Raw genomic sequence first — 72,089 nt, 5'->3', positions numbered from 1 at the left:
ATATATTGTAAGGTCTACAATGTTTTAGTGTTATTTGACATACATTTCTTTATTATAAAAATTGTTTAGTTTTTCGACATGCTCATGCATTAAAATTACAATTGCTTTAAATTTACTGAACAACAACCGATATTTACAAGGGAACTATACAACATAACAGACTTGTTAGTGTGAGACTGATTCCTTCAATGATCCGCCAACAAATTATAATGTTTAAAGAATGTGGGCTTTTTTATACCAAAGGAACATCAACCAAACGACACAAATTACTAAGACATCTACAGTGGAACATGTATTCGACAATAGCTAAAAGACATCTACAGTGGAACATGTCTTCGACAATAGCTAAAAGACATCTACAGTGGAACATGTCTTCGACTATAGCTAAAAGACATCTACAGTGGAACATGTCTTCGACAATAGCTTAAAGACATCTACAGTGGAACATGTCTTCGACAATAGCTAAAAGACATCTACAGTGGAACATGTCTTCGACAATAGCTAAAAGACATCTACAGTGGAACATGTCTTCGACAAGAGCTAAAATACATCTACAGTGGAACATGTCTTCGACAATAACTAAAAGACATCTACAGTGGAACATGTCTTCGACAATAGCTAAAAGACATCTACAGTGGAACATGTCTTCGACTATAGCCAGGTGTCTATATGCAAGATCTATATCGCACCTTTTCAAACAATGTTAAACTGATAACAGGAAATTTTAACTGATTGGAGAAAAAACTTTACATTTATTTACATACAATGAACTTTCACAATATCACAACAATTGTAGAAACTACTTGAACTTTGACAATTGTTTGATTCAAATATGAATGAAGAACACGTGACAGAAAACACTTGAAATCATGAGATAGTATCTTTAGACGGAAGTGTTATAAGTTTATACATTTATATATATATATATAAATGGATGACAAAACTAGAATTCAATAATACTACATACCAGTCAAGTATCAAGAACAGATGTGTCAACTTTACTTTTTTCCAAAGCAGAAATCAAAGCTTATGATTGTTTGCTATCTCATATAATGAAGAGCTTATTATCATTCATTTAAATTCCCACCTACGATGAAAAAAAGGCGGAAGGGGTGTTTTATGTTTTCTGTTCTATGTTTCAGTTTATTTGTCCTTTGGGTATCAAGTTTAGTTTAAAGTAGCTTATCATGAAGATGTGGTACGTCACATCCAAATGAAGTTTGCTGTTCATTATAATGTGAACTTTTCAAATGCCCATCAATATCCGACAATAACAAAACACAGTTACAGCAAATCGTCTTTTTGTTATATTTATCATCAGTGACGGATCCAGTTAGGGCGAGGGGGTGTTTCAGGGGTTGGAACCACCTTTTTTTTTACGATCAATGCTTTTGAAAGGGGAAATATGGTTGGACCCCCCTTTTTAAAAAATGGTTGGATCCGCCCCTGATCAGTGTCATTATAAAGACAAGCAAGGGCCAAAACTCATGAACAACAGAAGCGGAAATTGTCAAAATCAAAGTTAACCTTATTTTCATCACCGGAAACATGAAATCTAATTGTGCATTATAAACCTTTTTTTGTTGTCTAAAATATATTTCCTGCTATTTGCATCCGTAAGCTTGCTTTGAGTATTTTTTTGGCATTCAGTGTTAAATTTTAAAACTTACAACTCACTGTGATAAACAAAGGAAAGCCTGAGTTTAATGTTAAAAACAAAAACATGATTTAAACCTTTCTCTTATCTAACACATTGATAACAAAAGTGCACACGCTGAAATGTCTCGCTTGCTTTACTGACCATTGATTTTTTGCTGAAAGTCTTAAAGGTAAAGGTTTAACTAAAAACATCACAGAAACTCAGGTCAGATAAATGCTGTTAGACAGACATATATACACCATACAATTTTTTATACAGAAAATATAGTTGACATATTGCTTATGATAATTGAAAAACAGACCAATAAATAAAAAAAATTATCATTGACCAATGAACCTGGAAAATGAGGTCAAGATTACATGATATCTGACACACCTAACAATCTTTCCATACACCAACTTTAGCTGAAATATTGCTTATAGTACTTGAAAAACAGATCAAACCACACAAACTTATCATTGACTAATGAACCATGAAAATGCGGTCAAGGTCGGATGAAACCTGCCAGACTGACATGTACCAATTACAATCATTCCATACCAAATATAGTTGACCTATATTGCTTAAAGTACTGAAAAAAAAAGAAAAAGAAAAAAATGACCAATGAAACATTAAAATGACGTGAAGGTCAGGTGATACCTGCCAGAGAGACAGCCCGGAAATTTAGAAATGATCCATGTAAACTTGTTGCTCCTTTAATTAAACTTATTCTAAAAGTTTACCTATTCAACACTGTAATAAGATCATTGACTATTGTTTTTATTGGTATAAATATTGATTTTGTTATCAGTAGATTAAAAGCTTACTAAATATTACTAGTATGTTATACAATGTATACATATACATTTTCAAGGATCTACAATCTGTCGATACCTGTAACTTGGCATTGCACAAGGTCATGTTTTTCTCTGGCTGTTTATGACGTCTTTACACTAAATCCATTGTATGTTGGATGTGTACGGATTGAGTGTTTAGTCTTAGAGGCATGATTTTTTTTATTAGTTGTTAGTGGCTTTGAACTAGCTGTCAAATAACTCCGAGTACTCTCAGATCTGTTCATTGTGTCTTTTTGTGTCGGGATGTATAAGTACCAGGCCACGTCCACTTGTATTTTTTGTCTATCTGATGAGTTAAGCCTTTTTCAACTGATTTTTTTAGTTCGTTCTTATATTGTACTGTTATACCACTGTCCCAGGTTAGGGGGGGGGGGTTGGGATCCCGCTAACATGTTTAACCCCGCCACATTATTTATGAATGTGCCTGTCCCAAGTCGGGAGCCTGTAATTCAGTGGTTGTCGTTTGTTTATGTGTTACATATTTGTTTTCCGTTCATTTTTTTTACATAAATGAGGCCGTTAGTTTTCTCGTTTGAATTGTTTTACATTGTCTTATCGGGGCCTTTTATAGCTGACTGTGCGGTATGGGCTTTGCTCATTGTTGAAGGCCGTACGGTGACCTATAGTTGTTAATGTTTGTGTCATTTTGGTCTTTTGTGGATAGTTGTCTCATTGGCAATCATACCACATCTTCTTTTTTATATGTACATCTCACAATCATTCTATACACCAAATATAGTTGACCTGTTGCCAAAAGTACTTGAAAAACAGGCCAAACTATAAAAAAAAACTTAACATTTTGTTGAGGGGCAGGCTGAAGCCCGCCTCATGGTGGGGGATTTTCTTGCTGTGTTGAAGACCTATTGGTGGCCTTCAGCTTTTTTCTGCTCTTTGTTGGGTTGTTGTATCTTTGACACATTCTTCATTTCCATTCTCAATTTTATTGACCATTGAACCATGAACATGAGATCAAGGTCAGATGAAACCTGCCCCAGCCTGACATGTACCCGTTCCAGTCATTCGATACACCACATGTAGTTGACATACTGCTTATAATATTAAAAGAACGGACATAATCGCGTAACTTTAACCTTGATTACTGATCCGTGAAATGAGGTGAAGGTCAAATTTGGTTATCCTATTACTTTTACTCAGTGAGAAATTCACTTGACAAAAAAAACCTTTTTTTCTAGCAGTCACTGAACCATAAAAATGAGGTCTAAGACAGACCAAAACTTAGTAACATAAGGTATATGCATACAAGATATGAAGCATCCAGGTATTCTACCTTCTGAAATATAAAGCTTCATACAAAATCGTTTACGCCACCGCCACCGTATAGTAAAACCTATGTCTCGGATACTGTGACTTTCGTCACAGGCGAGACAAAAATCTTTTCAACATAATTCAGTAAGAAATGGCAAAACATAAGTTACTGAATCATTGAGCAACCTGTCAGTCAAGACAAATTATAAAGAGGAATTGTTTTTCTGCAGAAACTAAGAATCTACCGAATCCATTCTAAAACTTTACAAGTTAACATATTAGAGCTAATGTCACCATATTATTTTTCAGATTGTAGACATATTATTACAGACAAGGTACATGTAAGACATTTAAAAAAAACCCATCAAAACACAAGTGCTTTTGGATGGAGGTCTTGTTGGAATTTTTCCAAGGGTAAACGTAGGTGCTTGGAATGCTTCGATTTCTGCTGTTGTTAACTGCTCCAACGGGGTATAATTCTGACGGTCTGAAATATTACTAGCTGATATTGAAGGAAAGCATTTTGTGATGCCCCACCTGAGGGGAAATCAGACTGGGTAGGCCCTGCAGTAGGGAAACCGCTTGAAAATAGTTGTTTTGTAAAACTTCCAAAGATGTTGGCTGCAGGGGTTGGTGCTGGTTTTCCAACCAATCCTGTGGACTGTGGCTGACTTGTAAAAGGACTTGCACCAACACGTGACTGGGCAACAGTCGGAAACCCACTAGATGTCTAGTTACTAGTTTATTGACCAAAGATTTAATTTTGCTGTGCAGCAAAGGTAACCAGTGAAGGTCCTGTTTGCGTACCATAACATGCATCAAAAGAATAGTTTTCTAATCCAGGAAGTTGACTAGAACTTCCTAAGGTTCCTGCTCCAAATGATGTGGTTCTAAATGTAGCTGGTGATCCAGACTGAGTTTGAATATTTAAAGCACCAAATATTTGTGTCCCAAAGTTGGAACTTGCAGCAGTGGCACCAAGTGGACTTGTGCTTTTGTACCAAAGGTGGAGCTTGAACCTGTTGAACCAAAAGTGAAACTTGAACCTGTTGAACCAAAAGTGAAACTTGAACCTGTTGAACCAAAAGTGAAACTTGAACCTGTTGAACCAAAAGTGAAACTTGAACCTGTTGCACCAAATAAAGAGGTTGTAACAAGTGGACTGGTACCTGAACTTCCAAATGCTGAACTTGTACCAGCAGTAGAAAGTGAACTGGTGTCTGATGAACCAAAAGCATTATCAGAACCAGCTGCTGATCCTAATAAACTTGAAGATCCAAAAGGTGTCCCTCCAAAGGCTGAAATGTGCAACTTTAACTGCAAAGCTTTGTATATCCTATAACGGAAAACTCCTATGCACTACTATTTTCAAAATATAGGGCTGTGCGGCTGTGAACAATTCCCAAGTGATCATATCTGGAAACCAGTAGGTAAACAAAACAAACTATCTATGAATATTATATATCTCCCCAAAAGAGGTTTGGTTTGTGAAACAGCTGTATTTTCAAAGTGCAACCTTTGTTTCGGTCGTTGGATGCTTACTAAGATATAGTGAACTTAAGTACAAACATATAAAGATACGGTATGATTGCCAATGAGATGACTACCAACCATAGACCAAATGACTTAGATGTAAGCAACAACAGATAAATAAGTCATACTCTCCTGCATTCACTAATACTGCATTTGTGTTGGTTACCAAATATTCTCTATTCGAACAGCTAACCCTTACAGAGTTCATATCTACAGCTGCTGGGGGCATTAGTGTCCTTGAATTTTGAGCAAATATACAAAATTTCAACCTCATTTTACTCAAAAAGTAGCACATGAAGGTATATTTTTTTATTGCATATTTGATTTAATCAGGTAAAAACTAGCCCTTATGCAAATGTTCATGAACTTGTAAATACAGGATCAAAACTGTATCGTATGCCCTTAATATTGTATTCAGAAAAGACATCTTTAACCCTGTATAAATAAATGTTGACGTCGCGTATAATGCAATATTAACCCTCAAACATTGTTTTCACTAAAGGCATACAAAACTCTACATAAATCTTGTACGTCAACACTGATAAATAAATGGTGACATCGCGTATAATGCAACATCAACCCTCTAACAATGTATTGAGAAAAGGCATCTCAAACCCTGCATACGATCTTGTACGTCAACACTGATAAAAAAAAATGGTGACGTCGCGTATAATGCAACATCAACCCTCTAACATTGTTTTTAGAAAAGGTATATCAAACCCTGCATGACTACGATCTTGTACGCCAACACTGATAAATAATTGGTGACGTCGTGTATAATGCAACATCAACCCTCTAACATTGTTTTTAGAAAAGGTATATCAAACCCTGCATGCATACGATCTTGTACGTCAACACTGATAAATAAATGGTGACGTCGCGTATAATGCAATAATGCAACATCAACCCTCTAACATTGTTTTTAGAAAAGGTATATCAAACCCTGCATGACTACGATCTTGTACGCCAACACTGATAAATAATTGGTGACGTCGTGTATAATGCAACATCAACCATCTAACATTGTATTGGGAAAGGGCATCTCAAACCCTGCATACGATCTTTTACGTCACCACTGATAAACAAATTGGTGACGTCGCGTATAATGCAACATCAACCCTCTTACATTGTTTTCAGAAAAGGCATCTCAAACCCTGCAAACGATCTTGAACGCCAACATTGATGAATAATTGTTGACGTCGCGTATAATACCACATCAACCCTCGTAACATTGTTTTCAGAAAGGCATACAAAACCCTGCATACGATCTTTTACGTCAACACTGATAAAAAAAATTGGTGACGTCTCGTATAATGCAACATCAACCCTCTAACATTGTTTTCAGAAAAGGCATATCAAACCCTGCATACGATCTTGTACGCCAACACTGATAAATAATTGGTGACGTCGCGTATAATGCAACATCAACCCTCTAACTTTGTTTTCAGAAAAGGCATCCCAAGCCCTGCATACGATCATGTACGCCAGCATTGGTAAATAATTGGTGACGTCGCGTATTATGCAACATCAATCCTCTAATAGTTTCTGCAATATGTGTTGAAAAATATTTAAGTTACTCCTATCTTGTTACAAATACACTTACTAAAGAGGATATCTAGATAATCAAGGCCTTTTTACCTACTCATTGTCCCTTACTGTATTTCAAACAAAAGTGTCATTTTAAGCAATATTATCTTCGTAGGTCTGCCAAAATGAAATATATCAATTAAGCAGTGAGGCCCCTCATGGGGGGGGGGGGGGTCCTAGTAATCACATAATCACCATTTTTTTGCCAATATAATCACATAATCATTAAATATTTGCTTATCTTTAGTAATCAAATAATCATAAACTAAAAATACAGTCCTAGGTAATCAAATAATCATGAAATATTTGGCTTAATAATCAAATAATCATTAAAAAAACGGCCAAGTAATCACATAATCAAAAACCCCATGACGGCCCTCAGCAGTATATCTCTCTTTCCTTTTCATTATATAAATAACAAATAGCCGAGGTGGTGAAATATCAGATTGTAACCCCTGTTATATATCAGTATGTATGGTCGGAGTATGTTTCTGTGTGTAAGAGAGAGTTGTTTCCCCTTTGCCGGTATTATGTGTGTGACGTTAATCTTTGTCTGATTAAAATGTAGAAATGGAAGCTGATGTGTTTTTATGTGTCCGTATGTAATTGCTCCATCCATGATACCAGAGCTATTCCCCTAGTCTGTAATATGGTGGAGTGACCTAAACGATCGGTGGATAATGATTTATACATAATTGGATTTAATTTTTCATTGGATTTTGGATATTTTCACATATTAAGTTGACCGAATGTTCCTGATGGATCCTGCCATGCCGCCATGATGCTGAACACTTTTCATTGTTTTATTTTATAATTTATTCCTGACGTTTAAATATAATACCAACATTTAAATTGATTTTTTGGAAAGGAGAAGAATAGACCATGTCTCGTCTCGTGTACGTACTGTCTTTGTGAATTATTTATGAATGTCTACATGTATTCCGTTTTCAACCAGAAAGCACGTGAGATTTATCTCATTGCATCATCATGATCATACATTTTATTTCTGTAACATTTGGATCCTGTTTATATATATGCTGTTTTTATTTCATATATGTCAACTTTTATTGGTGATAACTGTATCGCCATGCAACTGTATCGCCATGCATACGAAACTTCCGATTTCACCAAAAGAGCCATTTAACTGTTTTAATATCGATGTTGACCCAGGTTATCCGTTGGAATACACGTGTGATGTGTATTGCGTAATTTTGACTGTATTGCTGTTGTGTTTCATTCCGCCGTAACCTTTATTTGACTCCGTCTTTTAAAAACGTAATTATATTAACTGTACTGTTTGGTGATAACTGTATCGCCATGGTTTTGAAGAGTTCCAAGAAGACCTATTTTAAAGAATCCCTGATGAATTTATTCTATACGAGAACATTTTATTTTTAACTATTTCGATTTTATGAATCCAGAAACTTTTCATGTTAATTTTGATTTACGATATTTGTTTTCTTTGAATTTAAGCTAATGTGAATGTGTTTATCATTTAGCGGTGTGATATTTATCATAAATCAAACCTTATTAAAATTAAGAGTTTAAGGTCTCTGATGATATTATCAAATGTGTATTCAGCTATTTATAATGATATCAGTTTGTCTAGTAGGAAATGCCATTAATATGTGTGTATCACTGTAATTGTTTGTGTGAGAGTAATGCGTGCATAAGGTCATCCGAGGGAGGAGTCCGAGATGCCAGACTTTCGGTTTTGCAGCGTTGATACGTTTGTTTTAAAATGGTAACTAGGGTGTCGAGAGATTAACTTTATTCATGTAAAATTTCAATTTTGGAAATTATTATATATTGTATTTTTTTATAACACACAAACATATTGACCATTGTAAAATTTAAGTATTTTTTTGTTTTGGGGGGGGATGTTATATATCAGTATGTATGGTCGGAGTATGTTTCTGTGTGTAAGAGAGAGTTGTTTCCCCTTTGCCTGTATTATGTGTGTGACGTCAATCTTTGTCTGATTAAAATGTAGAAATGGAAGCTGATGTGTTTTTATGTGTCCGTATGTAATCGTCTTCATCCATGATACCAGAGCTATTCCCCTAGTTTGTAATACCCCGAGAAAATAGTGTCAACCGCGGGGGTACCAATCTGCTCTGTCACCCTCTCAGCCATGTTTTATTTAATTCAAGGACGCCTCCGGGTGCGGGAATTTCTCGCTACATTGAAGACCTGTTTGTGTTTTTTCTTTGGTCGGGTTGTTGTCTCTTTGACACATTCCCCATTTCCATTCTCAATTTTATTATACTGAATGTCCTATCATTATTGTCTTTTACAGATGACTTTTTTTTAATAGTATACACCTATTGACTGGGTGTGAGGGTAATAGCAAGTTTGTTGTCCCTGAGATACCAACTATTGCTCGAGGCAAAGCCGAGAGCAATAGTTGGTATGCGAAGGGACAACAAACTTGCTATTACCCGCACAGCCTGTCATTAGGTGTTTTATTATACCGAACAACACAGCCATTAAATGTTTTTATATACCAAAATAACTAATTTTCTAAAAGTGCATATATATTATCTGAAAGAAAAGAAAAATGTCACATAAGTTTACATGCACATGATGAACTATACTTTTTTTTTATAATTCGTGTTGTATTTGAAAATATTTCATTAATTTCAATTAAGACTAGAAATACTTGTGTTCAATTTTCCATGCTTATAATATATTCCAGCGTACACCAAACGCAAATTCACTTTTAATATAAGGAGAGCAAACCCATATAATTATGAATAAGGTACTATATATTTTAGATCTTTTTTAAAAAAAAATACCGCGAAGATTTTCTTTCTCTTTTATAAATTGCTTCTTGTAAGTGAAATTACAATCGACACAAACAGATTCCACCGTTTACAATATCAAGAGTTTGACGTTGCCAAGCATACGTAACCAAGCAGAGAAGGCAATGACATCATTATCGTCCAATGAAAAATAAGCATGAAAAAGTACGGGAAAGATGATTGTGAAACTATTAACCGGGGTAATAGTCTTTGAAACTATTGACTGGCAAATGGCCTGTGGAATGAAATAGCAAAACTATTTTATTATTTTTTATATAGAAAAAACATACTGAGGTATAATAATATGTTCTATAACGTCACGTACATAAATAAGGCAACAGTAGTATACCGATGTTCAAAACTCATAAATCGAAAGAAAGAAAAAACAAATCTGGTTCACAAACCAAATCATAACAACGTTACGGGTATTAGAAAAAAGAACAAAAGTTAAATGTTTTATTTTAACAGTTAAAAAATAAAATCTGAGCCAAAACGTAGACTTTGCATTTAAATACTTGTAAATTCAATTCATTGTCCTTAAAATTATCGCTTTCAGATTGGTCTGAACGAGAGGGTAACATTCAAAAAATGATCACCCGTCCCGAGAACACAGTTATTTCTTAATGCATTCCTTTAAACAATAAATTCAAATTAAAAAAATCGCACCTGGTCTTTCTCAAAAAGATTTTTACAGTTTAGTATACTAAATGTACCAGTGAGACGAATAATATCAAAATGATAGAAAGTTCTACCAGCTCTAACTCAAAATATTGACAATTCTGTGTTAAAGGGGTGTAAAATTCAGGTTTACAGCGTCAGACGTGATAAAATTTGACCTGTTAAAACTGGACCAATTCACCACTTAACATAAAGATTCAGCACCCAAATTATTTTGACATTTAATTACATCCCCCGACTTAATATTTCATGCATTTGATATGATGAAATAAATTGGGAAAGTGTTTCAAATAAAACATGCAAGTTATACACTGTTTACACTAGGGACTATATTCGTAGACAACGGAAAACCAAAGGACGATAACTGTGTCCTTGGACCATCCGTTCAGCCATGTGATAGAGTGAATTAACACCTTCGTATTAGCCAATCAATACATGGTATTTTAACGTGAAGTATAACAAAAAATCGGCAAACGACGGATGCCATTGATTTCAACCTTTTTTCATTAACAGAATGACAAGGAATGCCATCGATTTCAACTTTTTTTTCATTAACAGAACGACAAGGAATGCCATTGATTTCAACCTTTTTTCATAAACAGAACGACAAGGAATGCCATTGTTTTCAACCTTTGTTTCAATATTATAGAATTGCCAAGGAAGGTTAATACTACGTATTTTTGTTAAAACTATATGGCACCGACAACTTTGTTGCTGGTTCATGAACGAGTTTCATTTTAACTTTTTGGAAATTTTGATCCTCACTGCTTTTCAACTTTTTACTTGTTTGGCTTAATAATATTTTAATATGGAAAAAGTAAAATCACAGAAATACTGAATTTCGAGGAAAATTCAAAAAGGAAAGTCACCAATCAAATGGCAAAATCAAAAGTTCTAACAGATCAAAAGAATGGATAACAACCATGAACAACTGTCATATCCCTGACTTGGTACAGACATTATCTTATGTAGAAAATGGTGGATTGAACCTGTTTTTATATGGAGCTAAACCTCTCACTTGTATGACAGTCGCATCAAATTCCATTATATTGTCAACGATGCGTGAACAAAACAAACAGACGCAATAGGTAAAAATGTTAAAAATAGGGGTACATCAGTCAACATTGTGTTATCATCTTAATCACTATAAAAACAATTAATGTAACGAAGAAGCACAAAAAGGCATACATCAAATTTAACATCCTCGTTTTGCTAATATTATACGATTTTATTTATCTATGTAAAATCCACCCATATAGGATGGAAGGTTTTAAGTACTGGTGTAAAATTGTGCGTATGAAATTCGCACAGGTAGAAATAAAATAATTTTGTCGTTCAAAGTATGACGGGACACATCAATACAGAGTCACGTAAAATAGATATAACAAAAAACAAACTTATAGTAAAAGTAATAATAATAATAAAATGAATCTGTGGTTCAAATTATGACGGGATACATAAGTACAGAGTCACGTCAAATATATATCATAAAAAACAGACTTAACAGTAAAAGTAATATTGATAAATAAAAAAAAAATGTCATTCAAAGTATGATGGGAAACATAAGCACAAAGTCACGTCAAATGAATATCTAAAAAAAACCCAGACTTAACAGTAAACGTAGGCGTCACTGATGAGTCGTGTGTAGACGAAACGCGCGTCTGGCGTACTAAACTATAATAGTGGTACCTTTGATAACTGATTACACCACTGGTTCGATGCATCTGCTGGTGGACGTTTTGTCCCCTAGGGTATCACCAGCCTAGTAGTGAACTTTTCTGTGGTGACATAAATATCAATAAATGAAGGACAGAAAGTCACAGGACAAAAAGTCACAGACAAAAAGTCACAGACAAAAAGTCACGGACAAAAAGTCACAGGACAAAAAGTCACAATCTATTGTTTCTGATTATTTTCTCTGAAAAAAACCCCACTTATTTCTACAAAAATATTTTTGCATTTTTATTAAACTGTGGCATGGCACTTAAATGGCTTCATGATGCCAAAAAATATGATGAAAATTAAAAAAATGTACATATTTCAAGTATAATAAACATTTCCTAAACTTAAATATGAATATATATGTATTAAAAAGTTTAAAAAATCTAGATATTTCTCTTATATATTCAAACAATTATTTGTAACTTTTTGTCCTACCAACTTTGTGACTTTATGTACTGTGACTTTTTGTCCTGTGCATTTCTGTCCGTTTACCAATATCAATTATGTGGTCATTGTCACACATTTTCTGTTTGAAAAAAACTTAGAATTTTTCGAAATACTAAGGATTTTTTTTATCCCAGGCGTAGATTACCTTAGCCGTATTTGGCACAACTTTTGGAGAATTTGGATCATCAATGCTCTTCAACTTTTTACTTGTTTGGCTTTAAATTAATACATATTTTAATATGAGCGTCACTAATGAGTCTTATGTACACGGAAAGCGCGTCTGGCGTACTAAATTATAATCCTGGTACCTTTGACAACTATTCATCTAATTTGAGACTACTATAACATGTGTTATAGTATGGGGTGTCAAGTTGGTTACTTATTCCCTATTCCCTATTCGTTACCTATTCCCTATTCGTTACCTATTCCCTATTCCCTATTCGTTACCTATTCCCTATGCCCTATTCGTTACTTATTTAATTTTAAATATCCTCCCCCTTTTTAATTATGGCATGGAATAGTTTAATATGGCTGCAGTTACCATGGAAACGGCATAAATGTGAAAGAAATCAGTTTTTGGTTTTTGGTGAACTGTTTGGATATGCTTCAACTCAGAATCATCATATTTTAAAACAATGTAGGTGCTCATTATATACAAGTGTTTGATGATTTTGGCGATCATTGGAACTACTATGTTGCCATGGATATAAACTCATCATAGATACTAGGACTAAATTTAGTATATACGCCAGACGCGTTTCGTCTACAAAAGACTCATCAGTGACGCTCGAATCCAAAAAAGTTAAAAAGGCCAAAAAAAGTACGAAGTTGAAGAGCATTAGACAAAAATTCCTAAAAGTGTTGCCAAATACAGCTAAGGTAAGAAACTACACCAAAATTTTCAAATTTCTCAAAATGCTCAAAACTTCATGAAACTTTACAGTAATGATGAGCAACATTGGAAGATGTGGCAATAGGGGGAAGGTGCAATCCGTTATTGCTAGCAATTACAAATTTAGTTGTTAATTCCCTTATATCTGGTAATAGTTCTAAATTTGTTGAGGTAAAATGATCTTTTTATGACCTATTTATTATGTGTCTGTGCTCAACCGATCCTTTCATGTTCGATACGCATTTGTTCCTTACTTGTTTTTTATACGTTCTACCTTTTAACTGCTTTATGTCCGTATGTTTGAAGATGGATCTTGGTTTGACGGGATGAAATCACCGTGTTAGCGCTTGCATAAAAAAAAAGAAGATGTGGTATGATTGCCAATGAGTCAACACTCCACAATAGGCCAAAATCACACAGAAATTATCAACTATTGTTCACTGTACGGCCTTCAACAATTAGCATAGCCCAAACCGTGTAGTCAACTATAAAAGGCCCAGACATGACAACCTCACACAATTTAAACAACAAAACTGACGGCCGTATTTCATATACAAAAAAATAAACGGAAAACAAATATGTAACACAAAAACAAACGACAACTACTTAATTTCAGGCTCTTGTCTAGGGACAGGCACATACTAACATAATGTGGTGGGGTTAAACATGTAAGCAGGGTGTACATCGTTTCTGAGCATGCTATTACCTTGTATAATTCGTTCCATCACTCGCTTATAATTCGCTTATAATACGTGTATCATACGTTGCACCTTTAAAAACATGATTTTCAATTGTTTTGTTGTCTCTGGTGGTAGATTTGGGTTCTTAGCGGTGATATAACTCTATAATCGCATTTGTTCCGTTCCAGCGCTCGGATAATACCCTGTTAAATATTTGTTACTTATTCGCTTTTAATACGTTTGTTGTACGTTGCATCTTTTAGAAAAGGATTTTCAATTGTGTTCATATCTCTGATGGTAATAATGTGTTCTTATAGATGACATACCCCTATTAGCACATATGTACCCGTTCCAGCGCTCAGATAATACCCTGTTACTTATTCGTTCCTGATTCGCTTTTAATGCACGGGGTATACGTTGCACCTTGAAATAAATCGTTTTTTTAATTGTGTTCATGTCTCTGGTGGTAACAATGTGTTCTTAGTGATGAAATGACCCTATTAGCGTGCATGTACCTGTTCCAGCGCTCGGTCAATATTCGTCACCTTTTCGTTACCTATTCACTTATAATACGTTTGTTGTACATTTCACCTTTTAGAAAAGGATTTTCAATTGTGTCCATGTTTCTGGTGGTAAAAATGTGTTTTTACAGAAGAAATTACCCTATTAGCGCGCATGTACCCGTTCCAGCGCTCGGTTAATACCCTGTTACCTATTCGTTACCTATTCATTACCTATTCACTTATAACACGTTTGTTGTACGTTGCACCTATTAGAAAAGGATTTTCAATTGTGTCCATGTCTCTGGTGGTAACAATGTGCTCTTAGAGATGAAATGACCCTATTAGCGCGCATGTACCTGTTCCAGCGCTCGGTTAATACCCTGTTACCTATTCGTTACCTATTCACTTATAATACGTTTGTTGTACGTTGAACCTTTTAGAAAAGGATTTTCAATTGTGTCCATGTCTCTGGTGGTAACTAAGTGTTCTTATAGACGAAATGACCCTATTAGCGCGCATGTACCCGTTCTAGCACTCGGTAATTAACCTGTTACCTATTCGTTACTTATTCGCTTTTAATGCGCGGGGTATACGTTGCACTTTGAAATAAATCTTTTTTAATTGTGTTCATGTCTCTGGTGATAACAATGTGTTCTTAGAGATGAAATGACACTATAAGCGCGCATAGACCCGTTCCAGCGCTCGGTTAATACCCTGTTATCTATTCGTTACCTATTCACTTATAATACGTTTGTTGTAAGTTGCACTTTTTAGAAAAGGATTTTCAATTGTGTACGTGTCTCTGGTGGTAACACTGTGTTCTTAGAGATGAAATACCCCTATTAGCGCGCATGTACCCGTTCTTGCGCTCGGTTAATACCCTGTTACCTATTCACTTAAAATACGTTTGTTGTATGTTGCACCTTTTAGAAAACGATTTTTGATTGTGTCCATGTCTCTGGTGGTAACAATGTGTTCTTAGAGATGAAAAAAACCTATTAGCGCGCATGTACCCGTTTTAGCGCCCGGTTAATACCCTGTTACATATTCGTAACCTATTCGTTACCAATTCACTTATAATACATTTGTTGTACGTTGCACCTTTTAGAAAAGGATTTTCAATTGTGTCCATGTCTCTGGTGGTAACAATGTGTTCTTAGACATGATATGACTCTTTTAGCGTGCATGTACCCGTTCGAGCGCTCGGTTAATACCCTATTACCTATTCGTTACTTATTCGCTTATAATACGTTTATTGTACGTTGCACCTTTAAGAAAAGGATTTTCATTTGTGTTCATGTCTCTGGTGGTTATAATGTGTTCTTAGAGATGACATTACCCTATTAGTGCGTATGTACCCGTTCCAGTGCTCGGCTAATACCCTGTTGCCTATTCGTTACTTACGGGTACATGCGCCCTATTAGGGTCATTAAATCTCTTAGAACACATTGTTACCACCAGAGACATGAACACAATTAAAAAACGATTTATTTCAAGGTGCAACGTATACCCCGCGCATTAAAAGCGAATCCGTAAGGAATATGTAACAGGGTATTAGTCGAGCGCTGGAACAGGTTCATACGCGTTAATAGGGTTATTTCATCTCTAAGAACACATTGTTACAACCAGAGACATGAACACAAATGAAAATCCTTTTCTTAGAGGTGCAACGTACAAGAAACGTATTATAAGCGTATAAGTAACGAATAGGTATCAGGGTATAAGCCGAGCGCTGGAACGGGTATATACGCGTTAATATGGTTATTTCATCTTTAAGAACACATAGTTACCACCAGAGACATGAACACAATTGAAAATCCTTTTCTTTAAGGTGCAACGTATTAAAAACGTTTTATAAGCGAATAAATAACGAATAGGTAACAGGGTATTTGCCGAGCGCTGGAACCGGTACATACGCGCTAATAGGGTTATTTCATCTTTGAGAACACATTGTTACCACCAATAGCATGAACACAATTGAAAATCCTTTTCTAAAAGGTGCAACGTATTACAAACGTATTATAAGCGAATAAGTAACGAATAGGTAACAGGGTATTATCAGAGCGCTGGAACGAGCACCTCTAAGAACCCAGATCTACCACCAGAGACAACAAAACAATTGACAATCATGTTTTAAAAGGTGCAACGTATGAGACACGTATTATAAACGAATTATAAGCGAGTGATGGAACGAATTAAAAAGGTAATAGCATGCTCCGAAACGATGTTCACCCTGCTATCATGTTTAACCCCACCACATTATGTTAGTATGTGCCTGTCCCTAGACAAGAGCCTGAAATTAAGTAGTTATCGTTTGTTTTTGTGTTACATATTTGTTTTCCGTTTATTTTTTTTGTATATGAAATACGGCCGTCAGTTTTGTTGTTTGAATTGTTTGAGGTTTTCATGTCTGGGCCTTTTATAGGTGACTACACGGTTTGGGCTATGCTCATTGTTGAAGGCCGTACAGTGAACTATAGTTGATAATTTCTGTGTGATTTTGGTCTATTGTGGAGTGTTGTCTCATTTGCAATCATACCACATCATAAAAATAAACATACGGACATAAAGCAGTTAAAAGGTAGAACGTATAAAAAAAACAAATGCGTATCGAACATGAAGTTAAAGGATCGGTTGAGCACAAACACATATAAAAAGGTCATAAAAAGATCATTTTACCTCAACAAATTTAGAACTATTACCAGATATAAGAGTATTAACAACTAGATTTGTAATTGCTAGCAATAACGGATGGCACCCTTCCCCCTATTGCCAGGTGAGCGGCAGCCATTTTGACAATTCCAAAGTCAAAGAGAGTATCTACAGATGTCTAGTAACAGTTTTGCAAAGTTTCATTAAGTTTGAAAATTTTGAAAATTGGATATTTTTGCTGTTTCCATGGTTACGGCGACCATTTTGAAAATTCCAACTTCGAAATCCAACTCTGCCTATGCCAGTTACCATTCCTGCAAAGTTTCATCCAGTTTGCTTAAAATTCTTATTTTTGATTTTTTTTACCTTTTTGCATTGTTTCCATGGTAACAAGACCTATCTTGAAAATTCCAACTCCAAATGCCACATCTCCCAATGTTGCTCATCATTACTGTGAAGTTTCATGAAGTTTTGCGCATTTTGAGAATTTTGAAAATTTTGGTGTAGTTTCCATGGCAACAAAGTAGTTCCAATGATCGCCAAAATCATCCAACACTTGTATATAGTGGGCACCTACATTGTTTTAAAATATGATGATTCTGAGTTGAAACATATCCAAACAGTACTAAAAACCAAAAACTGATTTTTTTCACATTTGTGCCGTTTCCTTGGTAACGGCAGCCATATTAAACCATTCCATGCCATAATTAAAAAGGGGGAAGGATATTAAAAATCAAATAAGTAACGAATACGGAATAGGGAATAGGTAACGAATAGGTAACGAATAGGGAATAGGTAAGGAATAGGTAACGAATAGGGAATAGGGAATAGGTAACGAATAGGTAACGAATAGGGAATAAGTAACGAATAGGTAACGAATAGGGAATAGGTAATGAATAGGGATTGAATAGGGAATAGGGAATAGGTAACGAAAAGGGAATAGGGAATAGGTAACCAACTTGACGCCCATTGTTACAGTAGTCTCAGATCTAATCGATCACATTATGATTATTGTATTTTATAAATATTTATAAGTTAACGATTTTTTAACAGGCAATAGGTGTTCCTATAAGAAACATCTTTGCTTCCTCCAGTCATTGTGTTCCTTTTCTAAAAGGAGGCATACATCATAAAGGAACTTAAAGAAATAAACGAATAACGGACACTACAGATGATTATGTCTGCAGCATATCTTGACTATATCAAAAAGTTTACAAAGGGGGTCGGGTAAGAACGAAAATAACAACCAAAGAAATGATTTCATTTTTCCAATTAGGAACATTTTGTGGTAGCAACATGCACAATTATGGAAAACATGGTTTCAACCATTTTCAAGAGCGTGTGTTTCCTATGATTATTTATTTGAAGACATTTACTGCACTAAAAAAATCTACTAAATATAGGGTTCATAATGATCTAGTTGGTGTCATCACTTATAACATAAAAGACGCCATCATTTGTTGTTATCGTTAAGAAAAATTGTGTAAAGGAGGACCACGGATGTGATCAAATTGTCAAAGCCACAATCTAACTCCTCTTCTTTGACATTGATATCATTGTATATGACTTTTCACCAAATGTTTGCTCGCCAAGAAAAAAAACATGACAGGTGTCCCTTGTTAACAAGAATCTTCTTACCCTTCAAGAGCCCCTTAGATCACCCGTTTTTGATTAAGTTGATGTTTCTCATGTCTAAACTTTTCAGTGTGAAGTTGTATGTACTGATGTTTGATTTTTCATTTTTTCTTTCATATACATTGCATCGTCTGCTTTTCTTTAAGACAACTTTTAAATGCCCTTCCGTATCTTCGATCTGCAACTTTTTCAGCTTAAGAATATTTTTGATGCTTTTGGTATATCCTTTATATACATAAATAAACTGTATAACCTGGGACAGGCACACACATACAGCAAGTGTTTGGGTTCAACATGTTAGCGGGTAAAAGTATTCTCAAGCAAATGTGGGTTTGTTATTAAAATACAGGTGCATTAATGATATCGTATTAAAAGAAAAAAGCTGTTACAAATGTTGACAATTTTATTAAATTTATAATACAGGAACTATACATGATAAGTCATAATGATATTCACACAAAAAAAGTAGCTTGTTTACATTTTAAAGTTATGATGAACATATATATATAGATTTCATCATAAATACTATGTGTACTTATAATATAGATGGTGTCCTATATAAAGGGAGACAATTTAACCTTTTAGATATGTACTTTTGCAATAAATAAAGATTAAAAAAGATGAAAACCGACCATGTTGGACCCTCATCGGAAGTGAAGGTCGCTAAAATCCACCGTTTTATGAGTTATTTGTTTCATCATAAATCAGATTGAATTGTTTCACATTTTTTCATGTAGGGGTTTACTTGCTTAAATTCACATTATTATACTATTCGATGGATAGTTTTCACATTGAATCACAAATTATCTCCTTATTTTTCATTCTGATCAGTGATTATAACACAAACATGTCACTGTTTGTTGAAATATATACGGCCGAGTCTGGCATGCTTCTGCTGAAATACATGTACACCATATTCATGATATTCCTTCTCTTTAAATATCGAGGTCATTAGCAAGTTCTTTAGTAAATACTCCCTGCTTCAGGAAGAGGAAACTTTTACTTAAGTTAGCTTTCATTGCTGGTGCAAAAGGGAAACTAAGAAGTTACATAACCTGTTTCTAGTTGTAATTAAAATTTTTATATTAAAGACAAAAGATTTGAACAAGCAGTCCTGAAGTTAATGAAATATTCTCAGAATGGGTAAAAATAATCATATCCATGTTCATGTTAATATATGCAAACTATTTAACAAAATGAACAGTATCTGCATTATTATATTACTTCATCATATAAGAGAACATACACTTAAAGAATGCATACATTTTTCAACAGTATGGTTTATTGCATTAATACTGTTTAGAGTATTGTTTTATATTGCACGAGCTTGCCACTATTCCAGTATTTTAGGAATCAATTTCAAAAATGATTTTATCCATTGATTATCCAGAAACATCAAAATTTGCAATTTTTAAACATTCAAGTAACATAATACTGGAACAGTAAACATGAGTTTATTCTGTCTTTACTGATCTAACCAATTCCCCCAAAAAAATTAATTGCGTTACAATGTCAAAAAAAATCTTATTAAATCCACTTTTAATTGTGAAATCTGAATAACATATGAATACAGTACGAAAACAAATCTATGAAAAAAAGGATAAGAAACATGTATGAAAGCTTTCTGTCAAACAGTCTCTTAGCATTGTTGTATCAGATGGAAGGACAAATATATATATACAGGCAAGGAATACGCCTATGTCCCCTGCTGCACGCAGAATATATGGAACAAGTAAAATGCAAAAGTGAAGGTATTTTAAAAACACTAAGGCCGGAATGCACTTTACTTGGTTTCACCTTAGCTGTAGTGAACTTTTTCCATATTGCATTATTGTTGTTCTAACTTTACTCTGTGGTGTCCACTTTCAAGCTATTGAACATGTGTTCGATTTCTTGGATATTGCACCTTTATCTCCCACTTTTTCTGATTCTCGAAGGGTATTAGGATCCACATTCGTTAAAACTTCCTGTAAACAAAGAGCTCCTCTCCCAATGTTTACTAAAGCCTGCACCAGTACTCCTACTGTAGGTTTAACTGTTTTGTCTTCTCTCCATGCGAATAATACCTCTCTATTTTGAGCTGCTAAATCTCTGGGATTATTGCTCTGAATATTTTCCAAGGTTCCAATTGACAACCCAATGGCAGCGCCAAGTTGAAAATATACTTGACCAATTTGGGGTGCTAGTTTATCTAGTATCTCATCCGTCAGTATACAATCTAGATATTCCATAGGAATGTCTGAAATTTTAATACAATTTAATGTATATTATTTCTGAAATATCGCATGTTCAATAATATAGATCTAGTTTTGTTTATAAAGTTATCAGGCCTTATCTGCAAAACTAATGTAATAAATAATGCATAATAAAAAGGTTTTCTTGTATTTAAACACACCTATAACATAAGTGCAGGATCCATCAAATGAATGACTGAATAATGTATGGATGTTTTTATTAGGCGATCTTGATACAGTAACCCTTAAATGAGTAATAAGACCAGAAAAATCTTACAATATGCTTAATCTGATTTATATACTGTAACAGTCAACATGTACTTAAGTGTTGTGAGAAATTGCATCACATTTCACCTTTCAAATCAAAATGAAGTATTCGTGACTTATGCATTTTAATTTAACCATGCACAATGACTGAGTTACAATTGAAACAACTCAAGTTTCTCAATATAAACGTAAGTATTGTCACTGTCAAGTTAAATAAAATGTTTACTGTTATTGCATTATTGACATTAAACAAATGAAAACAAATTGATAAAAAGAGTTGATAGGGGTAATAACACCAAAATGGTCTGTTCGACTTTTCTTTCAATTCAGCAGGAGATAGATAATAATTGATATGTTGATCTCTTCTTCTCTATCAGATTTGTTCTAACTAATTTAAGGTATTAGCCAAAAACTCAAATTATCCATGTTCTCTTTCTAACGACCAGAGATATGATATATTGATATTTTTTAACGTCTTGTTTTATGCTGTGATGTTATCATGTTAAACGATTGTTTCAAATTATGGAAAAGATTGGTACCTATTTAAATGTTTAAACCCGCTTCTTTTGTTTGCACCTGTCCTTAGAATGGAAACTGATGTTCAGTAGTTGTCGTGTGTTGATTTGGTTCATAAGTGTTTATCGATGCTCCTTTTTTACAGGGATTAGACTGTTGGTTTTTCTGTTTGAATGGTTTAAAACTTGTCAATTTTAAAACCTTTTATAGCTTTCTGTTCGATGTGTTCGAATGCTCTGTGTTTAAGATTGTACTTTGACCTATAATGGTTTACTTTTACAAAATTGTGTCTTGGATGGAGAGTTGTCTCATTGGCACTCATACCACATTTTCTGATCTCTATATATGCCAAAGTTTATTACTAATTCAACATTAATACATACCCGTCTCTGCTCTTCTTTCTCTTTTAACCTACAACAAATAAATATTATGACAACACATACACCATGAAAAAAGTAACACATACACCATGAAAAAGGTAAATTAACAAAAAAATATGAACTCATAGGAATTTAAAATCGGAAAGTCCCTGATCGAATGGCAAAATTAAAAAGCTCAAACACATCAAACAAATAATTTGGTACAGGCATACCAAGCCACATATCATCGACATATCAAAGCAACATATACACTATATACATACCTAGACAACACTTACATCATCTACATACCTAGACAACACATGTATACACTATCTACATACCAAGACAACACATACATCTTCTACATACAAAGACGACACATACATCATCTACATGCCAGACGACACATACAACACATACCTTCCAAGACAACACATACATCATCTACATACCAAGACAACACATCCATCATCTACATACCAAGACTACACATACATCATCTACATACAAAGACAACACATACATCATCTACATACCAAGACAACACATACATCATCTACATACCAAGACGACACATACATCATCTACATATGAAGACAACACATACACAATGTACATACCAAGACAGTACATTCATCATCTACAAACCAAGACAACAAATACAACATATACATACCAAGACAACACATACATCATCTACATACCAGACGACACATATATCATCTACATACCAAGACTACACATACATCATCTACATACAAAGACAACACATACATCATCTGCATACCAAGACAACACATACATCATCTACATACCAAGACGACACATACATCATCTACATACCAAGACTACACATACATCATCTACATACAAAGACAACACATACATCATCTACATACCAAGACAACACATACATCATCTACATACCAAGACGACACATACATCATCTACATACGAAGACAACACATACACCATGTACATACCAAGAATGTACATTCATCATCTAAATACCAAGACAACAAATACAACATATACATACCAAGACAACACATACATCATCTACATACCAGACGACACATACAACATATACATACCAAGACAACACATACAACATCTACATACCAAGACAACACATACATCATCTACATGCCAGACGACACATACAACACATACCTTCCAAGACAACACATACATCATCTACATACCAAGACAACACATACATCATCTACATACCAAGACGACACATACATCATCTACATACCAAGACGTCACATACATCATCTACATACCAAAACAACACATACATCATCTACATACAAAGACAACACATACACAATCTACATACCAAGACTACACATACATCATCTACATACCAAGACAATGTTTACATCATACGCATACCAAGTCAGCACATACACCATGTACATACCAAACAAATATATACATCATATAAATACCAAGGAAACATATTCACTATCTACATACCAAGACAACACATACATCATCTAAATACCAAGACAACACATACAACATATACATACCAAGACAACACATACACCATGTACATACCAAGACAACAAATAAAACATCTACATACCAAGAAAACAAATACACAATCTAAATACCAAGACGAAACATACACCATCTTCATTCAAAGACGCCACATACACAAACTACTAGTACATACCAAGACGACAAATATGTGTGTACACCATGTAAATACCAAGACAACACATACACCATTTATATACAAATATGACACATACACATTCTACTTACAAAGACAATACATACACCATCAACATACCAGACGACAAATACACCATATACATATCAAGTCAACACATACACCATGTACATACCAAACAAAAATATACATCATCTAAATACCAAGTTAATATTTACATTATATACATACCAAGACAACACATACACCATCTACATACCAAGACAACATATATACTATCTATATACCAAGACGACATTAGCATTATCTACATACTAAGACGTCAAATACGCCATGGACATACGAAGACGACGCATATACATAACAAGACGACACATACACCATGTACATACCGAGACGACACATACACCATGTACATACCAAGACAACACATACACCATGTACATACCAAGACAACACATACACCATGTACATACCAAGACAACACATACACCATGTACATACCAAGACAACACATACACCATGTACATACCAAGACAACACATACACCACGTACATACCAAGACAACACATACATCACGTACATACCAAGACAACACATTCATCACGTACATACCAAGACAACACATACACCACGTACATACCAAGACAACACATACACCACGTACATACCAAGACAACACATACACCACGTACATACCAAGACAACACATAAACCACATACATACCAAGACAACACATACACCACGTACATACCAAGACAACACATACACCACGTACATACCAAGACAACATATACACCATGTACATACCAAGACAACATATACACCACGTACATACCAAGACGACACATACATCATCTCTATACCAAGACGACACATACGTTTGTACACCATCTACAAACCAAAACGACACATCACCCATACACCATCGTTATATACCAAGAGCAGCAACAACAAAATCATTGACTCTATTTTGTTATCATCTTCTGTCAAGTGTTCGAAAATGAGATCAGAATATAGTTTTAAAAATGCATTCAATTTACAGAGGAACTCGTTAAATTTATTAAAATTTTAATGGAGTATATTCATATACAACTTAATACAATTCTCCTTTGTGTATAACATGTATAAATACAGCAATAGATTGACATAGTATCCCCCTTTTAACAAATTTTACAATATTGAAAGGAATACTACAATTCCTAAATATGATGATAATTTCTTGTTTAAAACTTAATAAGTTGTTGTTCTAAAATCTACCCCAATTGCGAAAACGTATAGTGCAAATAAAACATAGATGAAATTGGAGGACTACCATAACTGCATATCAATCTTAATAATATTTAAAGGTTTGGGTACCAGAATGATTATCCTGGAAATTTTCAGGCTAACCATTTTATATTCAAATGTATTCATATGATATTATGTGGGCTAATGTGTAAACATGTGTGTAAGTGACAGATATAATTGGGCTTACTTAAGTTGACATACACATCTATAATACTAAAATTACGAGGTCCAATTTGTCAGCCGTCATCACGTAAATACGACGAATCAAAGAATTCAACTTTATATATAACTAATATAGTACAAAGGTGTAGATTAAAAATTACATCACTCTCGGTCCTTTTGTTTTCCACGTAATTAATATTGCCAATAATTAAGAAGTTCCGGGTCGATTCTGATATCGATACCAATAGTATATTCACCTGTTACCTATTACTTTGTCTGTACGTTCCGCATCTGACAGGCGCACCACCAAACGGTGTATTCAGGATTAATATGCCATATACACGGGTCATAATCACAGGGTTGACACTACTGAATTGTCAAATTGTTACCTATTGTAGTATTTTAATCAGTAAGACTTTCTAAGATAACAATACGAATACTAAAAATCTGGACTAAAAATAAGGCGTATAGGTACAGTTTTCAATTTGTTAGCGGGCATGACGCAAAGTGATATACTTTAATTCGGTAACGGACCCGCGATATCACGGGTGTGTTCTAGTATCATATATAATGATATTAATTCAAGAATATGTATACTAAGGCCCTACTGTAGCACTCACAATCACATTCCAATGTTCAATGAACACACCTCTATTGGTCAAGATCTTTCCAATATAACTTAATTTTAAAGCATAACATGATTTTGTAGGAACAAGATGGAATAGTGAAAAAAAAACATTTTTACATATTCGAAACATTGTAAATCAAAATTAAATAGCTCGTTATGTTTATTATCATAGAATATCTAAAACTATCAATTATTGTATATTAGGCTTTTAGGGAGACAGTTGTATTCATAAATTATTTGTATACACCTTTACTAAAATGACCTTTAGCGTGTACAATAAATATTAAACAATTAATAAAAATTTGTTCTAACATGTCTAAGTTGTTACCCATTTAAAATTGATACTATAAATCCGAAGAGCATCAGTTAAGGAATACAATAAGCTAAAGATATTGATAAGTTTTCGAGATAGTTAATTAAAACTAGAGGCTCCAAAGAGCCTGTGTCGCTCACCTTGGTCTATGTGAATATCAAACAAAGGAAGCAGATGGATTCATGACAAAATTGTGTTTTGGTGATGGTGATGCGTTTGTAAATCTTACTTTACTAAACAGTCTTGCTGCTTACATTTATCTCTGTCTATAATGAACTTGGCCCAGTAGTTTCAGTGGAAAATGTTAATAAAAATTTACAAATTTTATAAAAATTGTTAAAAATTGACTATAAAGGACAATAACTCCTTAGGGGGTCAATTGACCATTTCGGTCATGTTGACTTATTTGTAAATCTTACTTTGCTGAACATAATTGCTGTTTACAGTTTATCTGTATCTATAATAATATTCAAGATAATAACCAAAAACAGCAAAATTTCCCTAAAATTACCAATTCAGGGGCAGCAACCCAACAATGGGTTGTCAGATTCATCTGAAAATTAAATGGCAGATAGATCTTGATATGATAAACAGTTTTACCACCTGTCAGATTTGCTCTAAATGCTTTGGTTTTTGAGGTATAAGCCAAAATCTGCCTTTTTCCCCTATGTTCTATTTTAGCTGTGGCGGCCATCTTGATTTGATGGTCGGGTCACCGGACACATTTTTAAAACAAGATACCCCAAAGATGATTGTTGTCAAGTTTGGATTAATTTGGCCTAGTAGTTTCAGAGGAGAAGATTTTTGTAAAAGATAACGAAGATTTACGAAAAATGGTTAAAAATTGACTATAAAGGGCAATAACTCCTAAAGGGGTCAACTGACCATTTCGGTCATGTTGACTTATTTGTAAATCCTACTTTGCTTAACATTATTGCTGTTTACAGTTTATCTCTATCTATAATAATATTCAAGATAATAACCAAAAACAGCAAAATTTCCACAAAATTATCAATTCAGGGGCAACAACCCAACAACGGGTTGATTGATTCATCTGAAAATTTCAGGGCAGATAGATCTTGACCTGATAAACATTTTTACCCCTTGTCAGATTTCCTCTAAATGCTTTGGTTTTTGAGTTATAAGCCAAAAACTGCATTTTACCCCATGTTCTATTTTTAGCCGTGGCGGCCATCTTGGTTGGTTGACCGGGTCACGCCACACATTTTTTAAACTAGATACCCCAATAATGATTGTGGCCAAGTTTGGTTCAATTTGGCTTAGTAGTTTCAGAGGAGAAGATTTTTGTAAAAGATAACTAAGATTTACGAAAAATGGTTAAAAATTGACTATAAAGGGCAATAACTCCTAAAGGGGTCAACTGACCATTTCGGTCATGTTGACTTATTTGTAAATCCTACTTTGCTAAACATTATTGCTGTTTACAGTTTATCTCTATCTATAATAATATTCAAGATAATAACCAAAAACAGCAAAATTTCCACAAAATTACTAATTCAGGGGCAGCAACCCAACAGCGGGTTGACTGATTTATCTGAAAATTTCAGGGCAGATAGATTTTGACCTGATCAACAATTTTACCCCATGTCAGATTTTCTCTTAATGCTTTGGTTTTTGAGTTATAAGCCAAAAACTGCATTTTACCCCTATGTTCTATTTTTAGCTGTGGCGGCCATCTTGGTTGGTTGACCGGGTCACGCCACACATTTTTTAAACTAGATACCCCAATGATGATTGTGGCCAAGTTTGGTTCAATTTGGCCCAGTAGTTTCAGAGGAGAAGATTTTTGTAAAAGTTAACAACGACGACGGACGACGGACGACGGACGGCAGACGACGGACGACGGACGCAAAGTGATGGGAAAAGCTCACTTGGCCCTTCGGGCCAGGTGAGCTAAAAATATGGCGGAAAATGCATCAATGTATAATAATGTATGTGCAGTGTATCAAAACTAGTTACCTGACACAGTGTATGGACTGGTAAGTCCATATCTGTTAAAGCTTTTGCTATTCTGCTAAATCTTCCCGAGTATTTGTCCCGCCAGTTGACCAGTATTCTATACTTTACAATCGCAATCCGATCATTATCAGATCTAAGTGTTTCCCAATCTTGCAAAGTCATACCAAGATGTATGGCCAACTCTCGTATTGTGGTTTCATCACATCTTGATGTTAATCGATGAAGTTCAACATCACTCGGAATTTGATTTAAGGCACTTTCTTGTAAACCTAGAATTGTTTAAAAAAAGATACATATTGCTAGTTATATGAATCTATTCCCTTTAAGATCTTGATAGAATATTGTGTTAAAGGATATGAATAACCAAAGAATGTTCTTTATATTTTCTGATATACAGTAAAATTGTACAGTTTACAAAGGATAGATGACTAAATGAATAAAACGGCAAAAATAAAACCCAAACATTCTATCAATATTCATTTGTCGAAGAAACACAGACAACAAGACATAAATAGAGGCTATACAGAGCAATAGAATTCATGGTACATTTCTTCTTTTGTTAATCCATTTTGTTATGTATTGCTGATATGTTTCTCTCTGTCACCTTTAGCTTTTATACCCAAACAAAACACAAAATAACGTAAAAAGCCATAACGGTAATTTTGGTTGATGGACGGGGTCAATGGATACATTTTTCTAACTATATACCATAAGGATAAGCTTGGTTTAATTTTGTTCAGCAGCTTCATAAGAGAAGATTTTATATAAAAGATAACAAAAAAATACGAAAAATTGTGAAAAATCTACTTGAAAGGGCCCTGAAGGGGTCAACTGACAATTTTAATTACGTTCACTTATTTGTAGAGATTACTTTGGTGTACCTTTCTGCTGTTAACAGTTTATTTCTATCTGTCATAATACTCAAAATAATAACCGAAACTCAAAACATCCTTAAAATTACCACTTCAGGGACAGCAACCAAAAAATGGGTTGTCTAAAGCGTCTGAAAATTTCAGGCAAGATAGATCATGACCTGATTAACATTTGTACACAGTATCAGACTTGCTCTACATGCTTTAGTTTTTTTAGGTTTTTTTTAGTTTAGTTTAGTATAGATAGATGTTTGTAAAAGATAACAAAAATTAACGAAAAATTGTGAAAAATTTACTTTAAAGGGCAATAACTCCTTATGTGGTCAATTGGCAATTTTGGTGATACTGACTTCTTTGTACATCTCACTTTGCTCAACAACTTTGCTGTTTATGTCTATTTCTAAATTATTCTGGATAATAACCAAGAACTGCAAAAATTGCTTACAATACCTAATTGATTGGTAGGAACCCAACAACGGGTTGTTTGAAAATTTCAGGGTAGATAGAATTAGACCTGCTGAACATTTTTTAAACCAATGTCAAATTTGATTGACATGCCTTGACTTCAGAGGTCCAAGCTATAACATACATTGTATCCCCATGTTTTATGTGTATCCATGGCGGAGATCTTGGTTGATGGGCACCTTTTTAAAACTAATTATCCGAAGGATAATTAAGACAAAGTATGGTTTTATATGGACCAGTATTTTCAGAGGAGAAGTCTTTTGTAAAAGTTATAGAATGACGACGAAGGATGACGTACGCCAAGTGATGAGCTTGTCCCGTTTTGGCCCGGCCAGTTAAAAATGAAAATGTCACTATCATTGCAGTCTTACATTTTTTCTATACGAGTTAACTTCCCTAAAGGATTTCCGCTACTCAGTTTCAAAATAAATAACTTTTCATCAATCTAGTATGTATTGATAGGGAATACATTGAGGAATCAAAAAAGCAAAAAAAATATAGGGGTCGATGTGCTTGTTTTCGAGACATTAGCCATTGAAATTTGGCTGGAAAATGTTCTCTCTTGACTTTTCATAGCATTATCATTGGCCAGTTAAAGTTCTCAAATACTATTAAGAAATAAATAAAATTTTATAAGACTTTTACAAATGACTTATAATTATGCATGTAAAAGATTTATAAAAAGAAAAATGGCGTTCATGGGAATTTTTTGTTTAAGGCGTTCAAATAGATTAGTCCAGAGGATTCTGAAAATCTGACAAACATTCCAAAACATGACCAGCAGACATCCTTAAATGGTTGAAACATGATTATAAAAACAAAATATTTATTATTTGCTAACACATAACCATGGTACACACTAGTTTTATTTATACATATAATTAGTTTTACTAATTAATTGCAAATCTCGCTCAAAAATGCAGATTAAGGCAAATAACATCATCGACTGTGGACCCCTACTTGTTGGATTGTTGAATAATCTGTTTTTAATGTTTCCTTGTTCTAAAACCACCCCTTATTGTCAATTGCTACTTTTCTAGACTTTCAGATATTATTTCTGTATTCATCTTAAAATTTGTACACTGATTTTATTTGTAGGCACCATCTTGCTGTTTCAATTTACTTTAAAATGTCACTGATTCTTTTATGTTTTCGCCTAGATACAGTACTTGCAACCTTAGGCATTACTGTTTGACGTGAACCTGACTGATCGGTGAATGATCGGTGACGGATGTTTGACTGATCGATGAGTGACCCATATGATCCGTCAGATAAGTCAAATAACCTATGTGAGAGTTACCGTGACAACGGTCATCGATCAATCAGTAAATCTTTATGCACGGATCGGACGGATACGTATATATTTCAAATTCTTATGTAAACCGAACTCAACAGTGTCTACAATCCATGAACGCGGACCTCGATGAAGACACTATGATTTACACGTTAATTTGTAATAGAATTGGTTGCAATAAAAAAGAAAAAAATAGTATAACTGTATACAATGCTTAATTAAAGCGTTAAATTGTTTGTTTTGATTAATAGTTTTGTATCAAATATTGTAAACATCTGAGACATATCATAATTCATAATTGTATTATATGTCTCAGTTAACATGAACTTCTTCCTACAAAAATGCCGGTAAATTTCCGACATTGGAGTTTTGAACAGTTTATAATTTAGAAAAGGTCGTTTTTCATAAAATTAAAAGAATGTCACACAAATCATATTAAATTTTTGTTCGTATAGATAAAAATTAACAAAAAATAATCTCCTTTTTATTTAAAAAATGACACTATTTTATTTGAAATCAATTATTTCAAACAACTCAAAATAAGTCTTTTAATTAGAATTGAGATATACATTGTAATAAGAATTAAAATACTTAAACTTTTATTTTTGTTGAATAAGAATGTCGTTATTGCTTTATTTTGATACAAATTATTAACGGCCATAAGATTTCAGTACTTTTTATTCATCACGATTGGTCGTTCTTAATAAATAATGTTTACTTAAAAGAAAAAGGTATTTAATTTCTGTATGTGTTGCCTAAAATGCAAATATTTCTTAATTTTACTGAAAATTATTGACCGCCATTGGATTTTGGTACTTTTTATAGTTTCGAATAGTTTTGTTACATAAAATTAATAGAATGTCACAGAAATCATACTAAAATTGTATTCGCATTGTTTACAATAACCAAAATTATTCTTCTTTTTATTATAAATGATTTTATTTTATTTGAAATCAGTTATTTTTACAATCTTGAGACAAGTCTGAAATAGAATTGAGATATAATGAGACTTAAATTACTTAAACTTTTATTTTTGTGGAATAAGAATGAAGTTATTGATCTAAAACAAGGGAAATGTTGTGATGTACCAATGTACCTAATACGGAATCTTTTGACAAATTGAGCATTTCGACTTATTTATAGATCATGTATTGCAGATATTTTAACTATTAAACGTGACTTTCTATCTATCTACTAATATAAAATACTTAAAATGGCTTTACGGGGGGAAACTTCCATTAATATGATTAACTTTACAACTTTGTTCAACTGTGATGACAACCATCGACAATTTGCCATCACTCAGTTCTTGAATGTTCTTGATTGTTGAATGTTTAAATTCATAAAAGTAAATTGGTTCTTTTTAAATTAACATGCGATTACTGAGTAACTTGTTTCAAGTTTTCAAGTATGTGAAGGTACGTTAGAGGAATCTTACCTGGACAATGAAGCTCACACTGTTCTTTAACCTGTAAAAATAAAGCATATATACATAAGATAATGTTAATATCTATAGAATAGGAGATATTTCATTTATCAACATATACACCACATTTACAATCATTATCAGTTTTGGAAATCTCCACCTTGTGTAAAAGACAACTTCTACACAAATAGGGAGTTAAAACATGAACAGATTCACAATAGAGCAGACAAACCGAGGATCATGAATACAGCCATGCGTTGTTATACAATCACATACTTTCTGTTTAAAAGTTAAAATATGCAAAGTAGTGCTTATCTCATGATAATTTGACAACTGAAGTTAAAGATAACTCTTGATAGTTATATTCCCGACTACTTGTTATAACTACACGAGAAAATAATTTCCAAACTGGGGCCATTCCTTCTTAGTTTTCTTTCTTGTTGTTTTTCCTTAAATTATTTGCAATTTGCTTACTGACCGTACTTTGTATATAATGTATACCTTATCTTGATTCCAAACAACCCAGTTTCCTTGTCTGTGTGTAAGTTTATGTGTGTCACAAACCCATTCATTGGTCTGCAAAGCCCTCTTCTCACTAATGAAGCATTTCAACTTAGAACACGAATATTCAATATGGAAAGGTGATTGTTGGCTGCATGTTGCATGGATTGTGGACTGATAGAAATCTGATATTCTCTCCATTGTTGTAACTAAGCATTCCTTTACTGAAGTGGCAATATCTGGTACTATAAGTCCAGCCGAGGTTTTATGGACTAAATACAGAAGAATCATGTTGCCTACAACACATACTACAACATCATGAGCCTTGTCTAACGAGACTACAATAAATCCTGAAAAGAGGAGTTTTCTCCCTTCATACTGCTTCAGAGTCCACATGCTCAGACATGCACTGATCAGACGATTGGGCAAAGCTGGTGGTATGACAGTTCCTTTAAAAACGAACGCTAGACAAATTGCTTTCTCTGGTGTACATTCTTTGTCCATGAAGCTGGTATTATTTCTTTCTGTGACCATACAGGGAACAAAGTAGTTATCTACTGGTAACCGACTTCCTGTAGTTGTATCATATCTCCGTTGCTCTGCCAGAATATCTAAATAAATGAGGATGTTGAATATAAACTCTTTGTATGGTAGAATTGCCCGGAAGTCCTTTTGTTTCCATATCTGATACAGGTCTTCTCGGCGTATGATCCCACTTTCTGACATTCTTCGGAAAGTTTCCTCTAAACCTTTTTTCTTTGGCCAAAATCCTACATCTGAAAAAAAGAGAAAACAACTATTTTCAGAGGAATGGACTTATCTTTTTTATTAAAGTTGTTTATAACTGAACATTTCAACTTAAAACTGACTTCTACAGAATAGCAGTTTATGAAGCATAAACGTAAACAAAAGGGAAAATGTCTAAACAATATGATGCATGAACGCTGTCTATGGCCAAGGGGAGTACACATTGAAAGCAAACAAAAGGTTGGATGTTGGGATATTCTAAACAGACCATTTATAAAAGGTTGCATTATATTATATTCTTTACAAATTATAAACAACGGTAGCATTTATTGGTATCAAAAGTACTGGTATCCCCTTTTTGATTACGCAATAATCTGGCGTATTTAGTAGAGGCTGTCATAATATTTTTTTGTGTTAGGATGTAGAGTCAACATTACTTTTGGAATAACATTTTGAGACTGTGAATCCAATTCTAACTTGCGTCCTTGTGGTGCAATAGGCAAAATATGATATAAAGTTCAAGATCTCCCATGGTCAATTCAAAAGAAGGTTATAATATTGTAGACACAAAAGTTTGAGAGCTATCTGCCATAGGGTCTTAGTACTCAAAATGACTTTCAATTATGAGAAAAAATAGCCAAAGTTCATTTTTTATCTGGTAAAAACCATGATAACTCCTATGGAAGTCATATGACAGTTTTGATGTTGATAAAGAGTAGGTAGTTCTTAATAATCTCAACATTTCTGCTATGTTAGACTTTCTCTGTCTTTAGCTGGTTTCACTATAAAAGACAAAACTTCCATTTTATCTTTTTTGGTTTAACCATGGCAGCCATATTGGTTGACAGCTGGCGGGGTCAATATTAAACAACCAGATGCTCCGCAGGGCGCAGCTTTATACGACTGCAGAGGTTGAACCCTGCACGGTTGGGACAAGTATGGACTGTGATTAAATAGTTGACACAGCATAGGTTTCTGACACAGAATGAATGTGGTCTAATAAACTTAAAATTTTTGTTTTGCCTTTGAGCAATTCTATATGCTGTTGAATATTAATCCTCTCAAACAAATTGAAGAAATTTCTTTTTATTTATGAAATCTGAAATGAGAAAAAAATATTCCCCCCCCCCCACCCCCCAATTTTTTTTTTACATCCCCCGTTCCCTTATTCTAAAACTGATCTCAATTCAAATTTCTAATGTCCCCTAACAAAGACAGATAACTCCAATTAAAAATGTCTTGCTATTCCACAATATTGTGCAATTAGTTATTTCTTGCTATTGCGTAATACTGTGCAATTGAAAATACTTGCCATTGCACAATACTGTGCAATTGAAGATTTCTTGCTATTGTGCAATACTGTGCAATTGAAAATTTCTTGCTATTGCACAGTACTGTGCAATTGAAGATTTCTTGCTAATGCTGAATACTGTGCAATTGAAAATTTCTTGCTATTGCAAAATACTTAATATAATAATTTTGGATCCTGATTCGGACAAACTTGAAAACTGGGCCAATAATAAAAAATCTACAGTACATTTTTAGATTCAGCATATCAAAGAACCCCAAGGATTCAATTGTTGTAAAAAATCAAACAAAGTTTAATTTTGGACCCTTTGGACCTTAATGTAGACCAATTTGAAAATATGACCAAAAATTAAGAATCTACATACACAGTAAGAACCGCATATCAAAGAACCCAAATTATTTAATTTTTGATGAAATCAAACAAAGTTTAATTTTGGACCCTTTGGGCCCCTTATTCCTAAACTATTTTAACTCCCAAAATCAATCTCAACCTTCCTTTTATGGTCATAAACCTTGTGTTTAAATTTCATAGATTTTTATTCACTTATACTAAAATTATGGTGCGAAAACCAAGCAAAAAAGGCTTATTTCGACCCTTTTTTGGCCCCTAATTCCGAAACTGTTCGGCCCTCAACTCTCAAAATCAATCCCAACCTTCCTTTTTGTGCTCATAAACCTTGTGTTTAAATTGCATTGATTTTTATTTACTTATACTAAAGTTATTGTGCAAAAACCAAGACTAATGCTTATTTGGGCCCTTTTTTGGCCTCTAATTCCTAAACTGTTGGAACCAAAACTCCCAAAATCAATCCCAACCTTACTTTTGTGGTCATAAACCTTGTTTTAAAATTTCATATATTTCTATTTACTTAAACTAAAGTTATGGTGCAAAACCATGAAAAATGCTTATTTGGGCCCCTTTTTGGCACCTAATTCCTAAACTGTTGGGACCAAAACTTCAAAAATCAATCCCAACCTTCCTTTTTTGGTCATAAACCTTGTGTTAAAATTTCATAGATTTCTATTCACTTTTACTAAAGTGAGAGTGCGAAAACTCAAAGTATTTGGACGGCGACAACAACGACGATGCAGACGACTATGCCAATGTGATACCAATATACGACCAAAATATGTTTGCGGTCGTATAAAAAGTGGTCCATAGTACATGGATACACCCACGGGCACTATTATTTGCTATGTTAAATGAACCTTTGAATAGTGTTAACACTCATATTTGTTATTACAATTAGAAAGATCATAGGTAACATGTGTTCTAAGTTTCCAGTTGATTGGACTTCCACTTTATCAATAACTACCCTGACCAAAAACTTAAACATGAAGTGGGACAGACAGACGAACAGACAGACAGGCAGACGAACAAAAGAACTAACGCACACAGTGAAAAATAGGTTGGGCATTAAAATAAGTCTAAGTTTTATAGACAGGTTTGATTCAATTTGGCTACATACTGTTAGAGAAGATCTTTGTCAAAGTAAAAAAAACCACCAAAGATGACAAACACCAGGCACTAAGTGATAAAAAAATCATAAAAATTGTCATAAATCTCATAACAGTCCTGTAAAAATTATTAAACTCTAGATGGAACTACAATTTGTTTATCAAAGCGCTGTAAGCACTGTAGGCAGTTAACCAAAAACATAGGCAAACATAATTATGAAAACTGTGGCAATGTTGCTTCAATTTTTATTTTAAGATTTAAAAGATCAAACATTAGACATTCATATATAATTGTACATTTATGTTCATTTAATGAATTAATCCTTCAGGCAAATAATTCATATTTTATCAAGGTTTTCAATAGCAACGTATATATCAGGTATTACTTTTTTCATGGTCATGAGTGTTGCGTCAGCAGTGGTACAAATTCGCAATGATTGCAGTTCTTTTATTTGATCGTAATTGTTCGTATTAGTTGACTGTTAGTATTTCAAGTTGACTTTAGTACGAGCTTGTAAAAGTATGAATGGACTTGCTTCCCTGGAAAGAAAACTGAGTTTGTGTTCTACAGTACAAAAGTTATGAGACACAAATCAGACAAATGTTTACTACTACAGGGATCAATGGTGAGGTCTGACTGACCTGTCTGTAAATGTAAATAACTCCCACCTTCACCCCAAGTCCATGTCTAAGTTTGGAATAAATTGACAGGTGTTGGGTCTAGCAAAGTGATATGCATATGTGACACCTATGAGATTGACCTTGCATGTCATTCAATCTTTTTGAAATGACAAACAGGAATGAATACGGTTTAGGAGTGGCATCTCAATCTTTTACAAGTTTACAAAACTCAAAACGCACACAAGCGGGTGTGGGTGACCCTTGGGACTACCCTATGTTTTATTTGATTTTTTATACTGTCCCATACATGAATATATGGTTTAAGGGTGGGGATCTCGACCGTTATCAAGTTTTCAAACAGGAGGGGGTGATGGACCCCAGTGACTTTCCCTATATTTCATTTGGTTAGTTCTTTTGTCCCATACTAAAAAAAAATTGTTATATTATCCAATACATGAATATATATGGTTGAGGGGTGGGGATCTCATCTGTTTCTAAGTTATCAAACAGGATTAGGTAGGGTGACCCTTAAAACTCTCCCTTTATTTCATTTGATTAGTTCTTTTGTCCCATACAAAAAAAATATATGGCTTAACTTCAAGGTGGGGATCTCGACTGTTTCCAAGTTCTCAAACAACAGGAGGGGTGGGGTGACCGCAGGGACTTATTATTTAGTCCCATACATCAGTATATATTATATGGTAAAGGAGTGAGGATCTCGGCTGTTTCCAAGTTCTCAAAGATGAGGGTGCAGTAACCCTAGGGACTCCCCCTATAATTTGCTTTGTTATATTGTCCAATACATGAATAGATATGGTTAATGGGTGGGGAACTTAACCGTTTTCAAATTCTTAATCAGGAAGGGGTAGAGTGGCCCGCGAGATCCACCTATATTTCAATTTTGTAATATAGTCCCATATATGAATATATATGGTTAAGGGTATGGGGATCTCGACCGTTTCCAAGTTCTCAAACAGGAGGGTTGGGATGACCCACAGGGACTACCCCTATATTTCATTTGATTTATTATATTGTCCAATACATGAATATATATGGTTTAGGGGTGAGGATCTCGACTGTTTCCAAGTTCTAAAGAAGGAGGTGGTGGGCGACCCTAGGGACTTCACCTATTTTTCATTTGATTAGTTATATTCGTAAATATAACTCAACATGCAGACTTCTTATACGTTCCGGTATTTCACATTCAATTTTTTATGGAAATATTCTTTATAAAGCACAAAGGTGCTAGTATTCACCTCAGAAACTAACAAAACCTTTGAATAGACTTATTAAGAAGGGATATAGTTACGATACTGTTGTCATGTCATTAGAGATTGCATATTTTGGCGTTAATATTGATGCACTTATAGGGTCTTTGCATCGGAACTAAACACATTTATTCAAAAACCAGTTGTTGGCATGACATGGGTTATGTTCTTCTCATATATGTTATGATGGTATGATACTAATCCCATAACGGGAAGGATTATGCTTGATGTTCATATAATGAAATCATAATCTTTCAGTCACTTTAATTGAAATCTGGAACTGGCATGTCAGTTTACTGCTAGTAGTCTGTTGTAATTTATGTATTATTGTCATTTTGTTTATTTTCTTTGGTTACATCTTCTGACATCAGACTTGGACTTCTCTTGAACTAAATTTTAATGTGCGTATTGTTACGCATTTACTTTTCTACATTGGCTAGAGGTATATGGGGAGGGTTGAGATCTCACAAACATGTTTAACTCCGCCGCATTTTTGCGCCTGTCCCAAGTCAGGAGCCTCTGGCCTTTGCTAGTCTTATATTATTTTGATTTTAGTTTTTTGTGTACAAAATGGAAATTAGTATGGCGTTCATTATCACTGAACTAGTAAATATTTGTTTAGGGCCCAGCTGAAGGACGCCTCCGGGTGCGGTAATTTCTCCCTACATTGAAGACCTATTGATGACCTTCTGCTGCTGTTTTTTCTATAGTCGGGTTGTTGTCTCTTTGACACATTCCCCATTTCCATTCTCAATTTTATGAATGTATATGGTTGAGAGGTAGGGATCTCATCCATTTCAAAGTTATCAAACAGGAGGGGGTAGAGTGCTACAAAGGACTCCACATACATATCATATGAATTGCTTACATTCAGGTATAATATAATCTAGTAGCACTATATGTGTGAAATAAGAAACTTCCAGCTATTTTAACTGACCAATCAAAATTGAGAAAAAAAATACCCATTGCAATTGCAGTACTATGTTTACACTTTAAAAGCATCTAACTTGCTTTACCAACATTTATTACTGATAAAGAAAATGTATACTGTCACCAGGACCATATATATTGTTTGATATACTGTTCCCAGCTGTCACAAAGACTCGTATTGTATTGGATTTGACATTAGAATTTATCAAAAAGTAGTCTTGAGTTTCAGTACAAAATATTTTCGTTCTTTCATTCTTTTGCATATATCTTTTGGTTTCCAATTCTAGTGTTTATATTTATTTACCATGTAAAGATGTATTTTGTGATCTGTTTGATTTTTTTAAAAGTTCAAAGATCGCCCAACCCGGAATTACCCATATCCGCTTCCAGAATCGGATCGGATTTTGTAATTATCTTCTCATGTCAGCCAGCAGTTGAACAAAATGAACATCGCTGTCATGAATTATAATGCTAAAAACAAGTTTTGAGATCGTCTATTAGGAGACTAAGTCACTTTGGTAAAAAGGTTTGCAAAGTAATTTTTTTAAGTTGGGCATGTCGAGCGTATTTCTAGGGAAGCAAGTCAACTCGTACCACCGAAAACTCGTACCACGGTAACTCGTACCAAAAAAGTTAACTCTTACCACTTGGAAGTCGTACAATTCAGAACTTGTACCACTGGGCACTGTAAACACTTACCATCAAAAATATAATCAAAAATGGTACGTGATAACTATAATTCGCTAGGGAAGCAAGTTAACTCTTACGGGATAAAATGGTACAGGATAACTATAATTCGCTAGGGAAGCAAGTAAACTTGTACCACCGAAAACTCGTACCACGGTAACTCGTACCAAAAAAGTTAACTTGTACCACTGTAAACACTTATCATTAAAAATATACTAGTCAACAATAGAAACCATACACGACTTTGAAATAAAATTTATCAAAAAGTATTTAATAAAAAACAAAATGAGATACACAATTTTAAAAAGCTTTCATCTGCAATGTATGCACATGTGATAATGAAAATCAAAACTTGTCGGAAAGTATATAAATTTCGTGTAAACGATCAAAGGTCGCAAATTAGTTTTGCGGAAAGTTGAAAAAAAAATCTACACATAACTTTCTAAGCACTAAATTAAATTTCAAATTTGTTTAAAAATATTCAATATGATAATCAAGTTTTGTTCATGATGTAACTAATGGGCTGAAATATTAATTTTTTAAATTTTTTGGGAAAAAAGTGTTTTTTGAAATCTCAAAAAATGCATTTTTTTTTTTTTTTCGTCTCAAATCAATGATTTAGATATGAAAACAACACACAGTAAATTTGGAACATTTCGGATTAGTTTTAAGATTGCTACCGCTTTTTTAATATCACTTTACACATACTGTCTATGGTAAATCAGTTCATAATTTATACATTTTAACGATTTCTCGTGGGATCGAACTTTGCTTAACAAATAAACAAAGAAACTGTACGATTTTTAAAAACAAATTGATGGCAAACACTGTCTTTACCTTTAAATGAGAAGTTGACATCAATAGTTGGAATTTCTGTTTTTAAAATTGTCTTTTTATGTAAATTTTGTAAAAAAAAAAAAAAAAATCGTGAAAAAACGTCACAAAAGCAAAAAAAAAATTTTTTTAACGGATTAATACTTCCATAATGATAAGTATTACTACTTTCAATATTGGTCCAATGAACGGGATACCTTATCTTTAATTTGAAAAAAAGTCTTGTATCGTTTCTTTTGTTGACTAGTATATAATAAAAAATGGTACGGAATAACTATAATTCGCTAGGGAAGCAAGTAAACCCGTTCGGGATGAAATGGTACGGGATAACTATAATTTGTAGCAAGTAACCATATCAAAAGTCCGACTGCAAAAGTGGAAGGTCGCAGACCTCGGACAACCGCTAATTTGAACCCCTGCCTCCAAATTGAAAAGATACACAAATTTCGTCTTATAATTTAAAACTGCCGCCAACAGCAGGAACAGTGGAACTTATTTAAAGACTACTGACGTAGTTGAATACGTATTGAATACAATATTCCTACGACTTATGCCATTTGGGAAATCTAAACTACTTGTCTTTAGAGCTTTTTGGCGATTAACCATTCCATACATTTGTTTTTTGATAGCTACGCCGAAATCTCAGGGGATAATAAACTACATAACGATTCCTAATGTACCCTACTTCCTATGTGCAACTTCAAAATTCTTGGATAAATCGACGATCATTTAAGGTTTTTCTGATCATATTTTTGTAATCATGAATTAAACATGTTAAAAGTATGAAAAAACTGTCCAATTAGTTATAAATAACATAACATCCCGCTAGATAATAACAATGGCACATATTTCAGCATTTATTTGGTAGAACACAAATCTAGGGTGCTCGCATAAGGCAGCTTAACTGCCTAAAAATACATGATGGCAACCAAACAAACCATTTATGAAAGCTTGCTATAATACAGTTTCAGTTTAAAATACACAGTGGAAGGAATATGACAACAACTAATCCTACCAAGTATGAGTCAATTTACTCCAGTAACAAATGGTCCAATAGATCTGATGGTAAAGCAGGGTTGAGATAATATGATATCAATTTATCTAACCAAGTATGAGTCCATTTACTCCTGTAAAATTGGTCAAATAAAACTGATGACTAAGCAGGGTGGAGAGAATCTAACGACAACGAATCCTACCAAGTAAACAAAACATGATGGCAAACAGTATCTCAATATTGAAGTGCTTCATACAGAAAGATGCAAATGCAGACGGAGACCATTACCTTTTATTACCTAAATTATAAAATTGTTTGTATAAACTTTGAACGACACAAATTTTAAAATTGTAACATTGAACGACAAAAATATGTGATGTATAAATTTTCTGACGTCAGACACTCGAAATTGTTTCTTTTAAAATTGTAACACGACGATGACTGCTGTGCCTATATTTTAACTATTTTATTTATTATGTCTGTTAAGTTCACGCATCATTGTTCATATAACAGAATTGCACGAGTCTGTCGTATACAGTGAGAGGTTTAGTGCTATAAAACAAGGTGTAATCCACCATATTCTACATTTGAAAATGCCTGTACCAAGTCCGGAATATGGCAGTTGTTGTCCATTTGTTTTTGATGTGTTTTGTCATTTGATTTTCCCATGTGATTATGGACTTTCTGATTTGATTTTCCTCTGAGTTAATAAAATTGAGAATGGAAATGGGGAATGTGTCAAAGACAAAACAACCCGACCATAGAGCAGACAACATCAGAAGGTCACCAACAGGTATTCAATGCAGCGAGAAATTCACGCACCTGGAGGTGTCCTTCAGCTGGTCCCTAAACAAATATATATACTTAATAGTTCAGTGACAATTAAGTATTTTTGTGATTTTACCTTTTACATTGTTGGCAACATCCCAGGATAAGAACGAAATCCATAAAGACATTAAGGAATCAATATGTATCAGCATAAACACAAAATAAAAAGCCATACATCTGTTTGTCCAATGGTCCAATTATTTACAACAATGACATCTACATGAAATAAGACAGTAACTCTTAGTTTTCAATTGATAAATACCTGTCACAAAGGATCTCATAACCTCCACCATGAGTAGCGGGTTAATTATAACATAATCTTGGAGCTGACGGGTATCAAAGTAGATAAGCTTCCCAAGAGAATGTTGGAAGTGAAGGAAATCATGAAGTTGTTCTAAATCCAGAACGGACACCTTGCTGATTGAATTCAATTCTTCAAGCTCTACCAATGACAAGATTTGCTTTCCTGCAGCTACTAGTTCAGCAATCTCCAGTTCAAGGGGGACACAAGCATTCGGCATGTCCTCCCCCCAACATGGATGATCGAAAGTAAGCTCGGTGATGGCTTTCTTAAGGGCTTCAATTTCTTGATCATCTTTATCAGTTGCATTGACAAATATTTGTTTGTCAAGGACAAGATGATTTCTTCCTTCGTGGTCCTTAAATAATTCCTCTACTTCACTGTACAATAGTGCACGTCTGGTTTCAACATCCTCCTGCCAAAACATAAACTCGACTTTAAATAAAAGCATCATCATTGAACACATATTTGGAGGTCGTATAGGCTGTTGTTGAAAAAAGGGTTGACGTCATTATCAATTTCTCTTTCATTTCTATATAAATGAATACAGTATGATGATGATTTAAATGCTTAAAAAACTGTCAAAAGTGCAAATACTGAAATAATTCATCTGCTTTACTGTTTAAATTATATTTCAAGTTTTAAGATAGGTTTTATTATAGTAGATAGATAGCTTAAAGATATACATTATCAATGAACAGAGTAAATGAAGTGAAGGTAAACCCTGCCTGACATATACAGTCATATTCACCTTACAATAATTCCATAAAATAATAATAGTTGACATATTACTTACAGTTTAAGACTCTGACAAACACAGACCTAAACAAGAAACAAACCTTGTTGAACTTGAGACTTCCAACGCTATCATAGCTATGTGTTTATTTTCCAATTTTCAAGGACCATAAAATTTTAACATAAACATAAAAACCAGTGGAGTATACATATTCTGCATTGAGGATATGTTTGCCTGTTCCTGTTTATTGTACACATATTTTGGAGCTTTGGAATAGAGTTTTTCTATATTAGAGTAAATTTTATTAGGCTAGCATTTTGATTTTTTTGATGGATTTGCAGCTTAAAAAAATCTAGATTACCTAGACTGGGCAGCCCCCCCCCCCTAATGCAGTCAGTGAGCCCCCTCTTATGAAAATTAATGGATTTTCCACCGTTTCTATTCCTATTATATGTTCCTAACTTTGTTTCTTTGTTCCTTAAATATTTACTACATCACAATTTTTCCAAATTTTTTTTTCTCAAGCAGTCATGAAGACCAATTATTTCATTTAGTAAGTTATTAAACCCTTGCTGTTTTCTGGAACTGAAATTATCTTTGATGGAATGCATGCTTGTACAAAGAATGCCTTGACATGTCATCATGATTAAGACTATAAAAGGTAGTGGATGGTATTGTTCATCACACACTAAAGCATATTCACATGAGGTTTGATACCAAATTTGAAGAAACTATGATGTGTGTTGCTCCTGTTGAAGACCAAAAATTCATAGAACAACAAATGTAGAATGAATGGAAACACAGAACAATGTATTTAAACAAGTATACCACCCCTAGCCAATAGGAGGTATAAACAAATCTATTATATATATATACTATTGACTTATATCAGTAGGTGATCTGGATTATCCAGATCACCTACTGTTGTTACTCTGTTTGTGTAGACATCAAAAACAAGATTTAAGGAATGCCTGTATAAATGAGCTATTTATATCTTTTCCGCTTTACCAATGATACCAATGTCCCTAGTGGTGACACCAAAACAGATCTAAAGAAAACCTGTTTGAAAGACCTATTTATATCTTGTTCACTTAACACTGGTACCTTGTCCTTATGGGTTGCAACAAACAAGATCTAAGGATCGCCTGCATAAATGACCTATTTATATCTTTTTTCATTTACCACTTGTACCAATGTCCTTATGGGTAACACTACAAAAGTCTGAAAAGACCAGCTTTTGTCTGAATTTGCATGAATTTTTACTCGACATTCTTAATTATATATAGCATTCAATAGCATTTAGATTTTTGCCACTCAAAAAACTGCCAGTTAAATTTGCTTTACTAAAATAGGTGTCTTTAAGGCAGTTTTAAAATTTGACCATGTGTCTCTTTTGGACCCCACAATTCATCTTTTGGGTTTGAGTTGCTAAAAAAAAAGAGGGGGACGGGCTTTCGTGTAGGTCAAAAAATTTGTTCTCATCTTGATTCAAAACCCTTATTCATTTTTTAGAACAACCCAAAAACATTTTTTATTCAAATTTTAGTGTTGAATTTTATAATTTTTTATAAAAAAAAAATTGTGATAACTCCTTCCTGAAAAGGAAAAAAATGTTTAGATCTATATTGTGCATGTCTGTTTGAGATCCATTTCATAAGACCGATGATTTCTATAATAATTTTCTCTTAATCTTTGGAACGGTCAACTGATAAGTTGTAGGGCGGCTTACAGGTAAATCATTAATTTCTTTTTGACAGTTGCGTGTATTTTGGGTGTGGAAATCCTGGATTTTATGGGAGCATCCAGTTCATGTGTAATACTTAATATATATTCCAACAGATGACATTACACAAATTTTTCTTCTGTTAAATGAATGCTTTGTATATATATCATCATAATTTGCCATTTATATAAACTACATTTTGTACAATAATTATTTACCATATTAATTAACATTGAATATTATGAATGAAGAATGAAATGTGTATACAGTATGATTGGTTTTAATCATTTAATTAATAAGATATAAGAATTAAAATTTGATTTTTTTAAACCCACATTTAAATTGTTTTATATCAACACACTCACATTTAAATTATTTTATACATTAGATTTCATAGCCATATTTGCATTTGTAAAAATATTTAGATACCCAAATTTTCAATTATTTTACATGCCTAACTTTTATATTTTTTGTAAGTAGTTTAACTTAAAAAAACAGTATATTATGTAAAAAGAAATAAAGATTAAAGTTATATCATGAATATTGGACATGATTTTTAAAACTAAGAACTGTCAAGTAAATTTAAGTCACAATTCAAAATGTTCAGAATATGTCAAGCATACTGAGAAAAATGAGAATGTCGAGAATATTTCGAGAAATTTCAAGACAGTGTTTAAATGTCAAGAATTTGTCAAGAAGTTTTAAGACCATATTCAGAATGTCAAGAATATGTCGAATAAATTTCATACAAATTTGATATAAATGAGAATTTGTCAAGAAAAATTAAGACACAAGTCATACTTTTGGAGAACGTCGAGTACAAGTTCATGCAAATCAAGACAAAAACTGGTCTTTTTAGACTTTTTGTAGTGTAACAACACATAAGATCTTAGGGAAGCCTTCATAGAAGACCTTTTTATATTTTTTCCACTTACCACTGGTACCTTGTCCTTATGGGTGGCAACAAACAATATCTTAGGGATGCCAGCATACACCACTTTACAATAGGTCAGGATTGAGTTTACCCAGTGCAGTAAAAAGACTGAAAGAAAAATGAAGTTAAAAATAATATGTGTTTTAATTTGTTCTGTAACTGAATTTTCGGGGGTGTGGAAACTAATTTTGAGAACTTTATTCTTTGTCCAGAATAAAAGTTACTTGACCTGAATTTCTCAATAAATATTGTAGTGTTTGACTGTAAACCTTAATGGGTCTTAAAACTGTTTAGTATCACATTCACTTATGGTTGTGACCTGTTATCTATTTCTTGCATGAGTAGATATTTCTCGTATCATACTGCACAGAATTTGATACAAAAAAGTGAAATGAAAATCATTGGTCATCCGTTAGGTCAATGATGACTATCAAAGGTTGAGACAAAGTACATCGCGTCCATGACAACCGACATTATGATTTCTTCAATTAGATTATACAAAACACTCACACATTTCACCTTACAATATTCTTTTTCTCAAATTTTATTACATTCTGAAGCGTAAAAACAGTCTTAAAATGTCTGATGTTACAGTTTGACACCAGAAAAGAACAAATGACAAATATCATTTTGTCAGATTTAAAAGGTCACGACAAAACATAAAAATTGCTATCCGACATCCCTTCTCACTCTTTATGAAACATATAATATATAAATGATGTTTGTGATATTTGTGTATTTGAATGAATTAAAGGAGGTATGATGGGATTAACATCAATGAGACAGAAACCCAACAGTAAAACAACACAAAGACATCTAGAAGGCAATCTTGCAATGATTCAAAATGCTTGGTTGTATGTACATAAACTAAGTTGTGAAACAAGTAAAGGAATGGAAACTAGATAATTGACCATTAAGTGTCCCTTCTATCTATTTATTTGCCAACAAATAAGTAAGACTTCTGATCATCAAGATGAGGGTGATTCTCTTGACAATTGGTTTTTAATTGTCATTATGCATGTCATTGGTAAATGAAGTATGTTCGGTAATATAAATGTTACAATTGTAATTGATAAATATTACCTGCTGGTGTTGGTGTCATGTGCTGTCCTGGAAAACACAGTACATCAGGTATTTCTTCATTCAATCCTTTACTTCCATCAAAAACTACTAGAAACAACGCTCTGAAAGTCATGAATGTCTGGTGTGTTGTATAATAGACATACTGTCCAGCAAAGTCCCAGAAGATGAGTCTGCCAACTTTCATTTCATATTTACCAGTTTTGAGGACCTTTTCCATTTTCTTTCTCATTTCTTTTTTGGTCATTTTAGTTGTCATTTTCTTCTTCATTTGCTGTGTTTTAGACTCAATAGAGGAAATCTGTTGTGACAAAGATTGGGCTGCTTGTGGCTGCTGATAGGGTTCACCCGAGAGGTTCAGAGGGAAAGATGTCGACTTGGTAGATTGTGGCTGTGTAGAGGGTTCATCTGAGAGGTTCACAGGTAAATATGTCAACTTGGTAGCTTGTGGCTGTGGAGTGGGTTCACCTGAGAGGTTGACAGGGAAAGATGTCGACTTGGTAGCTTGTGGCTGTGTAGAAGGCTCACCTGAGAGATTCACAGGAAAATATGTTGACTTGGTAGCTTCTGACTTCTGAGAATGAATATCGTCTTTATTTGGAAGTTCAACAAGTTTTGCATCGGATTTATGTTTTCCTGATGTTTTTGTTTGTTTTCTTTCATCCTTTTCAACAGAGGTCATTAAAACCTTATTGTATACTACATCCAAGGCATTATATGTTCCTGTATATAAAAAAAATAACTGTTGCAATATTATCCATGATATTTTTGTAAGAACGATTTCGCAGGAACATGCACACAAAAACTTTAAATGTTCAACGCATTGCAAGTGTTCTATTGACTTGTAACTTAATCAATCATCCCTATCCACGAACATTGGTATAAACCAAAATAAAATAATCCACATGCAGTACATACAAACTAGATAAACTTTGATATATATATTTATACTATATAGTCAAATACTCAATGTAACTGAAAAACTGACAGAAGCAGCAAACCTGTTTTTCATCATTTAAACAGGAAAACAAATGTTAGTCTTTTTCAAAACTGCTGTGTCATGAATGCATATGAGACAACTACTCAGTAAAGTGCAGTTGACCAGATTTTAAAAAAAAGTTTTGACCAGACATCTAAAACCAGTGACACAGAGGAAACCAACAACCTTATAAATGGCAAAATAATTAATGCAAAACAGTTGTAACAGAAAGCAATTAACACCAACCTGAATTGTAACAGAAAGCAACCCACACCAACCCTGCATTGCAGTATTAGGACAGGCACACACAGAACGTTTGAGATAAGGATTGAATGTCATACGACAAAAAAATCTGATTTTGACCATTTGAATTCTTTACAAAATAGAGCTTTTGTAGATCTACCTGTAAAACAAGACTTCATGTTTATTATTATAAATGTAATATTAAAGCCATATATATGTAAATGTGTATTCTTACCTGATTCAATCATGATCCAGTTTCTTGTCTCTATATCAAGTCCACAGCGACCTTCAACGAGGGAAATGCCATCAGTGGCTTGTCGCCCTTCTGGAACATTATCCCCAACTAAAAGCTTGACTAGACTTGATTTTCCCAGTAGCGAACTGGCCGGTTACCATGCAGCGCATGTCAAACGATTGGTAGCTTCCACTGCCAAGCAGTTTGTTCAACATAGAATCTATTAATAAAAATTTCCTAAATGGTTAATTATTGATGTTTTGCTGATGTCTAACACATATCTGCTTACACATTAGGAATAGTGACTACGTAGTATTATAATATTCTTCAGCAATAAGGAATATCTGGGTTTTTTCTTCTACCCTGCAGTCCAGTTTTAAACTGTTTATAGTTAAAGGAGAATAATTGCAATATGAAATTTTAGACATAAGTTTGATTTAAAGTAAATTACATATGAATATATACTATGTTGTGAATGAATTCCCATGAAAGATAATTTAAGTCATATATTAGATTTCAATTTCATAAATTTTGCATCATGCATACTGTTGCCTTCATAGACCAGATGCTCTCCAAGAGGCAGCTTTATACGACCGCAGAGTTCGAAACCTGAACATTTGGGCAAGTATATGGACAAAACATTCAAGCTTGATACAGCTCTGAATTTGGATTGTGATTAAATAGTTGACACAACACAGGTTTCTGACACATAATCAATGTGGTCTAAGAACTTAAACTTAAAATCTTTAAATTTTAAATTGGACATTACCTATTATCATGATTATGGTCCAATATCCAAAATCTAAATACATGGTTGGATTCAGTTTATCAAAGAACCCCAAGAATTCAATTTTTTATGAAATCAAATAAAGTTCAATTTTGGACCTTTATATCTCAATGTGGACCAATTTGATAACCGGGCGCAAACATAAAAAATCTAAATAAAATTGAGAATGGAAATGGGGAATGTGTCAAAGAGACAACAACCCGACCATAGAAAAAACAACAGCAGAAGGCCACCAACAGGTCTTCAATGTAGCAAGAAATTCCCGCACTGACTTGAGACAGGCGCAAAAATGTGGCGGGGTTAAACATGTTTATGAGATCTCAACCCTCCCCTTATACCTCTAGCCAATGTAGAAAAGTAAACGCATAACAATACGCACACTTAAAATTCAATTCAAGAGAATTCCAAGTCTGATATCAGAAGATGTAACCAAAGAAAATAAACAAAATGACAATGATACATAAATAACAACAGACTACTAGCAGTTAACTGACATGCCAGCTCCAGACTTCAATTAAACTGATTGAAAGATTGTGATTTCATCATATGAATATCAGGCACAATCCTTCCCGTTAGGGGTTTAGTATCATACTATCATAAAATATATGAGAAGAACTAAACCCGTGTCATGCCAACAACTGGTTTGAATAAGCATATATCAAAGAAACCCATATATACAATTTTTGTTGAAATCAAACCAAGTTTAATTTTGGACCCCAATTTGGACCAACTTGGCAACTGGGCCTATAATAAAAAATTCCTCAACTGTTAGGACCTCAACTCCAAAATTTATCCCAACCTTTAATTTATGGTCATAAACCTTGTGTTTAAATGTCATAGATTTCTATTCACTTAAACTAAAGTTATAGTGCGAAAACCAAGAAAAATGCTTATCTGGGCCCTTTTTGGCCCCTAATTCCTAAACTGTTGGGACTTCAACTCCCGAAATCAATCGCAACCTTTCTTTTATGGTCATAAACCATGTGTTTAAATTTCATAGATTTCTTTTTACTTGTACGAAAGTTACAGTGCAAAAACCAAAAGTCTTCGGACGCCAACGACAACTACGCCATTGGTATACCAATATACGACCAAAATTTTTTCAATTTTTGCGATCATATTAAAAGAACAGTTCTTATCCACCATGTTGTACATATTCATCTGTTCAAGTGCAATAAAGAGCTGTGCTATAAGCGCATAATACGCTCGTTGCACTTTTAGCTTGTCTTTATGATTTACATGATTTTTTTAAACTAATTAATTTCTTTGGCCGTTTAGGACATTTTTGTCAAGAAGAAAAGTTCCACTGTAAAATATTAAATCAGAAATTATATAAAAAACTATAAGGGTACTTAGTTCAATAGATATACACTAGTCACCATAGTTTTTGATTTATTATCCGAAAAACGGGAAACTTTTTTTTTTTAAGTATAAGACTGCATAACACCAAAAATTTTAAATCTGCAAATTATACAAATTAAAAGGGATCTTACATCAATAGATGTAAATGATTCACCAAAGTTTCATAAAAGTTGGTGAAAGTGTTTTTGAGTTGTTGTCCAAAAAACTTGAAAATCCCCCTTTTTTAAGGATAACACTTCATCATGGAAACGAAAAATCTGAAATTTATAAAAATTGAAAGGGAGCTTACGCCAATATATATTAACAGGTCAACAAAGTTTCATCAAAGTTGGTTGAAGCCTAGCTTTGTTTTAGTAATTTTAGAAGTGTGGACAATGGATGGACGGACAACGGTATACCATAATACGTCGTTGCGGGCGTGTAAAAACTGCAACAGATCTTCCTCAAAACAAAAATACCCCAGCTGGTAAATTAAGATTCATTTTCAATTTCTTAAAATATATCAACTCAAAAACGGTGATCCAGAATTGGCAGTGTCTGTGTGTTTTGGTAACAAGTATTGTGTATGAAGTTCACATTATATGGTCGATGAACACTTTATTCAAGAAAACAAAATAATTGCGGTACATAGGGGGATATGTAGACAATAAGGGTAAATGTTTATCCTCCAAATGATCGGAACTGATTTCGAATCTTGTTCAACACATTGTTGATATAAAAGAATTTCATAAATAAATTATAAGAATGGCACATATGAGAGTGCACATGCTAACATAGTAATTTCTATAAAATACATATTTCCAAGGGGCGTTACTTTTGAAAATATTTGATATGCACTGATTTTCCATTGCAGAAACACAGATACAATCTACATGTCCAAAAATGTGGAAATAACACATGGAAGTGCTTATAACTCTCAGATCTGTTCCTAGTGTCTTTTTGTTGTCGGGATGTACAAGTACCCGGCCAAGTCCACTTGTATTTTTGTCCATCTGATGAGTTCAGCCTTTTTCGACTGATTTTTATAGTTCATTCTTATGTTGTAATGTTATACCACTGTCCCAGGATAGAGGGAGGGTTGGGATCCCGCTAACATATTTAACCCTGCCACATTATTTAAGTATGTGCATGTCCCAAGTCAGTAGCCTGTAATTCAATGGTTGTCGTTTGTTTATGTGTTACATATTTGTTTTTCGTTAATTTTTTTTATATACATAAGGCCGTTAGTTTACTCGTTTGAATTGTTTAACATTGTCATAATGGGGCCTTCTATAGCTGACTATGCGGTATGGGCTTTGCTCAGTGTTGAAGGCCATAGGGTTACCTATAGTTGTTAATGTCTGTGTCATTTTGGTCTCTTGTGGACAACTGTCTCATTGGCAATCATACCACATCTTCTTTTTTTTATATTACAAGACCAAACAATGTTAGGGCTGACCCCTGGTATTCTACATAATTAAACAAAATATTCCAGTCTATTTATTGTAACTATATGACAATGTCCTCTGACTTTGTGACCTTAAATTGAATAGAGATCTACCTCGCATTATATTTACATATATATATATATTGTGTTCATTAATAACACTAAATACGTAATGTGTGAAATCTAATAATGAAATAAAGAAAATACCTTTCGTCCTTAGTACAACAGCCTGAAAAAGAGGGATATGTATATTGAGTGTATATCACGAAACTTGTAGAAATGTTAAAGTTTAAAAAATAACACTCATATCGTACATAGTCTGTAATGAAAAACAAATCGATTGATTTATATTTGGTGTCAAATGTCACTTTCTGACCTATTCATGCTATTGGCAAAATTACAATGGGATATATACAGCATAATATAAATTTTAAAACTTTTAAGTATAGACAGAAATGGATTGTCTTTACTTTATCCACACACAAAAAAATGCATAACCACATGATGAGACTTGAAGATAAATAAATTCAATAAAAGTACTGTTCCTTTTCATTTGCTTTTTTCCCCCCCCTAGTAATGTCAGGGACTGAAAATATCTACTGCCAAGGTCAGTAATTGACTATAATGGATTGTGGGTCAGCCTTCATTTGAACAAACTTAAGCCTTTGGATTAGAACATCAAAAAACAAGCTTAAGCTCTAAAAAGCCTGTTTTGCTCACATTGGTGCATATTCAGCATGTTTGAAAAAGTATGAATAATTCGAAATACTACGGATTTTCTTATCCCTGGCTTTGATAACAATTTAACAAAGGACATCCTACAACATTGTATACAATAATAGAACTCAAGAAAAAGAATCTATATTTTGTTGATTGCTTTTATGTAGTCTGTTTAGTTGCTCTCTATCTTCTTCAGTTTTTTGCTCAAAACACAAAAGAGGGTAAAAAATAATCCTCATTTAACAACACGACAGGTGCCACATGTGGAGCAGAATCTGCTTACCCTTCCGGAGCACCTGAGGGACGAAAGATACCAGAGGGACAGTTAAACTCATAAATCAAAAATAAACTAACAACGTCTTGGCTAAAAATGAAAAGGACAAACAGAAAAACAATAGTACACATAAAACATCATAGAAAACTAAAGAATAAGCAACACGAACCCAACCAAAAACTGGGGTGAACTCAGGTGTTCTGGTAAATAGTCTAATTCGATAGGTCACATTCATGAAAGGGAAGGGGATTGTAGTTACGGCGTAGTGAACATATCCGATATCATCTATGAAACGGTAATTCCATAACGATCAACCAACTCATGATGGAGTCCATCAATATTGGAAAGCTGAAATCATCTCTTTTGTCGTAAAGGTTTGTTTTCAACTGACCCTCATTGTCAATGTCTAAATGTAAATCAAGATATGAGGCGACTTAACTGTTTCAGTTGTATCCTTTATCTCTAGTTCGATGGGAGAGATGCGTTCAACATAGTCACCAAATTTTGAATTATTTAGTGAGAGAACATCATCTTTATAGCGAAAAGTAAACTTAAGTTAAAGGATATTGCTAACTTTTTATCTTTCTTCCTAAGAAGTTCCTGTATGAAGTCAGCCTCATAATAATAAAGAAACAAGTCAGCAAGAAGAGGGGTACAATTGGTTAAAGTTTATGGATAATTGGTAGAAGTCAACATTCTAAACACTTTTGTTTTTGTCAGATTTCCTCTATTTATTAATATTATAACGGTTTTTAAATTATATTTGAGTAAGGGTTACATCTAACTAACAGAGTGTTTAGTACCACTACTGGTAAGGGTATCATATACCTAACATACAGTGCTTAGTGCCACTGCTGGTAATGGTATCATCTACCTAACATACTGTGTTAAGTACCACTACTGGTAATGGTATCATCTACCTAACATACTGTGTTTAGTACCACTACTGTTAAGGGTGTCATCTACCTAACATACTGTGTTTAGTACCACTACTGTTAAGGGTGTCATCTACCTAACATACTGTGTTTAGTACCACTACTGTTAAGGGTGTCATCTACCTAACATACTGTGTTTAGTACCACTACTGTTAAGGGTATCAGCTACCTAACATACTGTGTTTAGTACCACTACTGTTAAGGGTGTCATCTACCTAACATACAGTGTTTACTACCACTGCTGGTAAGGGTATCATCTACCTAACAGTGTTTAGTACCACTACTGGTAAGGGTATCATATACCTAACAGACTGTGTTTAGTACCACTACTGGTAAGGGTATCATCTACCTAACAGACTGTGTTTAGTACAACTACTGGTAATGGTATCATCTACCTAACATACTGTGTTAAGTACCACTACTGGTAATGGTATCATCTACCTAACATACTGTGTTTAGTACCACTACTGTTAAGGGTGTCATCTACCTAACATACTGTGTTTAGTACCACTCCTGTTAAGGGTGTCATCTACCTAACATACTGTGTTTAGTACCACTACTGTTAAGGGTATCATCTACCTAACATACTGTGTTTAGTACCACTACTGTTAAGGGTGTCATCTACCTAACATACAGTGTTTAGTACCACTACTGGTAAGGGTATCATCTACCTAACATACTGTGTTAAGTACCACTACTGGTAATGGTATCATCTACCTAACAGTGTTTAGTACCACTACTGGTAAGGGTATCATATACCTAACATACTGTGTTTAGTACCACTGATGGTAAGGGTATCATCTACCTAACATACTGTGTTTAGTACCACTGATGGTAAGGGTATCATCTACCTAACAGACTGTGTTAAGTACCACTACTGGTAATGGTATCATCTACCTAACAGTGTTTATTACCACTGCTGGTAAGGGTATCATCTACCGAACAGACTGTGTTTAGTACCACTACTGGTAAGGGTATCATCTACCTAACATACAGTGTTTAGTACCACTACTGGTAAGGGTATCATCTACCTAACATACAGTGTTAAGTACCACTGTTGGTAAGGGTATCATCTACCTAACATACTGTGTTTAGTACCACTGATGGTAAGGGTATCATCTACCTAACATACTGTGTTTAGTACCACTGATGGTAAGGGTATCATCTACCTAACATACTGTGTTTAGTACCACTACTGTTAAGGGTATCATCTACCTAACATACTGTGTTTAGTACCACTACTGTTAAGGGTGTCATCTACCTAACATACAGTGTTTAGTACCACTACTGGTAAGGGTATCATCTACCTAACATACTGTGTTAAGTACCACTACTGGTAATGGTATCATCTACCTAACAGTGTTTAGTACCACTACTGGTAAGGGTATCATATACCTAACATACTGTGTTTAGTACCACTGATGGTAAGGGTATCATCTACCTAACATACTGTGTTTAGTACCACTGATGGTAAGGGTATCATCTACCTAACAGACTGTGTTAAGTACCACTACTGGTAATGGTATCATCTACCTAACAGTGTTTAGTACCACTGCTGGTAAGGGTATCATCTACCGAACAGACTGTGTTTAGTACCACTACTGGTAAGGGTATCATCTACCTAACATACAGTGTTTAGTACCACTACTGGTAAGGGTATCATCTACCTAACATACAGTGTTAAGTACCACTGTTGGTAAGGGTATCATCTACCTAACATACTGTGTTTAGTACCACTGATGGTAAGGGTATCATCTACCTAACAGACTGTGTTAAGTACCACTACTGGTAATGGTATCATCTACCTAACAGTGTTAAGTACCACTGCTGGTAAGGGTATCATCTACCTAACATACTGTGTTTAGTACCACTACTGGTAATGGTATCATCTACCTAACAGTGTTTAGTACCACTACTGGTAATGGTATCATCTACCTAACAGACTGTCTTTAGTACCACTACTGTTAAGGGTGTCATCTACCTAACAGACTGTGTTTAGTACCACTACTGGTAAGGGTATCATCTACCTAACATACTGTGTTTAGTACCACTACTGTTAAGGGTGTCATCTACCTAACATACTGTGTTTAGTACCACTACTGTTAAGGGTGTCATCTACCTAACATACAGTGTTTAGTACCACCACTGGTAAGGGTATCATATACCTAACAGTGTTTAGTACAGCTACTGGTAATGGTATCATCTACCTTACAGTGTTTAGTACCACTACTGGTAATGGTATCATCTACCTAACAGTGTTTAGTACCACTACTGGTAATGGTATCATCTACCTAACAGACAGTGTTTAATGCCACTACTGGTATAGGTATCATCTACCTAACAGACAGTATTCAGTACAACTGCTGGTAAGGGTATCATCTACCTAACATACTGTGTTAAGTACCACTACTGGTAATGGTATCATCTACCTAACAGTGTTTAGTACCACTACTGGTAAGGGTATCATATACCTAACATACTGTGTTTAGTACCACTGATGGTAAGGGTATCATCTACCTAACATACTGTGTTTAGTACCACTGATGGTAAGGGTATCATCTACCTAACAGACTGTGTTAAGTACCACTGATGGTAAGGGTATCATCTACCTAACAGTGTTTAGTACCACTGATGGTAAGGGTATCATCTACCTAACATACTGTGTTTAGTACCACTGATGGTAAGGGTATCATCTACCTAACAGACTGTGTTAAGTACCACTGATGGTAAGGGTATCATATACCTAACATACAGTGTTAAGTACCACTGCTGATAAGGGTGTCATATACCTAACATACAGTGTTTAGTACCACTGCTGGTAAGGGTATCATCTACCTAACATACTGTGTTTAGTACCACTGATGGTAAGGGTATCATCTACCTAACAGACTGTGTTAAGTACCACTACTGGTAATGGTATCATCTACCTAACAGACTGTGTTTAGTACCACTACTGGTAATGGTATCAACTACCTAACAGACTGTGTTTAGTACCACTACTGGTAAGGGTATCATCTACCTAACATACAGTGTTAAGTACCACTACTGGTAAAGGTATCAACTACCTAACAGACTGTGTTTAGTACCACTACTGGTAAGGGTATCATCTACCTAACATACAGTGTTAAGTACCACTGTTGGTAAGGGTATCATCTACCTAACATACAGTGTTTAGTACCACTGCTGGTAAGGGTATCATCTACCTAACAGACAGTGTTTAGTACCACTGATGGTAAGGGTATCATCTACCTAACAGACTGTGTTAAGTACCACTACTGGTAATGGTATCATCTACCTAACAGTGTTTAGTACCACTGCTGGTAAGGGTATCATCTACCTAACATACTGTGTTTAGTACCACTACTGTTAAGGGTGTCATCTACCTAACATACAGTGTTTAGTACCACTACTGGTAAGGGTATCATCTACCTAACATACTGTGTTAAGTACCACTACTGGTAATGGTATCATCTACCTAACAGTGTTTAGTACCACTACTGGTAAGGGTATCATATACCTAACATACTGTGTTTAGTACCACTGATGGTAAGGGTATCATCTACCTAACATACTGTGTTTAGTACCACTGATGGTAAGGGTATCATCTACCTAACAGACTGTGTTAAGTACCACTACTGGTAATGGTATCATCTACCTAACAGTGTTTAGTACCACTGCTGGTAAGGGTATCATCTACCGAACAGACTGTGTTTAGTACCACTACTGGTAAGGGTATCATCTACCTAACATACAGTGTTTAGTACCACTACTGGTAAGGGTATCATCTACCTAACATACAGTGTTAAGTACCACTGTTGGTAAGGGTATCATCTACCTAACATACTGTGTTTAGTACCACTGATGGTAAGGGTATCATCTACCTAACAGACTGTGTTAAGTACCACTACTGGTAATGGTATCATCTACCTAACAGTGTTAAGTACCACTGCTGGTAAGGGTATCATCTACCTAACATACTGTGTTTAGTACCACTACTGGTAATGGTATCATCTACCTAACAGTGTTTAGTACCACTACTGGTAATGGTATCATCTACCTAACAGACTGTCTTTAGTACCACTACTGTTAAGGGTGTCATCTACCTAACAGACTGTGTTTAGTACCACTACTGGTAAGGGTATCATCTACCTAACATACTGTGTTTAGTACCACTACTGTTAAGGGTGTCATCTACCTAACATACTGTGTTTAGTACCACTACTGTTAAGGGTGTCATCTACCTAACATACAGTGTTTAGTACCACCACTGGTAAGGGTATCATATACCTAACAGTGTTTAGTACAGCTACTGGTAATGGTATCATCTACCTTACAGTGTTTAGTACCACTACTGGTAATGGTATCATCTACCTAACAGTGTTTAGTACCACTACTGGTAATGGTATCATCTACCTAACAGACAGTGTTTAATGCCACTACTGGTATAGGTATCATCTACCTAACAGACAGTATTCAGTACAACTGCTGGTAAGGGTATCATCTACCTAACATACTGTGTTAAGTACCACTACTGGTAATGGTATCATCTACCTAACAGTGTTTAGTACCACTACTGGTAAGGGTATCATATACCTAACATACTGTGTTTAGTACCACTGATGGTAAGGGTATCATCTACCTAACATACTGTGTTTAGTACCACTGATGGTAAGGGTATCATCTACCTAACAGACTGTGTTAAGTACCACTGATGGTAAGGGTATCATCTACCTAACAGTGTTTAGTACCACTGATGGTAAGGGTATCATCTACCTAACATACTGTGTTTAGTACCACTGATGGTAAGGGTATCATCTACCTAACAGACTGTGTTAAGTACCACTGATGGTAAGGGTATCATCTACCTAACAGACTGTGTTAAGTACCACTGATGGTAAGGGTATCATCTACCTAACAGACTGTGTTAAGTACCACTACTGGTAATGGTATCATCTACCTAACAGACTGTGTTTAGTACCACTACTGGTAATGGTATCAACTACCTAACAGACTGTGTTTAGTACCACTACTGGTAAGGGTATCATCTACCTAACATACAGTGTTAAGTACCACTACTGGTAAAGGTATCAACTACCTAACAGACTGTGTTTAGTACCACTACTGGTAAGGGTATCATCTACCTAACATACAGTGTTAAGTACCACTGTTGGTAAGGGTATCATCTACCTAACATACAGTGTTTAGTACCACTGCTGGTAAGGGTATCATCTACCTAACAGACAGTGTTTAGTACCACTGATGGTAAGGGTATCATCTACCTAACAGACTGTGTTAAGTACCACTACTGGTAATGGTATCATCTACCTAACAGTGTTTAGTACCACTGCTGGTAAGGGTATCATCTACCTAACATACTGTGTTTAGTACCACTACTGGTAAGGGTATCATCTACCTAACATACAGTGTTTAGTACCACTACTGGTAATGGTATCATCTACCTAACAGTGTTTAGTACCACTACTGGTAATGGTATCATCTACCTAACAGACTGTGTTTAGTACCACTACTGTTAAGGGTGTCATCTACCTAACAGACTGTGTTTAGTACCACTACTGGTAAGGGTATCATCTACCTAACATACTGTGTTTAGTACCACTACTGTTAAGGGTGTCATCTACCTAACATACTGTGTTTAGTACCACTACTGTTAAGGGTGTCATCTACCTAACATACAGTGTTTAGTACCACCACTGGTAAGGGTATCATATACCTAACAGTGTTTAGTACAGCTACTGGTAATGGTATCATCTACCTAACAGTGTTTAGTACCACTACTGGTAATGGTATCATCTACCTAACAGTGTTTAGTACCACTACTGGTAATGGTATCATCTACCTAACAGACAGTGTTTAATGCCACTACTGGTAAGGGTATCATCTACCTAACAGACTGTGTTAAGTACCACTACTGGTAATGGTATCATCTACCTAACAGTGTTTAGTACCACTGCTGGTAAGGGTATCATCTACCTAACAGACTGTGTTTAGTACCACTACTGTTAAGGGTGTCATCTACCTAACATACTGTGTTTAGTACCACTACTGTTAAGGGTGTCATCTACCTAACATACTGTGTTTAGTACCACTACTGGTAAGGGTATCATCTACCTTACACACTGTGCTTAGTACCACTACTGGTAATGGTATCATCTACCGAACAGACAGTGTTTAGTTCCACTACTGGTAAGGGTATCATCTTCCTAACAGACTGTGTTTAGTACCAGATTTATTTTAAGTGTTAGCATTTGTAAATCAAAATTATATGTACCTTTAAGTATTCCATCACTTCTTCATACTGCCCATGTTTCATTGCTGCTGCTAGATCATATGGAGTCCTACCCTGAAATACATAAAAACTTAATATTGCTTTCATCTGATTATTACAATGAAGACTTTTGTAACACGTATCATACAATAAGTAAGACCAGTAACAGCTGAGTGGTGTGTAATTTTATTTTTCACAGAGGCTAATCATATAATTTTTGTTCATTTAATATAAGTCACGAGAAAACATTAAGATTATTTTTCAATTTTTTCTGAAGACATGTAATATTATATATATAGGCTTTTAACTTCGTTTTTTAAAGCATATGAATAAAAGCTCCATCTGTCACCATTTGATCTTTATACTTCTCTTTTTAGTTTGAAGATTGGTTAATGCATACTTATGTCTACATAATTAGGAGTGTAAGATTTTGGGGGGTCTCGATTTTTAACTATTTTTTGAGGAAACATTATCCCCAGTTCTTTACATATAAACACCCCATAAATCTCTATACTCTATCTTTGCTGATTTATTTCCATTCCGGAGGTTTTTTCTTCCATTTATGATATTATAAACTATATACCTACTTATATAATCTACTTGATGATTGCAGAAAAGAAAAGATAACTCTTATGTATACTGGAAGTGTGATTTGGTTGTGTGCTGCACGATACCAAGGAAAAATTGACAAGTGGTGCTGCTAAATGATGTTTTGTAACGAAGTAGAAATTAAGAGATTGGTAGGAATAAAAACGTACATACCAAATATGAATTATTATGAAATCTATTTGTTAAAATAACCATTCATTTATTCATTTTGAGTAAATATTCAACATGGCAAAAGCGATCCTTCACAGAAATATATATTTTTTTAATATAAAGAGGTGTTTTAGCTATCCTTACCATGGATGTCTAATGAGCCAATAAGATGGACAATTTTTTAGTGTGAAAATTTCAAAAACGTCACTCCAGTGCTTTTAACTTTATATTATTTTTCCTCTGCCGGTATTAAATTTCCCGTCAGAGTTGTGCCCCTTATACTATATTCTATATCAGAAAAGAAATATAATGAATGATAAAATATTTTTTCTCTCCTCATGTAAACATGGTAAATAAAGCAATCAAAATGACAATAACAATAAAGTAATTCAATATTGTTCATTATTTAAATAATTTTATTGACATTTTATCATCTAAGATGGTGATAAAAGGGTAGGGGGAGGGGGGTCTGAACATGAAAGCACTGTGAGTGTGAAAAAAAAACCTGAAAAAAAAGAAGCACAAGAAATAAAATTGTAAGTATTAAAGTAAAAGGTACTACATTAAGCATTAGCCTTTCAAAAAGTGCTATAGTCGACTCTTAGCTGATGAAAATGGAAAGTGCCCTCGCTTTGTAGCTAGATTAATTCATCTACTAGAATAGCCACGTGCATCAATCAACAAATTTTACCACACACGTGAGGTCACACGTTATGAAGTAGTATGTTTCATTTAACGTTGTTGTTTACTCCAGAAGATTCAACTGTTTATAGATAAAAGTTACCTGTGTAAAATCTAATTGCTAAAATAGAGAGGACAACTCCGATAATCTACGGGATTGAAGGACATTTACTAGGTTTGGATTATCCTAACCAATCAATAAACTTTGATTATTCACGTCTTGTAATATCTTCCAATCAGGTAGCAAGAAAAATTCACGCACTAACTGTCCATCGTTCAATTCTGAATATCGACTCCTAGGAGTCGATAACAAATTATTACTCTTAGAGATCATGCAGTCATGATAAATAGACATGACAACCCTGCATTTACATTTTAGCATACACTAGCAAATGACTAGTTGCACACAATTAAATGCATGGTACTAATATGATGGACCTTATTAAATACATAACATGAGACTATAGAATTGCAAAATGATAACAGAAACATGTACATGTATAAGTTCTATAAGTTAAGTCCAGACTTAGTGACTTTTAGTCAAATGTGTTACAACTATGAGAAATAAAGAGTACTTACCCAAAACATGGAAAATAATGATTTTCACATACTGTAATAAGTTTAACATTGCAACATGTCTCGTAAGCATATAATTGATATTCGTATATGCGTGTGTGAAGTGAAGATGACAACTGACTGTTTGTTTCAATACAAATGAACAGATCAAGAGTCAAGACTACCTGAATGATCTACAGTATCCAATGACTACTGGCTGTTTTTTTTGTACAAATAAATAGGTCAAGACTACTTGAATGATCTACAGTATCCAATGACTATTGGCTGTTTTTTTGGTACAATACTGAATACTGAATACAAGAATACTGGAATGATCTACAATATCCAATGATAACTAGTTGTTCTTTTGTACTAATAAAAAGGTCAAGACTACGAAAATGATCTACAATATCCAATGGCTACTGGCTGTTCTTTTGTACATACTAAATAAAGACTACCTGAATGATCTAAAGTACTCTAAGTAATGTGTAATGTTTTTCTTGCAATTACATTTTTCTAAATCAAGAATACAGACTACTATAAAAAAGAAGATGTGGTATGATTGCTAATGAGACAACTATCCACAAAAGACCAAAATGCCACAGACATTAACAACTGTAGGTCACTGTATGGCCTTCAACAATGAGCAAAGCCCATATTGCATAGTCACCTATAAAAGGCCCCGATAAGACAATGTAAAACAATTCAAACGAGAAAACTAACGGCCTTATTTATGTAAACAAATGAACGAAAAACGAATATGTAACACATAAACAATCCACAACCACTGAATTACAGGCTCCTGACTTGGGACAGGCACATACATAAATAATGTGGCAGGGTTAAACATGTTAGCGGGATCCCAACCCTCCCCCTAACCTGGGACAGTGGTATAACAGTACAACATAAGAATGAACTATAACCAGATGCTCCGCAGGGCGTAGCTTTATACGACCGCACAGGTTGAACCCTGAACGGTTGGGGCAAGTATGGACACAACATTCAAGCTGGATTCCGCTCTAAATTTGGATTGTGATTAAATAGTTGACACAGCATAGGTTTCTGACACAGAATGAATGTATTCAAATGAACTTAAAATTTTTGTTTTCTCTTAAGAGCAATTCACTATGCTGTTGAATATAAATCCTCTCAAAAAAAATGTTTGAAGAAATTTTCTTTTTATTTATGAAATTTCAAATGAGAAAAATTTAACCCAATTTTTTATTCACATCCCCCTTTCCCTTATTCCAAAACTAATTTCAATTGAAATATTCTAATGGAGTTTGCAACAATTACTACTCATTTAAATACATGATGTAAAAAACTGCTTGTTATCACTGAATGGTAAAGATTATTTAAATTTATCAGTTGGTAGTAAAAAGTGAATATACATTGTATATTGTATATAACAAAGATTTAAGTTGATTCTGGACAAAGAAAGATAACTCCAATTAAAAAAAATTCTTGCAGATATTTCTTGCTTACTATACTGGACAAAGAAAGATAACTCTTAATTAAAAAAAAAATTGCTATTTCACAATATTGTGAAATTAGATATTTCTTGCCATTGCACAATACTGTGCAATTGAAAAGACTTGCTATTGCACAATACTTAATATAATAATTTTAGATCCTGATTTGGACCAACTTGAAAACTGGGCCCATAATCAAAAATCTAAGTACATGTTTAGATTCAGCATATCAAAGAGGCCCAAGAATTTAATTTTTGTTAAAATCAAACTTAGTTTAATTTTGGACCCTTTGCACTTTAATTTAGACCAATTTTAAAACTGGACCAAAAATTAAGAATCTACATACACAGTTAGATTTGGCATATCAAAGAACCCCAATTATTCAATTTTTGATGAAATCAAACAATGTTTAATTTTGGACCCCGATTTGGGCCAACTTGAAAACTGGGTCAATAATCAAAAATCTAAGTACATTTTTAGATTCAGCATATCAAAGAACCCCAAGGTTTCAATTTTTGTTAAAATCAAACTAAGTTTAATTTTGGACCCTTTGGACCTTAATATAGACCAATTTGAAAACGGGACCAAAAATTAAGAATCTACATACACAGTAAGATTCGGCATATTAAAGAACCCCAATTATTCAATTTTGATGAAATCAAACAAAGTAAAATTTTGGACCCTTTGGGCCCCTTTTTCCTTAACTGTTGGGACCAAAACTTCCAAAATCAATACCAACCTTCCTTTTATAGTCATAAACCTTGTGTTTAAATTTCATAGATTTCTATTTACTTATACTAACGCTATGGTGCGAAAACCAAGATAAATGCTTATTTGGGTCCCTTTTTGGCCCCTAATTCCTAAACTGTTGGGACTGAAACTCCCAAAATCGATACCAACCTTCCTTTTGTGGTCATAAACATTGTGGTTAAATTTCATTGATTTCTATTTACTTTAACTAAAGTTATTGTGCGAAAACCAAGAATAATGCTTATTTGGGCCCTTTTTTGGCCCCTAATTCCTAAACTGTTGAAAATAAAACTCCCAAAATCAATCCCAACCTTTATTTTGTGGTTATAAACCTTGTGTCAAAATTTCATAGATTTCTATTAACTTACACTAAAGTTATAGTGCGAAAACCAAGAAAATGCTTATTTGGGCCCTTTTTGGCCCCTAATTCCTAAAATGTTGGGACCAAAACTCCCAAAATCAATACCAGCCTTCCTTTTATGGTCATAAACCTTGTGTTAAAATTTCATAGATTTCTATTCACTTTTACTAAAGTTAGAGTGCGAAAACTAAAAGTATTCGGACGACGACGACGACGACGACGACGCCAACGTGATAGCAATATACGACGAAAATTTTTTCAAAATTTGCGGTCGTATAAAAATCAGTTGAATAAGGCTTAACTCATCAGACTGACAAAAATACAAGTGGACTTGTATCCTTTCAAACCAAATGATTATGAAGAGCCTGTTGTAACAAGCTCTTATATCCCACTAGTCATATAACATATGACTTCGCATCCTTATTCAATTTTTAACGTTTTTATACTGATATTTTCATTATTATTTTATATTTTGAATGCGAAGTGTGACACATTGATCGTAAAAAAAATGTTATCAGAACAGAAAATAGAAATAGTAAATAATGCTCCCGAGGTCATATGTTATAGGACTAATTACCCACATACTCATTAAATAAGTTACTAGTGACATAGTTATTTCTATTACTTGAAGCAAATTATATTTCTGTAGATTTATACAATAGCATAATATTGTTATACTTGTTTTATTTCACCTTGAGGATTAGACAAATAGGGATACTCCTTTGATTTTTTAATCCATGTCAGTCAGGTCCCTTTATATGAAACTTGAAACCACTTCTCTGCCATATTGATATTTTATAACAACTCAGCTCAATTTGATATTCATTCTTTAACCATATATCATAGTAAGCTAATTTTTAATTTACACTCATCCACAATCTTTCATGTCAAATTTCTGTCTCCATTTAAGTTTATGCTTTTGAACCATCATGGTTCATGTATTAAACACGTAATTATGCTGTTATAGTGGGTCACCATATATTCAACTTGGGTGGCATTCCAGTTATTGAAATTTGTGTCAGATTGGATAATGAACTCGACCTTGGAATTGATCTCATTATTTAATATGGAACCATAGTATGGGACCCCTACCCGGTAACAAAATAAAACATGTTAAGCGGCAAAATTTATCACCAGAGATTACAAGTCAAGAGAAGATGGATAAGTCTCCAAAATGCTTGCCAAACTGGAACTTCAACAAGATCTCCAGACAAGTACGAACAAGGAGTTGAAGCCAAAGTTAGCATTTATGTAAAAAGTAGTTGAGGGGCTGATTTATGCTATTAAACCAGACGAATTCCTCAAAAAAGCATGTCCAAAGATAATCATAACTGCAGAGAAATTCAAAGAATACCACGCAACAATTATTGTGGAAAACAATGGAAAAGCAAGTGAAGAATAACTCTTACTGTTTTTTGACATTCCACTAAGTAAAACACCGTACATTATGCAAACTCATCCTTTGTAAGACAGTGATCGCGCCTAATCAGCTATGACGACACTGTTGTGCACGCATCAAACATAGAGAGCTTCAAATCTGTTCTCCCGCCCCCCAATAAATCAGCGGCACTCTCTCAAACCATTGTATTAAAGCCAGCATCTATATCGACAATTTTCATCACATGTCATACAAATACAGTCTGTTACATACTCTACAGGTGTAACTTTGTAAACAAAGATGGATTTGCGGTACTTCGATCTGTCTAATAACCAATAGAAAGTGGACCAACACGGACATATTATATTTTCTTATAAAAAAGGCAGTTGTTTGTAAAACGAAAAGACTATCAAGTATTCCCCGATTAGTTATATATCTTTAATGTTTTAACAATGTATTAGTTTTACTTCACATAATCAATAAAGTTATAAAAATAGATTTATGAGTATATCTTAACTACATTGGTTGGTACACTTCGATCTTTTTGGTAATAAGAAGGACCGGAGGTATGTAAACTGGTTCCCAGTTGATTACTACACATGATAATACAAGCAGATTCCAGTTTGTATGTAAAAAAGTAAATACGAAACCAAGCGGGGTAGGCGGAGAAATGTAATGGGGAAGAAAATATACGAAACCAAGCGCGGAAGTCAGAGAAATGTAATGGAAGTTCAGGTCAGCAGTATTGGAACAAGAGGTTGAAGCGTCATTTTCCAAAAATCAGAAATAAAACACACAAACAAAATGAAATGAAAAACCCAACAACATTGCACGAACAAAAACTTACTCATAACTACAATAGAGAACACTGGAAATGAAAGGGACCACAGCGCTGCTAAAAAATAAACTCATTACCACCCTCTTATATCAATAAAATACATTAAACTGACGTATATCTCTTTTTCAGTTACTGAGTTAAAACATCGCAACATTGATTTCTTCTTATTTGGGATTTGCTACACAGTAAGTATTTTTCATTTAAATATCAATAAAGTCAAATGTCAGTGATGGTCTGTTATCATGGTTATATTTTTTTCATGTCATCCTTTGAATTTTAATGTTCCTTCTCTAATACCTATAACACTTCCATTGCATGTCACAAGAAAAAAATGAATTCAGTTTATATGCATGTTCTATTCTCTCGCTGTTATACAACACACACTTTATAGTGTATGCACCTCTTGATCCCTATTCACCCTCTGCTTTATGCTAGTTGGCTTTGTAACATGTAAGCATGGTGAACGATCTTAACACATATTCGTGTGGATCATTAATCAGGCCCTGCAAGCGTTATGCAACCTGAGGGTTCCACTAGTGCTTTAAATGGAATTTTCTTAAATCTATGTATAAAAGTGAGACAAGTTTCGTATATTTTCAGGAGCTTATTTTTCATTATTTGTATTTGAACTTTGAAGTTGGACTTTGATATAACTGAAGATAAAAGGAACTTGGTAAGCTAATGTTTAGATATTTTAGATTAAGAGATAACTGTGTTGTAAAATAAATGCACCTTTTAAATTTTTTAAGAAGGAAACAATCTCTTCATAAGAAATTTTAACTTTAAGTTAATGATGAATGTATTTTGTCTTTTTGTTTTCTATGTGTATGTCATTGATTTGTTGTCTTTTTGTTACATACCACATCTTCTTTTTTACATTTTTACATTTATACTATCTTTAACTGTATTACTATATTTTATCATAATTTCCTTGTCTATTGAGTGCTGGTATGTTTAAAGGTCACATAGCTAGTAGTCTCAAATATTATAAAATCACATTTGAAAAATAGATAAAAATCTTTAAAAGTGCAATGAAAAAATAATCAATAGGATTTAAAATGACTGAACCAAGTGAACATGCATTGATGTTTTGGTATCTTTGATATACATTATAAGAAAATGTACCATAAATACCGAAATTCAGCTCGAAAAAGTTTGTATGTGTTATGACCTGAGATTTGATTCTTCAATGCAGGTCATGACCTGCATTTTCATTGTCACAGGTTGACAGGTATGAAGCACTAATTTTACTAAAATAAAGTCTGATCATGGTGATACTGGTTTGAATATGTGAGTTTTCATAGCACAAGTTGTGTCACAAGCATGTTTTCAAACTTATTTGTTTTATGATTACAGCTAATTTCCTAATGCATGTAAAGCAAGACTTTGGTTGTTTTGCTTGCTTTGTTTGTTAATTGTACTATTGTAATAGGGATAATGTCCAATCAAATTTAAATATAATATATATACAAGTTAAAATATGCCTATATAAATTGTTTGAAGATGTAAATGTTACTTACAAATCTTGAATTAAAATTTAAACAAACAGAGCAAGCAAGCCTTTCAAAAATTTTCTCTACGTCAAACATTAGGAAATTAGCTGTAAAACTAAATTTTTTCATACACCTGATTTTTTTAAATTTGATTGCACTAGAAATTTATGTGAATTTATTAGTAGTACTGATCAGTATTGTTTTATTTAGGTTGATGCAAAACACAAGTTCCTAAACTATAGTGGATGTGTTGTTATGAAAACACAATGTGATCTTGTTGTAGGTGTATTTTTTTTAATAGAATTATGTCTACAACATCTAATAATACCTCTGTAAAATGTATCTTTTCACTTTCAGATAAGGATGCATTAGAAGAACAGTTGTTTTAATAAAGAAAATAGATTATAGATAGTAAGTTGTATCATTGTTATCTCCCTTATATATTGGCTATTGACTTTAAACAATTGAATTACTTCTCTTTTGTCACTTTGCAAATATGACAGAAGTTAACAGATACACTTAAAAATACCAATTATATCCACAATCAATAAAATTTGGCATTACTTTATCTATATTTAGGCACAAACAAATTCATTTTCTCTTAAATTATCAGTTAGATTTTCAGTTTATAAAAATAGGTAAAGTGACTAGACTATAACTAATCACCTAAAATGTGCATGTGGCCTTTTCAAAATCATTTTATTTTTGAAGATTGTGAAGAAGAAAAAATGGAGTTCTTGTATATGATCATATATGTTCATATGTTTTATAGTAAAAACTAAGCCATGCAAGTCTGTAAAACACTTTCATAATTTTAGTTCAATTTAAAGGATCATATGACATATGTGTAACTATCACCTTGAGAAAAAAAAATCCATTTGACCAAAAATATCTTAAACATCATTTTAGTGATGCATTATTTAATTGTTGAATATTGGGCATATACTATATAATATTACCTTGTGTGTTTTAACAAAGGGACTGATACCTCCTTCTTCTACAAGACATCTTGTGACCTGTAGATATCCCTTCTCAGCAGCCAGATGTAAAGCTGTGTATCCATCAGTCTACAATAATACCAAATAACATGTAAATATTATGGATAATACTTTGTTATCAATATCAATAATATACAACATATCCTACAACTGACATTAAAACTTGTCTGATAAACTGGACAATGTTGTGTAACAAATAAAAACAAAATGTATATCACATGAAGCAGTGGTCAAAACTGAACAAAATGACCAGTCACACTTGTATTTATATTGTACATAAACAGCAAGTTTTTGTGGGATGTCAGAACTTCCATCAGAAATGTCATGTTAACAAAAAAAAAATTTTTTTCAAGAAATGTATAAAATATTTATATCAATTGATTCAGTGTAATGCACAGAGATAAATGAGATCTCACTTTATATAATTCTAGCAAGTATTTGTTGATATAATAATAAAATCTGTTACATTTCCTGATTTAGTACGAGGAGACAAGATGAAAGAGACCCCACTTTATATGATTCTGACAAATATTTGTTGTCCATTAAACCTGTCTAATTAACATGATTAGTGTTGATTAAAAGTAATGTGATCAGATTTAGTAGATAACATACATTTGTGATATCTTTGTTACATTTGTTCTCCAGGAGAAGTCTACACACTTCCACATGTCCTCCATAGGCTGCCCACATTAATGCTGTCTGTCCATACACCTGGAATAATACAACTGACATCAAAACTTGTCTGATAAACTGAACAATGTTGTGTGATAAATATAAACAGAAATAAACTGTCACATTAATTTAAACTGTCTGATTAACAACAGGATTTAGTGTAGATTCAGTTTAATCATAAATTTTAAGAAAATATTTTTTTTAAAGGAAAATGAAAAAAAGTTATATTTTCTGATTCAAAATAATAATATGAGTAAAATGAGACCCCACTTTATATAATTATTACAAACATTAACTGTCCATTAAACCTGTCTTATTAACAACATGATTAGATAACATACATTTGATGTGATATCTTTGTTACATCTGTTCTCCAGGAGAAGTCGACACACTTCCACATGTCCCCACATGGCAGCCCACATTAATGCTGTGTATCCTCTATAAACCTGGAATACACAATTAAAACTCTGATTAACAACAGGATTTTGTATAGCTTCAGTTTAGTCATAAATTTTAAGAAAATATTTTTTTTAAAGAAAAATGAAAAAAAGTTGTATTTTCTGATTCAGAACAATACTATGAGTAAAATGAGACCCCACTTTATGTGATTCTAACAAATATTTGTTGTCCATTAAACCTGTATAATTAACATGTTTTTGTGGTGATTAAAAGTAATGTGATCAGATTTAGTAGACCATGTGTTGTTAGTTGTTGTATTTGTATGTCTATTTACTCTGAGTAGTCAGGTCCAGACCATGTGTTGTGTGTTGTTATATTTTTTTGTCTATTTACTCTGAGTAGTCAGGTCATGTCCAGACCATGTGTTGTGTGTTGTTATATTTGTTTGTCTATTTACTCTCAGTAGTCAGGTCTAGACCATGTGTTGTTAGTTGTTGTTTTTGTATGTCTATTTACTCTGAGTAGTCAGGTCAGGTCCAGACCATGTGTTGTTAGTTGTTGTATTTGTTTGTCTATTTACTCTCAGTAGTCAGGTCCAGACCATGTGTTGTAAGTTTTTGTATTTGTTTGTCTATTTACTCTGAGTAGTCAGGTCCAGACCATGTGTTGTGTGTTGTTACATTTGTTTGTCTATTTACTCTGAGTAATCAGGACCAGACCATGTGTTGTAAGTTGTTGTATTTGTTTGTCTATTTACTCTGAGTAGTCAGGTCCAGACCATGTGTTGTAAGTTGTTGTATTTCTTTGTCTATTTACTCTGAGTAGTCAGGTCCAGACCATGTGTTGTTAGTTGTTGTATTTGTTTGTCTATTTACTCTCAGTAGTCAGGTCCAGACCATGTGTTATAAGTTGTTGTATTTGTTTGTCTATTTACTCTGAGTAGTCGGGTCAGGTCCAGACCATGTGTTATAAGTTGTTGTATTTGTTTGTCTATTTACTCTGAGTAGTCAGGTCAGGTCCAGACCATGTGTTGTTAGTTGTTGTATTTGTTTGTCTTTTTACTCTCAGTAGTCAGGTCCAGACCATGTGTTGTAAGTTGTTGTATTTGTTTGTCTATTTACTCTGAGTAGTCAGGTCCAGACC

At 33.9% G+C, this 72,089-nt stretch overlaps 1 protein-coding gene and 1 long non-coding RNA gene across 2 annotated transcripts; both read right to left on the bottom strand.

The window, feature by feature from the left end:
- Nucleotides 1-22,296: 22,296 nt before the first annotated feature.
- Nucleotides 22,297-32,791, bottom strand: LOC134691300 (uncharacterized). The gene is made up of 3 exons (XR_010102109.1): nt 32,406-32,791; nt 28,337-28,605; nt 22,297-22,323 (listed from the first exon to the last, which is right to left on the bottom strand). It is a non-coding gene; the product is annotated as an uncharacterized LOC134691300 (long non-coding RNA).
- Nucleotides 32,792-32,843: 52 nt separating this feature from the next.
- LOC134690143 (uncharacterized) lies at nt 32,844-49,026 on the bottom strand. Its single transcript, XM_063550120.1, has 5 exons — nt 48,801-49,026; nt 47,347-48,066; nt 46,265-46,371; nt 42,832-43,285; nt 32,844-33,670 (listed from the first exon to the last, which is right to left on the bottom strand). Exons 1-5 carry the CDS (start codon nt 48,811-48,813, stop codon nt 32,844-32,846), a joined length of 2,121 nt encoding a protein of 706 aa, XP_063406190.1. The 5' UTR covers nt 48,814-49,026.
- Between the last annotated feature and the right edge of the window lie 23,063 nt (nt 49,027-72,089).

Source organism: Mytilus trossulus, chromosome 11 (genome assembly GCF_036588685.1).
Source record: "Mytilus trossulus isolate FHL-02 chromosome 11, PNRI_Mtr1.1.1.hap1, whole genome shotgun sequence".
Taxonomy (NCBI): Eukaryota; Metazoa; Mollusca; class Bivalvia; order Mytilida; family Mytilidae; genus Mytilus; species Mytilus trossulus.
Note: the sequence above shows the minus strand (reverse complement) of the source record. Positions and strands in the feature narration are given on the sequence as shown.

Bases quoted from the DNA above. Each gene is read 5' to 3' on its own strand.
- LOC134690143 (XM_063550120.1), bottom strand. The intron at 43,286-46,264 runs GTAAGTGGAAAA...ATGTTTTGGCAG, and splicing joins ATAAGGACAAGGTACCAGTG to GAGGATGTTGAAACCAGACG. The intron at 33,671-42,831 runs GTATTTATCAAT...TCTTTTTTTCAG, and splicing joins TATGAGATCCTTTGTGACAG to ATGTAGGATTTTGGCCAAAG.